At 44.8% G+C, this 72,089-nt stretch overlaps 1 protein-coding gene and 2 non-coding genes across 4 annotated transcripts; all 3 read right to left on the reverse strand.

Moving 5' to 3' along the window:
- Window positions 1–31,394: 31,394 nt before the first annotated feature.
- On the reverse strand, window positions 31,395–60,094 carry KANSL2 (KAT8 regulatory NSL complex subunit 2). 2 transcript variants are annotated; one of them, XM_069758327.1, is made up of 10 exons: window positions 59,974–60,094; window positions 59,468–59,715; window positions 42,728–42,906; window positions 39,420–39,534; window positions 38,549–38,712; window positions 38,115–38,281; window positions 34,227–34,323; window positions 33,470–33,723; window positions 33,200–33,385; window positions 31,395–32,161 (listed from the first exon to the last, which is right to left on the reverse strand). In XM_069758327.1, exons 2-10 carry the CDS (start codon window positions 59,713–59,715, stop codon window positions 32,045–32,047), a joined length of 1,527 nt encoding a protein of 508 aa, XP_069614428.1. In that variant the 5' UTR covers window positions 59,974–60,094; the 3' UTR covers window positions 31,395–32,044. The 2 variants fall into 2 exon arrangements, with proteins under 2 accessions (XP_069614428.1, XP_069614429.1); XM_069758328.1 differs by having other exon boundaries at window positions 60,035–60,092.
- Window positions 32,236–32,370, reverse strand: LOC138673255 (small nucleolar RNA SNORA2/SNORA34 family). The gene has a single exon (XR_011319909.1). It is a non-coding gene; the product is annotated as a small nucleolar RNA SNORA2/SNORA34 family (small nucleolar RNA).
- LOC138673257 (small nucleolar RNA SNORA2/SNORA34 family) lies at window positions 35,053–35,189 on the reverse strand. The gene has a single exon (XR_011319911.1). It is a non-coding gene; the product is annotated as a small nucleolar RNA SNORA2/SNORA34 family (small nucleolar RNA).
- Window positions 60,095–72,089: the final 11,995 nt, after the last annotated feature.

Raw genomic sequence — 72,089 nt, forward strand, 5'->3', positions numbered from 1 at the left:
AAAAAAAATATATATATATACTGTCTATATATATATATATATATATATATATATATATATATATATATATATATATGTCAGTAGACACATATATGTATATATATTAATATTTTTTCCAGCGCTATACAGCTTGAAAGCCGGTAATTCAATTACCGGCTTTTTCTTTCTCCTTCCTAAAACCCGACATGATTTGAGACATGGTTTACATACAGTAAAACATGTCTTCTCTCCATTTTTTTTGCATATTCAACACTACTAATGTCAGTAGTGTGTATCTGCAAAATTTGGCCGTTCTAGCTCTTAAAATAAAGGGTTAAATGGCGGAAAAAATTGGCGTGGGCTCCCGCGCAATTTTCTCCGCCAGAGTAGTAAAGCCAGTTACTGAGGGCAGATATTAATAGCCTGGAGAGGGTCCACGGTTATTGGCCCCCCCCTGGCTAAAAACACCTGCCCCCAGCCACCCCAGAAAAGGCACATCTGTAAGATGCGCCTATTCTGGCACTTGGCCACTCTCTTCCCATTCCCATGTAGCGGTGGGATATGGGGTAATGAAGGGTTAATGCCACCTTGCTATTGTAAGGTGACATTAAGCCTAATTAATAATGGAGAGGCGTCAATTATGACACCTATCCATTATTAATCCAATTGTAGTAAAGGGTTAAATAAAACACAAACACATTATTTAAAATTATTTTGATGAAATAAAAACAATGGTTGTTGGAGTATTTTATTCTACGCCCAATCCAGTCACTGAAGACCCTCGTTCTGTAAGTAAAAAAACATAATAAACCAACAATATCCATACCCTCCGCAGATATGTAACGTCCAACGATGTAAATCCTTCTGAAGGGGTTAAAACATTTTGCAGCAAGGAGTTCCGCTAATGCAGGCTGCTCCTTGCTGCAAAACCCCGGGGAATGAGGCTAAATATAGATCAATGATCTATATTTAGCTTCATTTGCGGTGAGGCGCCCTCTGCTGGATGTTCATAGATCGTGGGAACTTACCTAGAAAGCTCCCAGGCTTTTTTCCGCCATTTAACCCTTTATTTTAAGAGCTAGAACGGCCAAATTTTGCAGATACACACTACTGACATTAGTAGTGTGGAATCTGCAAAAAAAATGGAGACAAGACATGGTTTACTGTATGTAAACCATGTCTCAAATCATGTCGGGTTTTAGGAAGGAGAAAGAAAAAGCCGGTAATTGAATTACCGGCTTTCAAGCTGTATAGCGCTGGAAAAAATATTAATATATATACATATATGTGTCTCACTGACATATATATATATATATACCTATTCTATGTGTACACATTTATTCTACCTATTGGACTGTAAGCTGTCAGTGTGATTTTACTGTACACTGCACTGAATTACCAGCTTTTCTCTCTAACAGCGCTGCGTATTTCTCGCAAGTCACACTGCTTGTCCGTGTGTAATCCATATTTTTCACGCTTCCATAGACTTTCATTGGCGTATTTCTTGCGCAGTACGGTGACAAACGCAGCATGCTGCGATTTTGTACGGCCGTAGAAAGCCGTATAATACTGATCAGTAAAATACGGCAGATAGGAGCAGGGGCATAGAGAATTGTGCCGTATTTTTTGCAAGTTTTACGGACGTAGTTTCTGCGCTCTTACGTCCGTAAAACTCGCAAGTGTGAAGCCGGCCTAATACTTACATACTGCAAATACAGCAGTTCCAAGCCAAAAGACTGAGGTTGGCATGATGGCATCCAACCTTATTTCCCATACTGTGAACACTGTCAGCTTTGAACAATTCCCTATAATCCTTCATCTCGCCCCCTCTCTGTACGTGTCCCTCAAGGCTCTGTCCTTGAGCCCTTACTCTTCTTAATCTATACACTCGGCCTGGGACAACTCATAAGGTCCTATGGCTTCCAGACAGTACTATCTATATGTTGATGACACTCAGATCTACCTCTCTTGCCCAGATGTCACCTCTCTGCTCTCCAGAATCCCAGAGTGTCTATCAGACGCATCCTCCTTCTCCTCTCGCTTCCTCAAGGTCAATGTGGACAAATCTGAACTAATTATCTTTCCCCCATCTTGCATATCTTCCCTACCTGATCTATCTATCAAAATAAATGAAATCACATTTTCCCCTGTTCCCAAAATCCGCTGCCTCGGAGTAACCCTGGATACTGCCCTATCCTTCAAACCGCACATCCAAGCTCTCGCTACCTCCAGTCGCCTCTAGCTCAAAAATATTTCCAGAATTTGTCCTTTCCTCAACCCTCACTCTACCAAAATGCTTTTGCATGCCCTAATCATCTCCTGCCTCGACTACTGCAACATCCCCCTCTGTGGCCTACCTTCTAACACTCTCGCACCCCTCCAGTCCATCCTTAACTCTGCTGTCCGACTAATTAATCTCTCTCCTCGCTACACTCCTGCTTCCCCTCATTGCAAATCCATTCACTGGCTCCCAATTTCCCAGTGTATCCAGTTTAACCCCTTCATGACCTTGGGATTTTCCATTTTTCCGTGTTCGTTTTTGCTCCCCTTCTTCCCAGAGCCATAACTTTTTTATTTTTCCGTCAATATGGCCATGAGGGGGCTTATTTTTTGCGAAACAAGTTGTACTTTTGAACAACATAATTGGTTTTAGCATGTCATGAACAAGAAAACGGGAAAAAAATTCCAAGTGCGGTGAAATTGCAAAAAAAGTGCAATTCCAACTAGTTTTTTTGATTAGCTTTTTTTTACTAGGTTCACTAAATGCTAAAACTGACCTGCCATTATGATTCTACAAGTCAGTACGAGTTCATAGACACCAAATATGTCTAGGTTCTCTTTTATCTAAATGGTGAAAAAAAATTCCAAACTTTGCTAAAAAAAAAATAATAAAAAATTGCGCCATTTTCCGATACCTGTAGCATCTCCATTTTTCATGATCTGGGGTCAAGTGAGGGCTTATTTTTTGCGTGCTGAGCTGGCATTTTTAATGATAGCATTTTGGTGCAGATAGGTTTTTTTGATCGCCGGTTATTGCATTTTAATTCAATGTCGCGGCGACCAAAAAAACATAATTCTGGCGTTTTGAATTTTTTTCTCGCTACGCCGTTTAGCGATCAGGTTAATCCTTTTTTTTATTGATAGATAAGGCGAGTCTGAACGCGGCGATACTAAATATGTGTAGGTTTGATTTTTTTTATTATTTATATTGAATGAGGCAAAAGGGGGGTGATTTAAACTTTTATATTTTTCATATTTTTTTTACTTTTGCCATGCTTCAATAGCCTCCATAGGAGGCTAGAAGCTGGCACAATGCGATCGGCTCTGCTACATAGCAGCGATCATCAGATCGCTACTATGCAGCAGAAATACAGGTGTGCTATGAGCACTCACCACAGGGTGGCGCTCACAGCAGGCCGACATCAGTAACCATAGAGGTCTCAAGGACCTCTATGGTTACAATGCAGAAGAATCGCTGACCCCCGATCATGTGACAGGGGTCGGAGATGCGCTCATTTCCGGCCGCCCAGCCGGAAGCGGCGGTTAAATGCCACTGTCAGCGTTTGACAGCGGCATTTAACTAGTTAATAGCGGTGGGTGAATTGCGATTTCACCTGCCGCTATTGCGGGCACATGTCAGCTGTTCAAAACAGCTGACATGTCCCGGCTTTGATGCAGGCTCACCGCCGGAGCCCTGCATCAAAGCGCGATATCTGCCCTCGGACTTACTATCTCGTCCGAGGTCAGATAGAGATTAAACTACTAACACTGAGCTACAAAGCCATCCATAACCTTTCTCCTCCGTATATTTCCAAACTAATCTCAATATCTTCCCTCACGTAATCCACGGTCCTCCCAAGACCTCCTTCTCTCCACCACGCTTATTCGCTCCTCACCCAATTGGATCCCAGATTTCTCCCGAATATCCCCCATCCTCTGGAATTCTGTGCTCCAACACATCCGGTTATCCACCACATTTGGATCCTTCAAAAGAAACCTGAAAACCCACCTCTTCAAAGAAGCTTATGGAGTGCCCCCGTGGGGCAGTGGGATACTCGGTACCGGGCCCTTTGGTTCTCAAGGGGGATGTCACGGTGGCTGACGCGGTCCGTGGCCCTCGGGAGATCCGTTGTAAAAAAAGGGAAAGGTCTTTAAAGGGATAATGTTCGTGACGCCACCTGTGGTATTCGGTCAGGGTGACCGACGCTGCTTAGGGGTCCGCTGGGGTGATGTTATGGCAGCTAGATGGTATACCTTCCCACAGGTGAAGTATGTCCCCAGGGCTTCCCAGAGTGTGGATGATGGATGGTGTGAGGCGCATTGAAGAACGAGGACACAAGGTTGCAGTCTCTTTACCTTTTCCTGAAGGCTTCTGCATCCACAGTCCAGAGCACCAGCTCACAGGGCAGGCAGAGTCCGGCCGGTTTGAAGGCAAATCCAGAGTCCCCTTATCCAGGTGGAAATCAGTAGCCTTCCTCTAGTGCCTGGGTGTTGTAGTACCTTACTGCTGGGAAGGGTTGAGTGACTTTTCCTTTTTTGAGGTCGAGTCGGGTTTCGCGAAACCCGACTTTCTCAAAAGTCGAGTCGAGTGAAATCGGCCGATCTTCTTGAAAAGTCGGGGTCGGGGGATCGGCCGAAACACGAAACCCAATGCAAGTCAATGGGAAATCTGTATATTTTTATATATTAACTTCAGCGTGATATAGCAGAAAAGCCGGTAATTCAAATGCCGGCTTTTCATTTCTCCTGCCTAAACCCGACATGATATGAGACATGGTTTACATACAGTAAACCATGTCATATCCCCCTTTTTTTGGCATATTCCACACTACTGTTAGTAGTGTGTATGTGCAAAATTTCAGCGCTGTAGCTATTAAATTTAAGGGTTAAATCGCGGAAAAAATTGGCGTGGGCTCCCGCGCAATTTTCTCCGCCAGAGTGGTAAAGCCAGTGACTGAGGGCAGATATTAATAGCCTAGAGAGGGTCCATGGTTATTGGCCCCCCCTGGCTAAAAACATCTGCCCCCAGCCACCCCAGAAAAGGCACATCTGGAAGATGTGCCTATTCTGGCACTTGGCCACTCTCTTCCCACTCCCGTCTAGCAGTGGGATATAAGGTAATGAAGGGTTAATGTCACCTTGATATTGTAAGGTGACATTAAGCCAGATTAATAATGGAGAGGCGTCAATTATGACACCTATCCATTATTAATCCAATAGTATGAAATGGTTAAAAAAAACACACAATATTGCAAAGTATTTTAATGAAATAAAGACACAGGTTGTTGTAATATTTTATTACACTCTCAATCCACCTGAAGACCCTCGACCTGTAACAAATTAAAAATAATAAACCAATAATATACATACCTTCCGTAGATCTGTAACGTCCCACGATGTAAATCCATCTGAAGGGGTTGAAATATTTTACAGGCAGGAGCTCTGCTATAATGCAGCTGTGCTCCTGCCTGTAAAACCCCAGGGAATGAAGGTAATGTAGGTCAATGACCTGTAGTTACCTCGAGTCGCGGTGATGCGCCCTCTGCTGGATGTCCTCATATGAACTCGAGCCTGGGAACTTTTCTGAATATTTTCCCACGCTCGAGGTCATATGAGGACATCCAGCAGAGGGCGCATCACCGCGACTGAAGGTAACTATAGGTCATTGACCTATAGGTTAACGTAACTATAGGTTAACGTAACCTATAGGTTACCTATATAGGTTAACGTAACTATAGGTTACTATAGGTAACTATAGGTCATTGACCTAGGTTAACATAGTAACATAGTAACATAGTTAGTAAGGCCGAAAAAAGACATTTGTCCATCCAGTTCAGCCTATATTCCATCATAATAAATCCCCAGATCTACGTCCTTCTACAGAACTTAATTGTATGATACAATATTGTTCTGCTCCAGGAAGACATCCAGGCCTCTCTTGAACCCCTCGACTGAGTTCGCCATCACCACCTCCTCAGGCAAGCAATTCCAGATTCTCACTGCCCTAACAGTAAAGAATCCTCTTCTATGTTGGTGGAAAAACCTTCTCTCCTCCAGACGCAAAGAATGCCCCCTTGTGCCCGTCACCTTCCTTGGTATAAACAGATCCTCAGCGAGATATTTGTATTGTCCCCTTATATACTTATACATGGTTATTAGATCGCCCCTCAGTCGTCTTTTTTCTAGACTAAATAATCCTAATTTCGCTAATCTATCTGGGTATTGTAGTTCTCCCATCCCCTTTATTAATTTTGTTGCCCTCCTTTGTACTCTCTCTAGTTCCATTATATCCTTTCTGAGCACCGGTGACCAAAACTGGACACAGTACTCCATGTGCGGTCTAACTAGGGATTTGTACAGAGGCAGTATAATGCTCTCATCATGTGTATCCAGACCTCTTTTAATGCACCCCATGATCCTGTTTGCCTTGGCAGCTGCTGCCTGGCACTGGCTGCTCCAGGTAAGTTTATCATTAACTAGGATCCCCAAGTCCTTCTCCCTGTCAGATTTACCCAGTGGTTTCCCATTCAGTGTGTAATGGTGATATTGATTCCTTCTTCCCATGTGTATAACCTTACATTTATCATTGTTAAACCTCATCTGCCACCTTTCAGCCCATGTTTCCAACTTATCCAGATCCATCTGTAGCAGAATACTATCTTCTCTTGTATTAACTGCTTTACATAGTTTTGTATCATCTGCAAATATCAATATTTTACTGTGTAAACCTTCTACCAGATCATTAATGAATATGTTGAAGAGAACAGGTCCCAATACCGACCCCTGCGGTACCCCACTGGTCACAGCGACCCAGTTAGAGACTATACCATTTATAACCACCCTCTGCTTTCTATCACTAAGCCAGTTACTAACCCATTTACACACATTTTCCCCCAGACCAAGCATTCTCATTTTGTGTACCAACCTCTTGTGCGGCACGGTATCAAACGCTTTGGAAAAATCGAGATATACCATGTCCAATGACTCACCGTGGTCCAGCCTATAGCTTACCTCTTCATAAAAACTGATTAGATTGGTTTGACAGGAGCGATTTCTCATAAACCCATGCTGATATGGAGTTAAACAGTTATTCTCATTGAGATAATCCAGAATAACATCCCTCAGAAACCCTTCAAATATTTTACCAACAATAGAGGTTAGACTTACTGGCCTATAATTTCCAGGTTCACTTTTAGAGCCCTTTTTGAATATTGGCACCACATTTGCTATACGCCAATCCTGCGGAACAGACCCTGTCGCTATAGAGTCCCTAAAAATAAGAAATAATGGTTTATCTATTACATTACTTAGTTCTCTTAGTACTCGTGGGTGTATGCCATCCGGACCCGGAGATTTATCTATTTTGATCTTATTTAGCCGGTTTCGCACCTCTTCTTGGGTTAGATTTGTGACCCTTGTTTTCATTGTTTCTTGGGATTTCACCTAGCATTTCATTTTCCACAGTGAATACCGTGGAGAAGAAGGTGTTTAATATGTTAGCTTTTTCCTCGTCATCTACAACCATTCTTTCCTCACTATTTTTTAAGGGGCCTACATTTTCAGTTTTTATTCTTTTACTATTGATATAGTTGAAGAACAGTTTGGGATTAGTTTTACTCTCCTTAGCAATGTGCTTCTCTGTTTCCTTTTTGGCAGCTTTAATTAGTTTTTTAGATAAAGTATTTTTCTCCCTATAGTTTTTTAGAGCTTCAATGGTGCCATCCTGCTTTAGTAGTGCAAATGCTTTCTTTTTACAGTTAATTGCCTGTCTTACTTCTTTGTTTAGCCACATTGGGTTTTTCCCATTTCTAGTCCTTTTATTCCCACAAGGTATAAACCGCTTACACTGCCTATTTAGGATGTTCTTAAACATTTCCCATTTATTATCTGTATTCTTATTTCTGAGGATATTGTCCCAATCTACCAGATTAAGGGCATCTCTAAGCTGGTCAAACTTTGCCTTCCTAAAGTTCAGTGTTTTTGTGACTCCCTGACAAGTCCCCCTAGTGAAAGACAGGTAAAACTGTACAATATTGTGGTCGCTATTTCCTAGATGCCCGACCACCTGCAGATTTGTTGTTCTGTCAGGTCTATTAGATAGTATTAGGTCTAAAAGTGCTGCTCCTCTGGTTGGATTCTGCACCAATTGTGAAAGATAATTTTTCTTGGTTATTAGCAGAAACCTGTTGCCTTTATGGGTTTCACAGGTTTCTGTTTCCCAGTTAATATCCGGGTAGTTAAAGTCCCCCATAACCAGGACCTCATTATGGGTTGCAGCTTCATCTGTCTGCTTTAGAAGTAGACTTTCCATGGTTTCTGTTATATTTGGGGGTTTGTAACAGACCCCAATGAGAATTTTGTTACCATTTTTCCCTCCATGAATTTCGACCCATATGGACTCGACATCCTCATTTCCTTCGCTAATATCCTCCCTTAAAGTGGACTTTAGACAAGACTTTACATAGAGACAAACCCCTCCTCCTCTCCGATTTTTACGATCCTTTCTAAACAGACTGTAACCCTGTAAGTTAACTGCCCAGTCATAGCTTTCATCTAACCATGTCTCGGTTATTCCCACTATGTCAAAGTTACCTGTAGATATTTCTGCTTCTAGTTCTTCCATCTTGTTTGTCAGGCTTCTGGCGTTTGCGAGCATGCAGTTTAGAGGATTTTGTTTTGTTCCAATCTCCTCACTGTGGATTGTTTTAGAAATGTTCTTACCTCCCTTCTGAGTATGTTTTCCTGGATCTTCTTTGTTCAAGTCTAATGTTTTTCTTCCCGTCCCCTCTTCTTCTAGTTTAACGCCCTCCTGATGAGTGTAGCGAGTCTTCTGGCGAATGTGTGTTTCCCAGGTTTGTTGAGGTGTAGTCCGTCTCTGGCGAGGAGTCCATCGTACAAGTAATTCACACCGTGGTCCAGGAACGTCAAAACCGCTGCGGATCCGCAGCAAAAACCGCAACGTGTGGACATAGCCTTACAGCAAGAGGATCCAATAACCTGACACATACCACCCTGTGCTGCTGTTAAGTAATCCAGTACAGTATGTTGATTAGTGACTATGATAAGTTGGTTTTGGACAGCATCAGCAGTATTAAGTATATCCAATATATCCCAAATTTGATCATCTAGATAATCTGTGGCCCTAACCAATTTATCCCACATTTGTGTAATCATAGGGTAAATGAAAATAGAACTGACAATTTTATTGGCTATACCCATCTGTACTACATGTGGTCTCCCCGAACGAAAAAAAAAAACATTATGCCCCTTTATCTGACACTAGTCTGTTTAACCAGCTTGCAGTGCGATGCGTGGAACCACGTCGGCCTTCCTTCCAGCTTTACTGACATAGGAGTGATAAGGAGGACTTGGTAGGGTCAGTCATACAAGGGTTCTAGTCCGTGTTTCCGGATATGCCTTTTCACGACCACAAAATCACCAGGCTTCAAGTTGTGACAAATGTCGGTTTCGGCTGAATCTGGAAGGGAAGAAGAAACTAGAGCAAGGGTGTTAGCAAGATTTTTACTAAGCTGAATAACATATTGAACAGCATGGTCAGTTTCCTCTGATAACTGCTGAGGCTGGAAATTTGCAACTGGGGCCTAGCACCAAACAATATCTCATATGGGGACAGGCCATGTTTTGCAATAGGGGTAGTACGAATGTGGTACAGTACAATGGGTAGGAACTCTGGCCATGGAGCCGTAGTCTCCTGCATCATTTTTTGTCAATTGTCCCTTCAGTGTGCCGTTCAACCTCTCAACTTTCCCACTGGATTGTGGATGGTACGGAGTATGGAGGGCTACAGTGGATCCAAGCATTGTCAGAACCTCCTGATACTCATGAGAAGAAAAGGACGGGCCTTGGTCACTTTCAACAACTTCTGGGACACCATATCTGCATATGACTTCCATCACCAGTTTCTTTGCTGTGGTTTTTGCAGTCATGTTGGTAACGGGGAAGGAAGACACACAAGTTGGTCCTTTTTCCAGAGCCCATTGTCCATACGTGCTCCATCCGCCTTCCACTACTTCACTTCTTCCTTTGGGGACATTCTCTGCATCATCATTAAACGGTCTCGCGGGGTCCAGCAGAAAACCTCAGTCTGGCACAGATCATCAGGTTCCTGTAGAGTCAGTGTTTCTTGTAACTGTTTACGCTGAGAGCGTGTGTTCACCATAGTTGGTATTGTCAGTTCAACGGGTAGGAGAGCTGCACCTTTTGCTTGAATATCCGCAAAGGCGTTACCAACAGTCTGTGGACTGTTCCTAGGACCGTGCGCCTTAACTTTGATAATGGCCACAAGAGTAGGTAATTTGATTGAGTCCATGAGGGTTTTAACAGCTCCAGCATTCTTCACTGGAGTCCTGGCAGTAGTAACAAACCCTCGATTTGCCCAGAGGGTTCCAAAATCATGAGCAATACCAAATGCATACTGTGAGTCCGTCTATATATATTAGCCCACCTGTCTTTGGCCAGAACACATGCAGTAATCAGAGCCTGAAGTTCTGCTTCTTGTGCTGATTGTGAGGGAGTGCAGCTGCGTGCACTACAGTGTCTTCCGTAGTAACAGCGTATCCGTTGTGGAATCTGCCAAACTCATCAGCATATCTTGAGCCATCCGTGTATAACACCAGATCAGGATTTGGAAGTGGATTTTTGCTGACATTTGATGGAGTAGCTGTCTTCAGTCAGGAGTTGGGAACAGTCATGTTGGAGATGATTCTTATCACTGCCATCCTTCTTGGGGACCGGCAGTAAAGTAGCGGGGTTGATTGTAGTAGAGCGATGCAACTTGATGTAGTGAGGCAAAAGGAGTGAACACTGCAACCGCAGGTGTCGTTGTACAGTCAGATGTCTTGGCTGTTGGAGTGTCAGTATTGCCGCAATATCATGCAGGGCAAAAATGTGCGTCTCATGTCCAAGAATTATGTCTGCAGTCTTGTCAAGCAACGAGTGAGTGGCGTGAACTGCCCTCATGCAACTTGTGATGCTCGGGCCAAAGGGTCGAGGCGGACCGAATAATAGCCAACTGGCCATTGTCTATTGCCATGCGACTGTGTGAGTACCCCTGCTGCATGTCCTTCATTCTCAGACATAAACAAATGGAACTGTTGAGTATTGACTGGGGTGCCCAAGGCAGGGGCGGAAGCAATAGGCCACTTTAATTCAGAGGAGGCACGATAAAGGCTTTCCATACAAACCGGTGATCTTTCCTTATAGTTCATTATATCGTCTTTCAGGGCATTGTAGAGAGGTTGCATTATGCGTCATGCATCCGGTATCCACTGACGACAATAAGTACATAGCCCAAGAAAACGCTGGAGTTCTTTTTCATCTTTTGGGAGAGGAAGGAAGCTGACGGCTATTTTTCTTTATTTTGTGAGGTGTCTGACACCCTGAGGAAGACAGTGACCCAAAAATATCACTTGACCAAGGCAGAACTGAAGTTTCAAGGCCGAAACCCGACAGTTCAGATCTGCCAGATACTTGAGGAAGCTAACAGTGGCAGCAATGGCTTCTTGCTCTGTTCGTGCACACAACAAAAGATCATCCACATACTGAAGCAGCGTGACATAGGGGTGATCTAACTGCCAGGGTAAAAGACACTGTATTCTATTTGAGTTCCACTCTGCCTGCCTGGCCTTCGGTTTTGCTTGGTTTGAGGCACCATCTGATTTTAATGTTTTGTTATTTGTATTTGAATAAATTGTTATATGTTTTACAAAAATTGTGTTTGGTAACACTTCTTGATCTTTTGAGAGGGGTCGTTATGTTTGAATATTATTGGGGGAGAGTCTCAGCCTATCAGGCCCATCATAACAGTGGGAAGGGCGTGTAGGATACAGATCTCCTCATTGTGTTAATCTGCATAGGGGTTATATAATGTAAGTACCATCTGACCATCATCTTGGAATTTTATTCTGGAGCAGAACTGAATATAAATCTGCCCCCGGTAAATTTACCGGACATACGGGAGAGATTACGAACTGAGCAGTAACCTCGGAATGGTCCCACAGGGATGGGTTTTGTAACAGTATGTTTATTGGGTCTGCCATCTACTCCAATTAAAACAAGCTCTTGATCTGATAATTGACATGGCGGGGCAGGAAAGGGAGGTTCCCAGACATAGGGTTAAAAGGGATATCGGAGTATGGGACTGGATTTGTGTACTGTGGGGAGGGCAGGAGCTGGAGTCTGTGGCGCTGTGTCCTTGTAGCTGGGGAGGGGGCTGAGGTTGGAGTAGTAGTCGCTGTGGCCGTTGATTTAACCTTTAATTTCCCTGCTTATGCAGAGTGGGCTAAGTTCTTCTGAAAACTTTCTACTATTATCAATGCATCATCCGGAGTGGAAGTCTCGATTTCAGGTCCAACATTATTGCCTCTTTCAATTCAGATTTGAGGCCGGACATTAAAGCTGCCACAAAAAGGTGTGAATGGGCTTTATTATACAATGAGAATCCCAGATCTTTAAATACTACCACAAGACGCCCATAGAACTTCTCGGCAGTCCAGGATATATTGGTGCCTTGGGGTTAAGGGGCATAGAGCTTAGGGAGTCGGGAGAAGAGGCTTAATTTCCTGGGGCGGGACCATATCACCTAACAGAGAGGCCCCCTGTCCCAGATCATTATTTTTAACTGTTTGTCTCTCTGGCACATTAATCTCAGTCACTTCCTCTGTTGATCTTCCATTTGCTATATATATCAATCACTCAACTTAAAGCAGGTGAATCTTTTACCAATCTTTCAAACACACTGATAACCAAACAATCACTTACAAGTTTCCTTCTAAAACTAGGCACCATATTTTACTTTCAACTTACAATATTTCTTTCTACTTCAATACAGTACTTTTGCTTTAAACAAAAACACAGATCTCCCAGCGCGTACTACACAAAGGACAGAATATACAGATAATCTGGAGCACAGCTACGTGCCCCCTCCTATCCAAGACTTGAGCGGAGATAAGAACTCGCAGCATTCCTCAACACAGAAAAGAGAAAGCAATCGCGCAGCTGTTTAGACTGCCCCCTCCCATCATATTTTTAGAAATTTCACACAAACAGAATGCAGCACTTCTGAGACTTAATTTCTACAAAACCTTCATCACACAAATACTTCTTTTTCTTCCATGGAAACTGATTCTCCTCTAGAGCTAAATATCCTTACTTCAGTTGTGCACAGTACTAGAGCGGCCGTATAGTCTGTTCCACCGGGTCTACCTGTCCCCCACTGGGACAACCCAAAAAAAAGCGGTACTCAGTGAAAGGAGGAGGGCGTCTCAGACTATTCCCTCCGGATACCCCTGAACATAGATATATTCCTGAGTTATGTATCCTACCCAATCTTCGATCACCTCACCAAGCCTGATTCTAAGTGATCAGGATTTCAGGATATTTTGACTATAAAGAGAATTACAATCACTGGTCAATCCGGGGCGTCCTTCCCTTATGAGGTACGGTTCGAGCACTAGGCCCCCAACGGAACTACACCTCTATGATTCCACCCAAGAATCAACCCACCATCAGGGACAAACCTAAGATTCTCTTTGCAGCAACAAACACTGGAAAACCACACCAAACGGTCAGTCTGAACAGTATAACTGCCAACTTACCGTGATTGTTGTGGGGGATGATCAGTCCAAATTTTCTAGTGCCTGTGTCCAGTCCGAGGGTCCTTTGTCTCGTAGTCCTCCGGGGGGCAGAAGCGTTCTTGTTTGGGGCCCCATGTTCGGGCACCAAGCTGTTGAGGGAGGATCTGAAGTGACCCTTCACGGTTGACAGTGATTTTCAAATTGATCCACAGGGCGTTGCTGGCAACTGAAAATTACCAGACGGAGACGAATGTCTCTGCTTGGGGGGAAGGGGTGGGGGGTGGGGAGGTTAAATCGAGCAGATCTCTGAGCCCCCGTTTATTGTGTCACACTTTTCATAATCTTAGAAATTATACTTCAACCAATCAACATAAGAACACGCTCACAGTTCTTAACCTATAAGAATGCAGGAACAGCCTGCACGTCAAGGTCCCGTAGAACAATACACCCTCAGTGTCATATCTTGTTTCGGGCTTGAATAATTAAGGTCTCAGAACAACTATGAACTTTTACTTCGTAACAAAAATTTATCTTAAAACAGCAAGATTGAGTCGAAAAGCACAAAATGAAGCCTGCTTTAATTTCTTAGTTTAACCCTTCACAGAATATATATTTTTTTTTACACATGTAAATATTATGTTTTTTACATTGTCCCAGGGGGGACATCACATTAGTGACAAATCGCTGATCTGACACTTTGCAGTGCACTGTGTCAGATCAGTGATCACACAGGCACTGCAGGGAAGCTTCCCGGCACCTGCTCTGAGCAGGCACTTGAAAGCCACCTCCCTGCAGGACCCCGCGGCCATTTTGGATCCGGGCCTGCAAGGAGGAGGTAGGAAACTCTCGGAGCAACGCGATCACATCGCGCTGCTCCGAGGTCTCAGGGAAGCACGCAGGGAGCCCCCTCCAGGCGCCTACGCTGCCAGAACCCGTCACTGGGAATTAAGTCCCAGGCTACCTCGACGGGATAGTACGTCATATGGGATTAAGTAACGTGCACGCTTGATAGCCCGACAGCTGCTGGAAGCCTGTGACTTACAAGGAGGGTGCTGTTACAGAGAAATTAATAATCACTGCCAGTACAGTGAATATTCCTCTCTCTTTAGCAGCGGGCACAGACATTAGCCGCTGGCTCCTACCTCCTGTGACCCGCTGCCGCTCCCCCCGCTGTCTTCTTGGACAATGACTCGCGTATAAGCCGATGGGGGGCGTTTTCAGCACAAAAAAAAAAAAGTGTGCTGAAAAACTCAGCTTATACTCAAGTATATATGGTAGATTGAAAAGAATTGGTCGGAATAGATTTGCATGTTCCATTCTCCATGACAGTTATCTGTTGTGGCTGTATGGAACTGAGTGTACCACCTTTTCTCTGCCAGCATGTGCTTCTCTATTAGCCAGTCTGACTTCACGTGCCAGGCCGGCTAGTCGTAAGTAGAGCCATGGATGCTGAATGGTGAGAGGAAACATTCCAGTTCGCGTGCAGGTGCAACAGATCGTAAAGGTAACGCCAAAATCAAAGGTGAGCTAAGCCCACCGGCATCAGGGGCTTATCTACAGCATTCTGTAATGCTGTAGATAAGCCACCGATGTATCCTGAAAGATGAGAAAACTGTAATTAGACCTACCGGTAATTGTATTTCCAGGAATCCATCCTGACAGCACCACTGGAGGACATCCTTCTTACCCTCAGTGGGACAGGAACAACAAGCGGTTAAAAGGACCCTCCCCACTCCACCCACCAGTGATTTCCTAAGTACCACATCTGTATGGATGCAAAAAAGTTTATTAACAGTCATATACCAATGTTACATCACATTAGTCAATAGTATAAACTTGCAGTGGGAGGGAACTAGTAGTGCTGTCAGGATGGATTCCTAGAAATACAATTACTGGTAGGTCTAATTACAGTTTTCCAGTTCACCACCTGACAGCACCATTGGAGAAATACCAAAGGATGTTAAACTAGGGTGGGACTACTGCATGTAATATTTTTCTACCAAAAGCTAACTGATCTGATGAGACATCTAATTTATAGTGTCTTGCAAAGGTAGAAAGACTGGTCCAAGTCGCGGCCCTACAAATTTGCTCAGCTGAGGCTCCCCCCATGATGTAGAGATAGCTCGAGTTGAATGGGCTCTAAGAATATCCAGAGGATCTTTCCCTTGGCCTGTATATGCAAGGTTTATCATGGTTTTGATCCACCTAGCAATGGTTGATTTTGCTGCCTTACAACCTCTATTTAGACCCCCGTACTGTATGAACAAGTTAGTGTCCCGTCTCCAACCTTCCGTCGCCCCCAGGTATTTTAGAACAGTCTCCCTAATGTAAAGGTTATGGTAGACCCCTTCCTTTGTGTTTCTAGGGTGTTGGCAAAATGAGGGAAGGATTGTCTCCTGATTTATATTTGTTGAGGACACTACCTTGGGGAGGAAGGCTGGGTTAAGCCTTAAGACTATCCTGTCGTCAAAGATCTGAAGATATGGGTCCTGAGTGGAAAGAGCCTGCATCTCCCCCAATCTTTTAGCTAACGTGATGGCAATCAGGAAGGCAGTTTTAGGCTATGTTCACACTTTGCGGATTCCACTGCGGATTTTTCTGCAGCAGAATTCCAAAATCCGCAGTGAAAACCCGTCGCAGTTTTTACTGCGGATTTATCGCGGTTTTTACTGCGGTTTCTTCTGCGGATTTTCATCTGCAGTTTCCTATTGGAGCAGGTGAAAATCCGCAGAAAAGAAGTGACATGCTGCGGAATGTAATCCGCAGCGTTTCCGCGCGGATTTTTCTGCAGCATGTGCACAGCGTTTTTTGTTTGCCATAAGTTTACATTGTACTGTAAACTCATGGGAAACTGCTGCGGATCCACAGCGATCAAATCCGCTGCGGATCCGCAGCAAAATCCGCAAAGTGTGAACATAGCCTTAAAGGAGAGACTGGTTATGCCCATATCTTCTGATAACAAGTACGGGGTTTTACACAGGACATTAAGGACCAGGTTTAGGTCCCAAGGAGGAGTTGATTTTCTCACAAGTAGTCTCATTCTCTGCGTGACCCTGGAAAATCTTGCTATCCAAGGATGGGAGGCTAGTGACATAAAAAATGACACTAAGCGCTGCAATCTGTACTTTTAAACTACTAGGCCGGAGGCCCTTCTCAAAACAGAGTTGCAGGAAGTCGAGGATTCTGGGAATGTCAGGTTTTGAAGTATCCACAGGAACCTCTCCCAGAAAGGAACAATACCGCTTCCAGATTTTGTTATAAATCACTGAAGTCACCGGCTTTCTGCTTGCCTGGAGTGTGGTAATGACCTCTTCTAACAGGCCTCTGGATCTTAGGGTTCGCCGTTCAGGATCCAAGCAGATAGGTGTAGAGAGTCTGGGTCTTTGTGGAACACCGGGCCCTGTAGAAGGTCCTGCCTGTTCGGTAGTAAGATTGGTCTCTCTGTTGACATTCTGGGTAGTAGAGAAAACCAGCTCCTTTTTGGCCAAAAAAGAACCACCAGGATTACGGTTGCTCTCTCGTCTCGTATCTTCCTGAGTGTCTTTGGTATCAGAGGAAGAGGCGGAAATGCGTACAGGACACCTTCTCCCCAATACTGAGATAAGGCGTCTACTCCTGTGGCTCCATCTAGAGGATTGAGAGAGAAAAATGATCTGGTCTTTGCATTCGACCTGGTGGCAAAAAGATCCACCTGAGGTGTTCACCACTTCTGGCACAGACTGCTGAATATTTCTGGGTTCAGTTCCCATTCTCCGGAATGTACAGGTGTTCTGCTCAAGAAGTCTGCTACTTGATTCTTGGCGCCTTCCAGGTGAACTGCCGAGATGGATGTGACAGATTTCTCCGCCCATCTGAAAATTTAGTCTGCTAGATGTGGCAGCGGTGGATGTTTCGGACCTCCTTGGTGTCGTAGAAATGCCACTGCTGTGACATTGTCGGACAGTATCCTTACGTGTCTGCCCCTGACTTGTGACTGGGCCTGGTATAACACCTTCCAGATCGCATACAGCTCCCTGAAGTTTGACAACCTTGCAGCAATCTGAGGAGTCCATTCTCCCTGGTAATGTCTTCCCTACATGCCCGCCCCATCCGAATTGACTGGCGTCTGTGGTAACCGTAACCCAGGGATCGAGGATCCATGGAACTCCCTCTTTTAGGTTCTTCGGTGTGGTCCACCAGGTTAGGGATTTCTTTACGGACGGAGAAACAATCATCTTCCTGTCCAGGGAGCCCTGTTTCCTATTCCAAGATTTCAAAACCTCTCTGCAATCCCCGCGAGTGGAATTGGCTCCATTTCACAGGGTATGCATGCCGTCATAAAGCCCAGAATCCTCATTGCCTCTCTTATGGAGGGGGTACTCCTTCTGAATTGGTGTATGTGCCTGATCAAGGCCTCCTGTCTGTCTTCCAGTAAAAAAGATGTTCTGATGTTGGGAGTCTAATATGACCCCCAAAAATTTCATTCTGGAATTTGGGAGCAAGCATGTTTCCTCCATAGTGAGGACAGTTCTAGCCGTATAGCCGAATGCTCCCTGTCAGGATGGCCGGCGGCCTAAAGACCCCCTTAAGACGTTTATATAGGATTTACCTGGCTGATCCTGCTCTCCTTACCGCCACTGCGGTTGACCGTGCTGTAACGCCTCACCTGAGGCCAGCGCTGCTGCTGGCGCCATGCTCCCGCGCTGGCCGCGACCGAAAGTGACGCGGCCGCTGGACCCGGAAGTGGCCGCTTCGAAGCGGTCTCTGGAAAAAGTTGTGGCCGCATGCTGGAAGCGGCCGCCGCACTCACCCCCAGGCAGACTGGCGCCCGGACCGAGAGCCCCCTGGGTGGAGGAGACGGACCCGACCCCAGGAGCAGCGCTGCACTGGGGAAGCTGAGGGACCCCCCCATAGCAGGTATCAGCCACAGATGACTTGCGGCAGGGAAGGGAAAGGCTGGGCCCCCCCGATCCCCATCTGCACAGCACCGTCAGAGGAACAGCTTGCCATTCCTATCCACAGTGGGACAGGAGGAACACTGGTGGGTGGAGTGGGGAGGGTCCTTTTCACTACTTGTTCCTGTCCCACTGAGGGTAAGAAGGACGTCCTCCAATGGTGCTGTCAGGAGGTGAACTGGAAAAGTTAGATTATACTCACCTGGGCTGGCGATCCGATCGGCGTCACGGTCCGGGGGCCCCCCACCGTTATAATAATAATATAATAATAATTTTATTTATATAGCGCCAACATATTCCGCAGCGCTTTACAAATTATAGAGGGGACTTGTACAGACAATAGACATTACAGCATAACAGAAATACAGTTCAAAACAGATACCAGGAGGAGTGAGGGCCCTGCTCGCAAGCTTACAAACTATGGGGAAAAGGGGAGACACGAGAGGTGGATGGTAACAATTGCTTTAGTTATTCGGACCAGCTATAGTGTAAGGCTCAGGTGTTCATGTAAAGCTGCATGAACCAGTTACCTGCCTAAGTATGTAGCAGTACAGACACAGAGGGCTAATACTGCATAAAGTGTATGAGAACATGATGCGAGGAACCTTTTTTTTTTTAATTTTTTTTTTATTATAAATAGGCCACACAGGGATCGTTAGGTTAATGCATTGAGGCGGTAGGCCAGTCTGAACAAATGAGTTTTTAGGGCACGCTTAAAACTGTGGGGATTGGGGATTAATCGTATTAACCTAGGTAGTGCATTCCAAAGAATCGGCGCAGCACGTGTAAAGTCTTGGAGACGGGAGTGGGAGGTTCTGATTATTGAGGATGCTAACCTGAGGTCATTAGCGGAGCGGAGGGCACGGGTAGGGTGGTAGACTGATACCAGAGAGGAGATGTAGGGTGGTGCTGAGCCATGGAGTGCTTTGTGGATGAGGGTAGTAGTTTTGTACTGGATTCTGGAGTGGATGGGTAGCCAGTGTAATGACTGGCACAGGGTAGAGGCATCGGTGTAACGGTTGGTGAGGAATATGATCCTGGCTGCAGCATTCAGGACAGATTGGAGCGGGGAGAGTTTTGCAAGAGGGAGACCGATTAGTAGAGAGTTACAATAGTCCAGACGAGAATGAATAAGTGAAACAGTCAGAGTTTTTGCAGAGTCGAAATTAAGAAAAGGGCGAATTCTAGAAATGTTTTTGAGATGCAGGTAAGAAGAGCGAGCCAGTGATCGGATGTAGGGGGTGAATGAAAGGTCAGAATCAAGGATGACCCCAAGGCAGCGGGCATGTTGCTTTGGAGTAATGGTGGAACCGCACACGGAGATGGCAATAGGATGACGTCCTCTTCTAGTCTTCAAGACAAGACCTCTGACCTTTCCCGGCGCCTGCGCTTTGCAGTACTTTGCTCTGCCCTCAACAGGGCAGACAAAGTACGCCTGCGCCGGAGCGTGAAGACAAGAAGAGGACATCGTAAGAAGATGGGAGACCCGGGACTGGACCACGACGCCCATCGGACCAGACCGCAGTGGGACCGTCCCTGGTTGAGTATAATCTAACCTCTTTTTCTCATCTTTCAGGATACATTGGGGGCTTATCTACAGCATTACAGAATGCTGTAGATAGGCCCCTGATGCCGGTGGGCTTAGCTCACCTTCTATTTTGGGGGTGACAGGTTCCCTTTAACTATGGCCAATGGAACAGGATGTGCAAACAACTGCATTCTTTAAATATGCATTTACATCAGGGGGGGAATCTTTTTTCTGCAAAGGGCCCAGGGTGGATAAAAATCAATGTTTTTTTTAAAAAAATAAAAAAATCGGATTTTTATTTAAATCGGATTTTTTTTTTATTTGATTAATTTCAATAAACTGCTTTTTGAGGAAAATATTTTACCATCCAAAGGTTCTTCCATCATGAGATAAAGCTGAGTTGTTTAACTCAGTAGAATAAAGGCTGTATATGTGTAACATTCACAATGCCATGCTCTTCCAGAGGTTTCTGTAGGATTAGTGGGCAGTTTCTCTCCTATATTATCACAGACGCTCGCTTTACTTACGCAGTTCTCAAAACTGAATTTGACTCCGCAGAGGTCCCAGCCTCTTCTTCACGGCAAAAATGTTACAACATGAACAGAGTTGAGAAAAAGACCTTAATCCTATTGTTCTACAAACCTATGAATACAGAATCAACCCCTTCAGTGCCAAGTCCAAGAAGTTAGACAATATGTTTCTGATTGTTTGGAGTGGAATAGATCTGCACAACACAAGAAGAATGTGAATCTAAGTGTGAGGAGGAGGAAGGGCAAGCAGACAAGAAAATGAAAGTGAAACTTTGAGCACAATACTGCAGCATAGCCACAGACAGACAAGTCTGGATCTGTTTGTGTGTACGATCTGAGGTTTATTACATTCTATCCTTATAATGGCAGCAGGCCGTAAAAGAGACCCAGTTTGGGAATATTTTAATGAAGCTCCTTTGCCTATCGGTAAGGCAGGCATGCGTGCAAAATGCAAACGATGCAACAAAGAGATGCAAGGCCTGGTGGCGCGAATGAGGCAACATCATGAGAAGTGCGGTGATGAAGATGACCAAAGAAACACTTCTGAACAGGCAGGATCTTCAGGTTGGTAAACATTTTTATTGAATCCCATTTCTAAAGACTGAACTGTCATGTGTGAGAAAAATTATATTTCTTATTATTACTGCATGTTACTGTCATTTGGTACAGTTATGAAGAAAAACAAATATTCCTTTTGGGGCAGGGGCAGTGATGTGTTGTGTACAATAAGCAGAAATTGTATAAACAATAAAATAACAGCATTGACTTTTTTTGTTTAGGGGAATTCATGGATTCTGGAAACTATCCACCTCTAAGATCACCATCATCCTGTTCTACAGTTTCAGAGTTATCCATCCAGGATAGTGCTTCATTAGCAGCAGCATCATCATCAGACACCCACAGCCACATATCACCATCACCGAAAAGGAAGAAAAAACCTTTACCTCCTGGAACCACCATAGATAGGTTTGTGATAAGAACTAGCAGATTAGAAAAAGAGTTGATTGATGAAAAAATTGCCCAGTTTATTTATGCAACGAACTCTTCTTTCCGTCTGACTGAGAACCCACATTTCATTAATATGGTTCAGTCACTGAGACCAGGATACAGTCCACTCAGCAGAGCTGATGTTGCAGGGAAACTGCTGGATCAAGTGTATGACAGAGAAATGGAGCAATGTGCAACAGCTCTGGAGGGTAAAATTGTTAACCTAAGTATTGATGGGTGGAGTAATGTCCACAATGATCCTATTGTATGTGCTTGTATAACAACAGAAGAAGGTAAAGCCTTCCTTGCACAAACAACTGATACGTCAGGAAATGCACACACAAGCAGAATACTTACAAGAAGTGGCAGTAAAAGCTATAACGACATGTGAACAAAAATTCAAATGTCTAGTACGCAGTTTGGTCACTGACAATGCTGCAAACGTATCCAAGATGAGAAGAGATTTAGAAGAGCAGGGAGGGAATACAAAGCTGCTAATAACATATGGTTGCAGTGCTCATTTGCTGCACCTCTTAGCCAAAGACTTAAGTGTTCCAGAAATAAAGGCTAATGTTGTTGAAATTGCGAAATACTTCCGTAATAATCATTTTGCTGCAGCAGCTCTGAAAAGGATGGGTGGAACCAAGCTAACACTCCCACAAGATGTTAGATGGAACTCTGTGGTGGACTGTTTTGAGCAGTATATCAAAAACTGGCCTATTCTGATGACACTTTGTGAAGAAAATCGAGATAAAATAGATGGCACTGTCACGGCCAAAATCCTCAACATTGGGCTTAAGAGAAATGTTGAACATATGCTGAGCTTCCTGAAACCCATCTCTCAAGCTTTAAACAAAATACAGAAAAATAGCTGTTTTATTGCGGATGCTGTTGAAATTTGGAAGGAACTGAGTGAACACTTAAAAACAGAACTACACATGGACAGAATTAACCCCTTAGTGACCGAGCCAAATTTTTGAAATCTGACCAGTGTCACTTTATGTGGTAATAACTCTGCAACGCTTCAACAAATCCCAGTGATTTTGAGATTGTTTTTTCGTGACACATTATACTTTATGATAATGGTAAATTTAGTTCAACATTTTTTGTGTTTATTTATAAAAAATATCAAAAATTTGAGAAAAATGTTAAAAAATTAGCAATTTTATAAATTTGAATGATTATCCCTTTAATCCAGATAGTCATACAACAGCAAACCATTAATAAATAACATTTCCCACATGTCAGCTTTACATCAGGACCATTTGTAAAATGTTATTTTATTTTGTTAGCATTTTAGGAGGTTTAAAAATGTAGCAGCAATTTTTCATTTTTTCAAAGAAATTTACAAAATGTATTTTTTTTTAGGGACTTATCCATGTTTGAAGTGACTTTAGGGGTCCCATATATTGGGAAACCCACAAACGTGATACCATTTTAAAAACCGCACCCCTAAACATATTGAAAACTGCTGTCAGGTAGTTTATTAACCCTTCATGTGCTTTACAGGAATTAATGCAAAGTGGTATGACAGAAATGAAAATGTGTATTTTTACCACCTAAATGTTGCTAACTTCTAAACAGATTACTACAGCCGTCAGACTCTAAGGCCACTATTTGGTCATGAATTGCCATGGCAAACATCAGGACAACAAAATCATGATCTGAGGGTACCAATTGGGACAAAGAAGAAGCCCCCACACTGTTAACCATTTATAATGATGTAGTCACTATTGACAGCAGCATCTAAGGGGTTAAACAGATTTAGATTGTGCAAATACTGATCGTGGCTGGTACAGCAAGTTTTCAGCTATAGTGTACAACCGATAGATGCTGGATTGTCATCTGTATGGGGATACTATTCTCTTATATATCAGGTCAGTTAAAAGAAGTATTGGCGGTCATTAAGGGGTTAAATTACAAGCAGTAAACAAACGAATGGGACAAGCAATGACTCCAGCTCATTTTTTGGCAAATATCCAATATCAGGGTCAAAACCTAAGTGCTGAGGAAGAGGAGTTAAGGTACCTTCACACTAAACGACGCTGCAGCGATCCAGACAACGATCTGGATCGCTGCAGCGTCGCTGGAGAGCTGTCACACAGACAGCTCTCCAGCGACCAACGATGCCGGTAACCAGGGTAAACATCGGGTTACTAAGCGCAGGGCCGCGCTTAGTAACCTGATGTTTACCCTGGATACCATCCTAAAAGTAAAAAAAAAAAACAACCACTACATACTTACCTACCGCTGTCTGTCCTCGGCGCTCAGCTTCTCTGTACTGGCTGTGAGCACAGCGGCCGGAAAGCAGAGCAGTGACGTCACCGCTCTGCTTTCCGGCCACTGTGCTCACAGTGAGTGCAGGAAAGCACAGCGCCAGGGACAGACAGCCGAAGGTAAGTATGAAGCGTTTTTTTTTTTTTTTTACTTTTAGGATGGTATCCAGGGTAAACATCGGGTTACTAAGCGCGGCCCTGCGCTTAGTAACCCGATGTTTACCCTGGTTACCAGCGAAGACATCGCTGAATCGGTGTCACACACGCCGATTCAGCGATGTCAGCGGGAGAGCCAGCGACCAAAGAAAGTTCTGGCCCTCTAGCCCCGACCAACGACATCACAGCAGGATTCTGATCGCTGCTGCGTGTCAAACTGAACGATATCGCTAGCAAGGACGCTGCAACGTCACGGATCGCTAGCGATATCGTTTAGTGTGAAGGTACCTTTAGCTATGACATAGGTATCCAGCAATCATCCATCTTTAATGCCAACTATAATAAACTTCAGAGCTATGGGGGAACCATTCAAGAAATAGGTTTGCTGAAGATATTTTAAGGAAGGTCACTGAAAATGTAGGCCCCTTAAAAAATAGTGAGGAAAGAATGGTTGTAGATGACGAGGAAAAAGCTAACATATTAAACACCTTCTTCTCCACGGTATTCACGGTGGAAAATGAAATGCTAGGTGAAATCCCAAGAAACAATGAAAACCCTATATTAAGGGTCACCAATCTAACCCAAGAAGAGGTGCGAAACCGGCTAAATAAGATTAAAATAGATAAATCTCCGGGTCCGGATGGCATACACCCACGAGTACTAAGAGAACTAAGTAATGTAATAGATAAACCATTATTTCTTATTTTTAGGGACTCTATAGCGACAGGGTCTGTTCCGCAGGATTGGCGCATAGCAAATGTGGTGCCAATATTCAAAAAGGGCTCTAAAAGTGAACCTGGAAATTATAGGCCAGTAAGTCTAACCTCTATTGTTGGTAAAATATTTGAAGGGTTTCTGAGGGATGTTATTCTGGATTATCTCAATGAGAATAACTGTTTAACTCCATATCAGCATGGGTTTATGAGAAATCGCTCCTGTCAAACCAATCTAATCAGTTTTTATGAAGAGGTAAGCTATAGACTGGACCACGGTGAGTCATTGGACGTGGTATATCTCGATTTTTCCAAAGCGTTTGATACCGTGCCGCACAAGAGGTTGGTACACAAAATGAGAATGCTTGGTCTGGGGGAAAATGTGTGTAAATGGGTTAGTAACTGGCTTAGTGATAGAAAGCAGAGGGTGGTTATAAATGGTATAGTCTCTAACTGGGTCGCTGTGACCAGTGGGGTACCGCAGGGGTCAGTATTGGGACCTGTTCTCTTCAACATATTCATTAATGATCTGGTAGAAGGTTTACACAGTAAAATATCGATATTTGCAGATGATACAAAACTATGTAAAGCAGTTAATACAAGAGAAGATAGTATTCTGCTACAGATGGATCTGGATAAGTTGGAAACTTGGGCTGAAAGGTGGCAGATGAGGTTTAACAATGATAAATGTAAGATTATACACATGGGAAGAGGGAATCAATATCACTATTACACACTGAACGGGAAACCACTGGGTAAATCTGACAGGGAGAAGGACTTGGGGATCCTAGTTAATGATAAACTTACCTGGAGCAGCCAGTGCCAGGCAGCAGCTGCCAAGGCAAACAGGATCATGGGGTGCATTAAAAGAGGTCTGGATACACATGATGAGAGCATTATACTGCCTCTGTACAAATCCCTAGTTAGACCGCACATGGAGTACTGTGTCCAGTTTTGGGCACCGGTGCTCAGGAAGGATATAATGGAACTAGAGAGAGTACAAAGGAGGGCAACAAAATTAATAAAGGGGATGGGAGAACTACAATACCCAGATAGATTAGCGAAATTAGGATTATTTAGTCTAGAAAAAAGACGACTGAGGGGCGATCTAATAACCATGTATAAGTATATAAGGGGACAATACAAATATCTCGCTGAGGATCTGTTTATACCAAGGAAGGTGACGGGCACAAGGGGGCATTCTTTGCGTCTGGAGGAGAGAAGGTTTTTCCACCAACATAGAAGAGGATTCTTTACTGTTAGGGCAGTGAGAATCTGGAATTGCTTGCCTGAGGAGGTGGTGATGGCGAACTCAGTCGAGGGGTTCAAGAGAGGCCTGGATGTCTTCCTGGAGCAGAACAATATTGTATCATACAATTATTAGGTTCTGTAGAAGGACGTAGATCTGGGTATTTATTATGATGGAATATAGGCTGAACTGGATGGACAAATGTCTTTTTTCGGCCTTACTAACTATGTTACTATGTTACTATGTCACACCAGTAAACTGGTGGAAGTCACTTAAGCGCTTGGATTTAGAGACTGTTCAAGTAATGATTTCACTTTTAACAGCAGTAGCTTCTTCTGCAGGCGTTGAAAGAATATGCTCTTCCTTTGGACTCATTCATTCTAAATTGAGAAATCGGTTGGGACCCAATAAAGCAGGAAAGCTTGTTTTTCTTTTCCAGATTATGAATAGGAACAAAGAAGATGATGATGAAGATGACGACAAGTGAGCTACAGAGGACAGCAGGGACAGTAGTATTTAAGTTTTTCATGTGTCGGCTGGGCTGACAGTCTAAGTTTCTTATAATATATATATATTTTGTTTAGCCATATTAGTTAACAAACATGGATGTTTGTTTAAGCAAATAACTTATGCTGTAATGTTATTGTTTCAGTTGAATAAATCTATTTAAATTGTTATTAAGGTCAGGATTATTTTTCTCCTTCCTAAGTACAACAGAACAGTGGTGTCCAAATATGATTAACCCATTAAACTGGGGAGAAAAAAGTAATATAAAAAGTGATTCTAAAAATCTTCATCTACTTGCATGTTAACCCCTTCCCGACCCATGACGCCACGTAGGAGTCATGAAAGTCGGTGCCAATCCGACCCATGACGCCTATGTGGCGTCATGGAAAGATCGCGTCCCTGCAGATCGGGTGAAAGGGTTAACTCCCATTTCACCCGATCTGAAGGGACAGGGGGAGTGGTAGTTTAGCCCAGGGGGCTACGATCGCTCTGATTGGCAGTTTCACTTTCAACAGCCAATCAGAGCGATTTGTAATATTTCACCTATTAAAACTGGTGAAATATTACAATCCAGCCATGGCCGATGCTACAATATCATCGGCCATGGCTGGAAACACTGATATGCCCCCACCCCAACGATCGCCCCACCAAGCCACCGATCTGTCCGGTACACTGCTCCGGCTCCCCTCCGTCATGTGCTCCGCTCCAACCCCCCGTGCTCCGCTCCAACCCCCCGTGCTCCGATCCAACCCCATCATACTTACCAATCCTGCCGGGGTCCGTCCGTCTTCTCCCTGGGCGCCGCCATCTTCCAAAATGGCGGGCGCATGCGCAGTGCGCTCACCGAATCTACCGGCCGGCAGATTCGTTCCAAAGTGCATTTTGATCACTGAGATATAATCTATCACAGTGATCAAAATAAAAAAAATAATTACCCCCCCTTGTCACCCCCATAGGTAGGGACAATAAAAAAAATAAAAGAAATTTTTTTTTCCACTAAGGTTAGAATAGGGTTAGGGTTTTAGGGTTAGGGTTTCGGTATGTGCACACGTATTCTGTTCCTCTGCGGATTTTTCCGCTGCGGATTTGATAAATCCGCAGTGCTAAACCGCTGCGGATTAATGGCGGATTTACCGCGGTTTTTCTGCGCATTTCACTGCGGTTTTACAACTGCGATTTTCTATTGGAGCAGTTGTAAAACCGCTGCGGAATCCGCAGAAAGAAGTGACATGCTGCAGAATGTAAACCGCTGCGTTTCTGTGCAGTTTTTCTGCAGCATGTGTACAGCAATTTTTGTTTCCCATAGGTTTACATTGAACTGTAAACTCATGGGAAACTGCTGCGGATCCGCAGCGTTTTCCGCAGCGTGTGCACATACCTATAGAATTAGGCTATGTGCACACGGTGCGGATTTGGCTGCGGATCCGCACCGGATTGGCCGCTGCGGATTCGCAGCAGTGTTCCATCAGGTTTACAGTTCCATGTAAACCTATGGAAAACCAAATCAGCTGTGCCCATGGTGCGGAAAATACCGCGCGGAAACGCTGCGTTGTATTTTCCGCAGCATGTCAATTCTTTGTGCAGATTCCACAGCGTTTTACACCTGTTCCTCAATAGGAATCCGCAGGTGAAATCCGCACAAAAAACACTGGAAATCCGCGGTAAATCCGCAGGTAAAACGCAGTGCCTTTTACCCGCGGATTTTTCAAAAATGATGCTGAAAAATCTCACACGAATCCGCAACGTGGGCACATAGCCTTAGGGTTAGGGTTGGAATTAGGGTTGTGATTAGGGTTATGGCTACAGTTGGGATTAAGGTTAGGGGTGGGCAGCACGGTGGCGCAGTGGTTAGCACTGCAGCCTTGCAGCGCTGGGGTCCTGGGTTCTAATCCCACCCAGGACAACATCTGCAAAGAGTTTGTATGTTCTCTCCGTGTTTGCGTGGGTTTCCTCCGGGCACTCCGGTTTCCTCCCACATTCCAAAGACATACTGATAAGGATTCTAGATTGTGAGCCCCATCAGGAACAGTGATAATGTGTGCAAAACTGTAAAGCGCTGCGGAATGTTAGCGCTATATAAAAATAAAGATTATTATTATAGGGGTGTGTTGAGGTTAGGGGTGTGTTGGGGTTAGGGTTGTGATTAGGGTTATGGCTACAGTTGGGATTAGGGTTAGGGGTGTGTTGGGGTTAGTGTCGGAGGTAGAATTGAGGGGTTTCCACTGTTTAGGCACATCAGGGGTCTCCAAACGCAACATGGCGCCACCATTGATTCCAGCCAATCTTGTATTCAAAAAGTCAAATGGTGCTCCCTCACTTCCGAGCCCCGACGTGCGCCCAAACAGCGGTTTACCCCCACATATGGGGTATCAGTGTACTCAGGACAAACTGCGCAACAATTACTGGGGTCCAATTTCTCCTGTTACCCTTGTGAAAATAAATTGCTTGCTAAAACATCATTTTTGAGGAAAGAAAAATGATTTTTTATTTTCACGGCTCTGCGTTGTAATCGTCTGTGAAGCACTTGGGGGTTCAAAGTGCTCACCACATATCTAGATAAGTTCCTTGGGGGGTCTAGTTTCTAAAATGGGGTCACTTGTGGGGGGTTTCTACTGTTTAGGCACACCAGGGGCTCTGCAAACGCAACGTGACGCCCGCAAACCATTCACTACTTCCCTTCTGAGCCCCGGCATGTGCCCAAACAGTAGTTTACCCCCACATATGGGGTATCACCGTACTCAGGAGAAACTGGACAACAAATATTGGGGTCAAATTTCTCCTGTTACCCTTGGGAAAATTAAAAAATTGCAGGCTAAAAGATCATTTTTGAGAAAATAGTTTTTTTATTTTATTTTCATGGCTCTGCGTTATAAACTTCTGTGATGCACCTGGGGGTTTAAAGTGCTCAATATGCATCTAGATAAGTTCCTTGGGGGGTCTAGTTTCCAAAATGGGGTCACTTGTGGGGGAGCTCCAATGTTTAGGCACACAGGGGCTCTCCAAACGCGACATGGTGTCCGCTAACAATTGGAGCTAATTTTCCATTCAAAAAGTCAAATGGCGCTCCTTCCCTTCCGAGCCTTACCATGTGCCCAAACAGTGGTTTACCCCCACATGTGAGGTATTGGTGTACTCAGGACAAATTGCCCAACAAATTTTAGGATCCATTTTATCCTGTTGCCTATGTGAAAATGAAAAAATTGAGGCTAAAAGAATTTTTTTGTGAAAAAAAAAAAGTACTTTTTCATTTTTACGGATCAATTTGTGAAGCACCTGGGGGTTCAAAGTGCTCACTATGCATCTAGATAAGTTCCTTGGAGGGTCTAGTTTCCAAAATGGGGTCACTTGTGGGGGAGCTCTAATTTTTAGGCACACGGGGGCTCTCCAAACGTGACATGGTGTCCGCTAAAGAGTGGAGCCAATTTTTCATTCAAAAAGTCAAATGGCGCTCCTTCCCTTCCAAGCCCTGCCGTGCGCCCAAACAGTGGTTTACCCCTACATATGAGGTATCAGCGTACTCAGGACAAATTGGACAACAACTTTCGTGGTTCAGTTTCTCCTTTTACCAATGGGAAAATAAAAAAATTGTTGCTAAAAGATTTTTGTGACTAAAAAGTTAAATGTTCATTTTTTCCTTCCATGTTGCTTCTGCTGCTGTGAAGTACCTGAAGGGTTAATAAACTTCTTGAATGTGGTTTTGAGTACCTTGAGGGGTGCATTTTTTAGAATGGTGTCACTTTTGGGTATTTTCAGCCATATAGACCCCTCAAAACTGACTTCAAATGTGAGATGGTCCCTAAAAAAAATGGTTTTGTAAATTTCGTTGTAAAAATGAGAAATCACTGGTCAAATTTTAACCCTTATAACTTCCTAGCAAAAAAAAAAATTTTGTTTCCAAAATTGTGCTGATGTAAAGTATACATGTGGGAAATGTTATTTATTAACTATTTTGTGTCACATAACTCTCTGGTTTAACAGAATAAAAATTCAAAATGTGAAAATTGCGAAATTTTCAAAATTTTCGCCAAATTTCCGTTTTTATCACAAATAAACGCAGAATTTATTGACCTAAATTTACCACTAACATGAAGCCCAATATGTCACGAAAAAACAATCTCAGAACCGCTAGGATCCGTTGAAGCGTTCCTGAGTTATTACCTCATAAAGGGACACTGGTCAGAATTGCAAAAAACGGCAAGGTCTTTAAGGTCAAAATAGGCTGGGTCATGAAGGGGTTAAAGTAGCAAGAACTAGTTTAGGTAGAAACTTTGATTTAAATCACTGATTTAAATCAAGCCTTACTGACTAGTGATTTAAATCAGTTAGATTTAAATCAAATCCACCCTGAAAGGGCCATTTGTATATTTGTAGAATGTAAGCTCGCAAGGGCAGTGTCTTCGCCCCTCTGTATCAGTCTGTAATTGTTAGTTTACTTACTTTAAGTGTTATCCGTAATTTGTATGTAACCCCTTCTCATGTATAGCACCATGGAATCAATGGTGCCATATAAATAATAATATTTATACCATCCTTTGGGGGCAGTACAAACTCCACCCATAAAGTATATACTGACTGGCACTGGTGTCAGGACGTAATCCTTCATTGCATGCCCTTCAGTGTTCAGGGGGCGTGGGGGGTGTGTGTGTGTGTGTGTGTGTGTGTGTGTGTGTGTGTGTGTGTGTGTGTGTGTGTGTGTGTGTGTGTGTGTGTGTGTGTGTGTGTGTGTTCGCGCGCTAACAGAGCAAGAGGAAATTAGTGAGCTGGTGGCAATCAAAATATAGCTCCCTGCGCCCAAGAATGCGGTCTCAGAATCTGCTTGGGGGCCTGATAAAAAGGTCATCGAGGGCCGTAAATGGCCCTGTGGACTGAGGTTCCCAACCCCTGATTTACATGAAGGATCTCACATTTATGAGAAAAAAATATTTAAAACCAGAAGAAACTTTACATTAAGCTTTTTTAATCTCCAAATACATTTACAAAGTGTTTACACTTTATAGTCAACGCTTTCATATATCAGAATATATACTACATATTAGAAGGGGCTCTCCAAGAATGATCAAAATGATGATCACATTTCAGGTAGTCCTAGTCTCAAGACATGTTCTCAACTGTGAGCAGTGTGAACATACCCAATTTGCTTACTTAGCCAACGAGTAGACAGAACATGGCTGACTGAGCACAACTGTTTTTTTCTTGTGGTGCTCATTCTTTGTGTTGCTGTAAAACGAAGACCAGTAGAACAGATTTGCAAATATGCAAGGAGCAGTATGAAGCTAAAGGAAAAAAAAAAAAGCCACAACTCTGTGCTCAGTCAACCAACCAAGAGTTTGAGTGAGATCACTTTAAGAAATGTTGTCTCGACAGTTTCTTCATGCTGCAACCCCATCCTGACATGGCTTGTACAGATTGCAGCGTGAAATATGTGATGGTAGCAGTTTTATTCATATTTTTGACGCACCCATTTAACCTATAGCTGGGAAACTAAACAAATTAAGTAACGTCACATAGCATGTCTAAAGGATCAAATTTTGTCTTCAAAAGAAAGAGTGGAACGTCTTCAGGTGAGAACATTAACCTTCAAAAGCAAAATTTAGTTGCAAGAGGAACCATCTGTGTTTCCATTGGCTGTGGACGGCTCTGATGCCAATACATCATCACTGGCTGGTTCATTGGGTTGTGGAGAGGTCCCCGCTGATTGGATTCTACGCTGAAATAGTGATAGAAAAACCATTTTAGACAAACCTGTGATCAGGCTCAATTTGCACACACACACACACACAAGTATGTCTCTTCCAACTGAATTGGCTTGGACATACAGGAAGCTTGCCCAACCAACAGACCACAGGAAGTAGTTAATGTGTGCTCCTGTTTGAAACCAGCAGCTACAGCAAGCCACCAGCCTTGATTTAGGGCAATGACCGTTGTTACTCTAGTTTACAGACGTTTGAAATCAATCTTTTCACAAATATCCACAGTGCCTTTCTAAAAACTCAGGAAAAAAAAAAAAAAGATTCACAACCAAAAATTAATAAGAGCTAATCAAAAATTATACTTAAGTCTTAAAAGGGGGTTTCCACTGCAAGGACATTTATGAAATCTCCTGGATAGGCCATCTATATAAAAGATGAGTGGGGCACTCCTTTGATCAGAGGTTACCAGCTCCACCTGTTAACTGTGCGGAATGGGAAGTCACTGCACCGTCACACTATTTAGTGGCTGCTCCCGTGTTCTGCAGACTAGCTTTTATTCAAATTAAGGTTTTTATTATTATATTTCTGTACAAGATTTCAGCAATCTTGAGCAATTTGCCATTAGCAGCAGATTTTACATCAGCCACAAAGAACCATAGGAAACAATAGAAACAATAGGGTCTTTACCTTCTGTTGGAGGTTTCTCTAGGCATGCTCTATGACAAACAAATGTCATCCATACAGGAGGAAGTTTGTAAATGGTGTGACTTTGCACTGAATTATCTGTACAGGTGTTCTACTGCATTGGAATCCTGCCTGTAATTAGGTCTACTGTCTAATAAGAGATCTTCATGTGAGGCTCGGAAACCAGAGTGCAAACTGCAATATTCCTCTTCACCCCCCTCCATCACCCCGGATAGGGGCATGGAAAAGAAAATACAACTAAGCCCATCTAGTAATTTTTAAATGACTCAGAGGCGACTAATACAGACACATGTTATCCATTAACCACATAGGACTAGAAGTCTGAATGAGCAAAATGAAGCTTTACATACCTGACCTGCAGATCTCACCAGGGAGTCAGCGGTCAGAAGTTTGTCACTTGTAGGGGTCTGGTCAGCGTCATCTGCAATCATCTCAAATGGGGTTTTTGAAACATCATTCAAAGCCGCATCAGCTGAGGGATCAAAGAGGAGAGGAGATGGAGGACACTGCATTCCATCACCTACAACATCAAGGTCCTAAGAAAGGAAAGAAAATATATGACTAGCAAACTATTTTCCCTTTAAATTACAATTGTAGATTTATTCCCCCACAGAACTTACATCACTGAACTCGAGAGGCAAGTTCTCAGTCGGCTGCAGCTCTGCTGCGCTCAAGTACAGCTCCATAGGAGCCACATCCATCGGCTCTGGCACAGGCAGCACTGGCTCAGACTTGTACATTGGTGATGGTAAACTGTAGTGAAGAGGGCAGCAGGGATCTTCAGACAGACTCACTGGAAGAGGCTTGTTGCAAGGAACTTCTTCAGAACCCACACACATCTTGAAAAGAACTTGGTTGCTGTCTTGACAAATATCTGATAATATTGAATTAAGGATCATTTGTTTCACAGGTTGTAAAAGACAATTAACACCTTTATAACAGGTTAACTGACTACGGCCATTGCTAGCTAGTGAGGGCTAAAATTCAGAGCCTGCTCCATAAACCTGCACCCGCCTTGTTGCATCACATCCTGTGGAGGGAAGGGGGTTAAAGAATAACTATTGAAGGTTAAACAATTCAACCCAATAGGTCACCTCACTTATAAAATGAAAAATTACATATCTAAACAGAATGGTAAACATACTATCCAAGCCCATTTTCCCTAGACAAGGGAATCTAAACAGAATGTAGAGCTTTTCTAAGAAAAACACACCTCAATTTATGATGGCCGTCAAGTACAGTTTTAAAGATATCCTTATTTTTGATGATTATTAATGCAATAGCCGAGATTAATTTAAAAGATGAAAGATTTTTTAAACTGCATAAAACAGAACAAAGATACACTTGTAATTAAGCTGCCCACAAGGCAAAGGATACGGGACAGGCAATGTCTGCTCAAAGGAAGGCTTGGATTAGAGCAGCGTACATCTTCGACAAAGGAAAGGCAGCGTTGGCTGGATCTAGTGGTGTGTGCCTGTATAAGGGGAACAAAGTTTTGCTTTCAAAGTCGTGGCCATCAGTACATTATCACTATTAGATATGGACAAAGGTTCAGCATTATTACATTTATGATTCAAACTGGACTTGTGGACACTGACCCGCTGTGCTGGTTCTTTCATTATACGACAGGCAAAACAGACAGTTACATGACTTGTTCCACACTATTGCATTGGCTACAAAACATTTAATTTTACAATACTGGTTGGCCAGTACACTTCCAGGGATAAAAGATTAACGCAGGACTAATGTCTCTCCTATATTTAGAAAAAAAGAGAAGCAGAAAGGAATAAAGATAAGATGATGAAAAGATTTTTTGAAAAATGGAGAGTGTTCATGGAATCGTTATGGTCTACTGGGGAATTCAGGAGATAATGAGGTCTTTTGTTAACTCAGATTGGCATTTGTTAGAAGACTTAAGTAGTAGTTTGGGTAAATTAAAATTTGTCACATGATAATTGCATCAGATGTTGTATGTTCTGGATTTGATTGTCGGATTACAATCATTGAAGCTGGATAGATGTGGACATTAGGGGATATGTTAATTGTATTTGTGTTACCAAGATGAACGATTGTTTTTTTTGTGTAAATCTAAAACAACATTTGCAGTGTGTATTTTGCCGATTTGTTTTTTTTTTTTTAAAAAAACCAAAAATGTTTATAAAAAAAAAAAAAAAAAAAAAAAAAAAGAAGAAAGAAAGAAAGAACTTGTTTCTTCAGACTGAAATAGCTGCGACTACATGTGGTAAACAGCACAGCCATCAGACCACCGGAAGAGTTCTTATAGGCACCTGCTTGAAACTCGCAGCTACAAACAAGCCACGAGCCTTGATTCAGGGCCTGATCACCTACGATAAGGCTGTCATTCCTATACGAGCGATAGATATATAGATTTAGATATCTCTCTATCTAGTAATCAGTGTTAGAAATTTTCAGTTAAGATGCTCGTGCTCAAGGGCAGGACTGTAGGCAGAGTCTTAGCTTCCTGCTCTAAGCCACAGAAACCAAGGAAAGACCTGCCCACAGGCAGACACTGTGCTTCAGGGCGGTCTGTAGGCAGGTCTCTCCTTGGTTTCCCTGGCTTAGAGCAGGGCGATAAGACTGTCTCCACTCCTGCCCCGGATCACGAGCATCTCAGTAACTGAAAACTTAAAAAGGGACACTGTCACCCCCTCCAGCTGTTAAACTAAAAGAGCCACCTTGTGCAGCAGTAATGCTACATTCTAACAAGGTGGCTCTTTTAGTTTTTGCTTCTGTTATTCCCTCAATAAAGCGTTTTATAATTTTCTCCAAATACCTATCTTTAGACCTGGAGGCAGGTCTGAAGCCCCCCTCTTTGAATCGCCCAACTGCCGTCCGTCATCTCTTCTGGGGCGCTGGTCGCCGCCCCCTCAGCGCGGTTTTCATCTGAAATCTGGCGCCTGCGCTTTGCGTGCCTGCCAGGCGCATTGAGTGTTGGCAGTCATAGCTCAGATGCCTGGTTCCTGACGGCGCCTGTGCGGGCAGTGCGGCCACCCTGTTGCTGAATCCCCGCCATGCACTGTGCATAATGCATAACAGTGCGGGGAGGGGATTCAGCAACAGGGTGGCCGCACTGCCCGCACAGGCGCAGTCAGGAACCCGGCATCTGAGCTATGACGGCCAATACTCAATGCGCCTGCCCCTGGCAGGCACCGGATTTCAGACGAAAACAGTGCTGAGGGGGGCGGCGACCAGCGCCCCAGAAGAGATGACTGACAGCAGTTGGGCGCTTCAGACCTGCCTCCAGGACTAAAGATAGGTATTTGGGGAAAATTATAAAACGCTTTTTTGAGGTAATAACAGAAGCAAAAACTAAAAGAGCCACCTTGTTAGAATGTAGCATTACTGCTGCACAAGGTGGCTCTTTTAGTTTATAACGGCTGGAGGGGGTGACAGTGTCCCTTTAAAAACACTGATTATACAAGAACCACAAGACAGATTTCTTCACCCCAAGTATCATTTTAATCAGTTTTACACTGCCAACCTGACAAGGTCTGTAGTTTACTTTAAACGCCTCGCTGGACTACGACGCAATGAATTCTTTAAGAGGCGCACATTACTTAATGAATTTGGTGTATTCTCTCAGTGGGGTGTGCCTTGCCAGGGACTATAGAGTAGCATTTCTGTTGTAAAAGTGGCCAGCACTTTGGCATAATTTGATGAACAGGTGTAGCCATGCCCCACCCCCTCGCCAGATCTACCCACTTTGGAAGAGCTGTTCTAAACGGCCATGAAAACCACCAAATATTGCAAAATTGTATGCACAATTCCACACTACACAAAAATGGTACCTTTCAAAGCAGTCTACACCAGATTTATGGCATAGAAGCTTTGATCAATTGCCCCAAAAGAGTTCTGAAAACTAGTGTAAGGAGAAGTTGGAGCAACTGCCTATAGTAAGATTTCAGCTCATTGTTCAAAGAATAGAAATTACATCAAAGTGGTTGATTTTAAGCATTTCCTCCACTTTCTCCTCTGTGGTTTTTGAGAAAGGTTTTAAGATTTATCATGTCACAACATTCCCAAAAGTGAGCATATTTAGCTTTTGAGTATGTAAAATTCTCATGCGTGGGTTTATTTAGCCTTCTTATTTCTGTATAGAACAAGGTAAAGCACCTTTTCTTCAGAATATACCTTTATATACTCGAGTATAAGCCGACCCCCCCCTAAATTTTGCAGCAAAAAACTGGGAAGACTTATTGACTTGAGTATAAGCCTAGGGTGGAAAATGCAGCAGCTACCGGTAAATGTCAAAAATAAAAATCGATACCAATAAAAGTAAAATTAATTGAGACATCAGTAGGTTAAGTGTTTTTGAATATCCATATTGAATAAGGAGCCCCATAAAATGCTCCATACAGTTCATTATGGCCCCATAAGATGCTCCATATACAAATATGCCCCATATAATGCTCCATGCAGTTCTTTATGGCCCCATATAATGCTCCATGCAGTTCATTATGGCCACACAGATGCCCCATATAATGCTCCATGCAGTTCTTTATGGCCCAATATAATGACCCATACAGTTCTTTATGGCCCCATAGACGATTCATATAACAATGTGCCACATGTAATGCTGCTGCACTAAAAAAAAAAAAAATAAAAAAAAAAATGACATACTCACCTCTCGTCGCTGCTCCTCAGCGTCCCCTCTCTCTGCACCGACTGTTCAGGCAGAGGGCGGCGTGCACACCAATACGTCATCACGCCCTCTGACCTGCAGGCACTGCAGAGGACGCGGAAGACGGAGCATCGATGGAATGCGGAAAGGTGAATATGAAATACTCACCTGCTCCCGGCGCTCCTGCATGTCCCACGGTCTCCGGGCGCGGCAGCTTCTTCCTGTAGTGAGAAGTCACATGGTACCGCTCATTACAGTAATGAATATGTGGCTCCACCCCTATGGGAGTGGAGTCCATATTCATTACTTTAATGAGCGGTACCAGTGACCGCTGAACAGGGGAAGAAGCTGCCGCGCCCGAAGACCGTGAGACATGCAGGGACTGCATCAGGAGCAGGTGAGTATTTGACAGTCATCACTCCCCCTCACCCGCCAACCATGACTCAAGTATAAGCCGAGAGGGGCACTTTCAGCCCATTTTTTGGGGCTGAAAATCTCGGCTTATACTCGAGTATATACGGTAATCTAAATACAGAGTGCAAAAAAAACAAAAACAAACAAAACTACTGTTTAGTTGACACCACCATACTACTGATCATTTAATAGCATAATCAAGACTATACCTGTTGGGAGCCACCCTCAGTGGCCAACATACGACGCTCTTTCAGTTGCCGATGTAAAAGAGCCTCTATGCCATAACGTTTTCGATAGCGTCGTAGTGCTTTTAATTTCCTCAGGTTGTCACGCTCTTTGGAGGAGAGTCCTTCTGGTCCAGTGAGTAGACTACTCCCTAGGGTAAGGGAGAGACAAGATACTGACCACCAGAATAAGCTAAAAATAAATGTAAACAAGAGTGTAAAAAAAACAAAAAAAACAAAAAAGTAGTCCGAGTTAGGGTTTGCTGGAGTGTAAATATAGAATAGTCTTACACTTGAAACTCATTTTTCTAAATGTTAAACAGGAAGACTACTAGTAAACCACAAAAAAAAATGGTGTATTTTACATGAACAGTTCGTTATTGGCATCACCACATCCAGGTACGGGAAAGAATACATACCAATGGTTTCATGCTCAGTCCTTGCATTGTGCAAGTAGTTTCTTTTCTTCTCCTTTAGCAAATGCTGCAATCTCTTGAACTGATCGATGTACAGAGATTGGAGTCTAATGAGTTTCTCACGCATGATCAGAGTCACTTCTTCAGCAGTGTAAACACCTGCATGCCTACAAATTAAAAATCATCATATTAACCCCTTAAGGACCAAGCCACTTTGAAGGTTAATGACCAGGCCTTAATTTTGAAATCTGACCACTGTCACTTTATGTGGCTATAACTCTGGAACATCAACAGGGCAGCACGGTGGCTCAGTGGTTAGCACAGCAGCCTTGCAGCACTTGAGTCCTGGGTTCAAGCCCCCCCAAGGACAACATCTACTAAGAGTTTGTATGTTCTCTCCGTGTTTGGAATGTGGGAGGAAACCGGAGTACCCGGAGGAAACCCACGCAAAGACTATATGTAGTATAAGCGATCAGACAATGGCAGGTTCATGTCTTTTAAGGGGACTATTAAATATCAAATATTTAGTGCTGTGTGTGAGGCCGACTGGCTCATTTTAGTCATTAAGCCATACTCCCTCACTGCCACCGCTGAACTGATGTGGATCTCTTCATGTCAGAACATCTTTGAAGTATATTTACAAGTTCTATGCCATCAGTAGGAATACATCGAATGGACAATCCCTTTTATTTTGCCAAAGACAAATAGGACATGAAGAGACGATGTGGTTGCCTGTAACTAAAGGCAATTCAAAAGGCTAAAATGGTGCAAGACTAATTAAATTAGAGCAAGGACACAAACAATACTTCTTTAACTTCTGATAATATCCCTATATTTTGGGAAATACAGTAAAAATTAAATAGCCAAGACTTACTTCAGAGGGTCCTCCTGATCACTATCCAGACTGTCTGCTTCACTATCAAGATCTCCCATCCAGGTCTGGTCCACTGTTACTGCCTCGTGTTCACCATCACTGTAGCTGTCCTCATCTGAATACAATTATAGCAAAGTCATTGGTCACAGTGGAAACATCAGTGGATAACTTTTGATGAAGGTTCAAAAATTCAGCTACATCTTAGGAACAACAAAATATACTGACAAGCATTAACCCGTTAACGACCAGGGGTACTTCAGTTTTTGAATTTCTGTTTGGTAAGAAAAGGAGCAAAGCCATAACATACTTTTGGTCAATATGGCCATGTGAGGGCTTTATTTTGCGGAACAAGTTATACTTTTGAACAACACCATTGGTTTTAACATATTGTGTACTGGGAAACTAAAGAAGAAAAAAAATCCAAGTGCAGGGATATTGCAAAAAAAAAAAAAAAGTGCAATTCCAGGTTTTTAAACCATGTAATGTTCACTATATGCTAAAACTGACCTGCCATTGGAGATTCTGAAGGTCATTACGAGTTCACCGATACCAAACATGTCTAGGTTCTTAGTGAAGTGGTGAAAAAAAACCCAAAACAAACTATTAACCCCTTAATCTCATATGACGTACTATCCCGTCGAGGTGACCTGGGACTTAATTCCCAGTGAGGGGATAGTACGTCATATGAGGACATGCTGACTATCACAGCTGACATCCGGCACTGTGTGCCAGGAGCGGACACAGACCGCTCCTGGCACATTAACCCCCAGCACACTGCGATCAAAGATGATCGCAGTGTTCCGGCGGTATAGGGAAGTATCGCGGGCTCCCTGCGTGCTTTCCTGAGACCCTTGGATTAACGCGATGAGAGGGGGAGGGGCTTCTGGGTCCTGCAGGGAAGTGGCTTGCAAGCGCCTGCTTAGATCAAGCGCTTGCAAGTGTCCCTACAGTGCCTGTCAGATCGCTGATCTGACCCTATAACATGATGTTGATGATATCGCTGTAATCGTACTATCCCGAAGAATAAAACTGCTTTATACTCTTTTTTTATATAGCGCTAACATATTCCGCAGCGCTTTACAGTTTTGCACACATTATCATTGCTGTCCCCGTTGGAGCTCACAATCTAAATCAATTTTACCAAACGTGGAACTGTATAAACGCACCCCCCAAAAAAAAAAAAAATATTCATGAATAGCTGGTTTTTGGTCATTCTGCCTCACAAAAATCGGAATAAAAAGCAATAAAAAAAAAGTCACGTGCCCGAAAATGGTACCAATAAAAACATCAACTCGTCCTGCAAAAAACAAGACCTCACATGACTGGACAAAAATATTGAAAAATTATAGCTCTCAAAATGTGGAGACGCAAAAACTATATTTTGCAATAAAATGAGTCTTTCAGTGAGTGACGGCTGCCAATCATAAAAATCCGCTAAAAAAAACTGCTATAAAAGTAAATCAAACCCCCCTTCATCACCCCCTTAGTTAGGGTAAAATAATAAAATAAAAAAAAATGTATTTATTTCCATTTTCCCATTAGGGTTAGGGCTGTGGCAAAAGTTAGGGTTTGGATAATATTTACGGTTGGCATTAGGTTTAGGGGTGTGGTTAGGGTTATGGTTGGGTAAGGGTTTCAGTTAGAATTGGGGGTTTCCACTGTTTAGGCACATCAGGGGCTCTCCAAACGCAACATGGCGTCCGATCTCAATTCCAGCCAATTCTGCGATGATAAAGTAAAACAGTGCTCCTTCCCTTCCAAGCTCTCCCGTGCGTCCAAACAGGGGTTTACCCCCACATATAGGGTTATCAGCATAATCAGGACAAACTGGACAACAACAACTTTTGGGGTCCGATTTCTCCTGTTACCCTTGTGAAAATACAGAACTGGGGGCTAAAAAATAATGTGTGTGGAAAACAAATGATTTTTTATTTTCCCGGTTCTGCGTTATAAACTAGTGAAAAAATTGTGGGTTCAAAGCTCTCACAACACATCTAGATAAGTTCCTTGGGGGGGTCTACTTTCCAAAATGGTGTCACTTGTGGGGTGTTTCAATGTTTAGGCACATTAGTGGTTCTCCAAACGCAACATGGTGTCCCATCTCAATTCCAGTCAATTTTGCATTGAAAAGTCAAATGGCGCTCCTTCCCTTCGGCCCAAACAGTGATTTACCCCCACGTATGGGGTATCCGCGTACTCAGGACAAATTGTACAACAACTTTTGGGGTCCAATTTCTCCTGTTACCCTTGGTAAAATAAGAAATTGGAGCTGAAGTAAATTTTTTGTGAAATAAAGTTAAATGTTCGTTTTTTTTTTTGTTTTTCTTTAAACATTCAAGAAAAAAAAAAAAAAAAAAAAAAAGGCATTTTCCAAGACCTGTAGTGTCTCCATTTTTTGTGATTTGGGGTTGGGTGAGGGCTTATTTGTGTGCCGAGCTGACATTTTTAATGATACCAAAACGTTTTTTTTACTGAAAAAGTTTTTAGTTTTTACATGCTTTAAAGTGAACCTGTCACCAGGTTTGGCTGTTATAAGATGTGGCCACCGCCTTTTAGGGCTTATCTACAGCATATACAGCATTCTATAATGCTGTAGATAAGCCCTGAAAGGCGGTGACCACATCTTATATCAGCCAAACCTGGTGACAGATTCGCTTTAATAGTCTCCATGAGAGACTAGCAGCTGCAGTACTTTGATCGCTTCTGATACACACAGGCAATGATCAGATCGCCTGTGTGTAGCAGAATTGCTCACTTGCTATGAGTGCCAACCACAGGGCGGAGCTCATAGCAATCTGGCAATGACAATAGAGATCTGCTGCAGACATCTGATTGTCATGCCGACCCATCGGTGACCGCGATCATGTGACGGGCTCACTGATGGGTGGATTAGTGACACGCTTCCTGTCAACGAGAGCTAAATGCCACTGTCAGAGACTGACAGCGGCATTTAACTAGTAAACAGCAGTGGGCGATTCCACCCGCGGCTGTTGCTGGCACATGTCAGCTGTATAGATCACCTGTGATGTGCCTGGAAAGGTGCGGCTCATTGCCGGAGCCTGCGACAAACAGGGGGGAGTCCGACATGGGCATACTATTACTCCACATGTTGGAAAGGGGTTAAAAAGCTTAACGTGACTTAATGAAAAACTGACCTTGTGGATGCTTTTCCAATTTAATTGGAAACCGCTAATAATGGTGAGTTTTTAGAAATATTCTAACACTTATGTACAGAAGCACAGATATCCTTTTATGTATTCGTTACAAACATAGATGTGAAGGGACGATACAGGTAATACAAAACTTACCAAGAATCCGACTTGCTTCACTTCTATTGCTCTCTTGTGCCTGAGTACCAAGATCTCCTCGAGAATATGAGCTTAGTTGGTATAACAAAGATTCACTGGTTGGCCCTGGGTTTGACTTCTTAATTTGAGCCTGTATAGCTAGGGCATTTCTTCGTGCATGCTCAGCACAGAAGGAAACACTGTAAAGATTAATAAAATCAAATTACAGATAGAAAAATTAATTTTACATAAAATTACTGTATATACTTGTGCATAAGTCGATTATTTCAGCACATTTTTGTGCTGAAAACAACCCCTCGGCTTATGCACGAGTCACGTAAAGCTGGGGGGAGGGTGTCAGCGCAGCGGGAACCGGCGCACACTTCATACTCCCCTACCTGCACGCCCTCGGTGCTGGCACTGCATCTTCTTCTGGGCCCCGGCCACTGCAGCTCTTCCTGTGCTCAGTGGTACAGCTCATTAAGGCGATGAACATGGACGCGTATCCACTCCCATAGGGGTGGAGTGCATATTCATCACCTTAATGAGGGGTACCACGTGACTGCTGAGCATAGGAAGAGCTGAAGGCAGGCGCCAGCAGTTGGAGTGCCAGCACCCAGGGCGCGCAGGTAGGGGAGTATGATTTTTTTTTTCAATAAGAAACATGCACGCAGGGATAGGGAATAAGGAGGGAGGCATGCATACAGGGACGAAACGGGGGAGGCAATCATACCAGGATAGGGATGAGAGGACAATGCATACCCGGTTTATACTCGAGTCAATAAGCTTACCCAGTTTTCCATGGCAAAAGTGCAACGGCTTATACTCGGGTCAACTTATCCTCGAATACATACGGTTCATTTTGGTAAGCCATTCTTTCACCAGGCAGTGAATAGTAATTGATGTACAAAACTTAAACTGACCCAGTATAATATGGGGATTGTGTATAGGAGGCTGACATTCTTTTTCCACAGGTTTTCAAATTGACAGTTTGTATTCATGCTAGATATTTCGGAAATGAATATAATCACTTAATTAAACCTATTAGCAAGATCAATCACTGAAATGAGGTTAACTTACAAATAATGATAAAAAAAAAAAAAAGTTAAGCACAAGGCAGCTGATAATTCAATAAGCATGACGAAAATAAGGACAGACTGTTTGCTTTAAAAGAGGGCAGGTGCTTGAAATCATTGTCTTGTTAGCCGCTGATTACATGGTTAAGCATCAATATTCCAAATTCGACATCCGCTCTGGTGAAACAGTAAAAGCTGCCGGTCACTTGACAAGAGTCCCCAGCTGGGAACAGCAGTGCTAAGGCTGGTTTCAGACTTGGATGGCAGCATGCTTCCTGAGTGAAGCTCCGTCCAGGCTTCGCCTACTGCCGGCCGCATCCAGCGTTTCCCTGCGTACCTATCTTTAACATTGGGAATGCGGGATATGCGTTGTATGTGGATGTGTCCTCATGCGTACCCAATTTTGTGTTTCTGTGTGGGCGCCGCATACGGACACATCCCGCATATAACGCATGTCCCTGCATACCCAATGTTAAAGATAGGTACGCAGGGAAAAGCTGGACGCAGCCGGCGGAGCTTCACAGGAATGCAAGTCTGAAACCAGCCTAACTTTGCCAAAAAAGCCCCATTGTGGGAGGAGCATACATTGTTTTTATAGGGAACTAAATTGATTAAGTATGGGTGGTCCAGTAGTGTAAAAACCGCAGTAAGGACCTAAATAATCACAACACCCAAATGTTCTGCTTTTCTACCAAACATGAATCCTGAGTTTCTAGTTCTGGAGTTAAAACGGCACTAAAATGAAGCCATATTTTTGCAGGAAACCGGACATTTTTTCATTAAACTAGTGTTATTTTCACTGCCTATTGTATTTGTGTCTTTCCTTCTCTAGAGCAATTCTAGTCAAATAGCAAACATCACCTTGTCTCCATGACAAGACCCTTTAACCTCTTAGTGACGGAGCCAATTTTGACCTTAATGACCAGGCCAAATATTATAATTCTGACCAATGTCACTTTAGGAGGTAATAACTCTGGAACGCATCAACGAATCCCACTGATTCTGAGATTGTTCTTAGTGGCATAATGTAGTGGTAATTTGTCAATATGAAAATATGACAAAAAAAAATGAAAATTTCAAACTTAAATTAACAATCTGATTTAAGGGCATAAAAATTGTGTGTGGTATAACTAATAACATTTATCACATGTCCTGCAACCCATAATAAGTCCTCCATAACAAGGATCTCAACTATCTGGATATTAACTAGGAAGAGGCCTGCAACACCTGTTGAGGAGAGCCATAAGATCAAATACTTAATTAACCTCAAGACATAAGAGGTTGAGAGAAGCAGCCCATAACATGTATTGTTTAACCTTACATAAGTTTTTTCAGATGAAAGTAAGACACTAAAGATGGCTGCCATTTCCTGTATCAGAAGCCATGTGCTTGTATCCAAGATGACACCCACCCTGATGACCTCATGGATCCACCCACAGTGACACCCACCTTGAGGACCTCATGGATCCTCCCATGGACTTGCTCATTGCCCAACCCACTAACCAATGGAATGCATCCGATCACTCCCATTTTAACCCCTATCTGACCTCGGACGGGATAGTACGTCCGAGGTCAGATCCCCTGCTTTGATGCAGGGCTCCGCTGTGAGCCCGCATCAAAGCCGGGACATGTCAGCTGTTTTGAACAGCTGACATGTGCCCGTAATATGCGCGGGCAGATTCGCGATCTGCCCGCACCTATTAACTAGTTAAATGCCGCTGTCAATCGCAGACAGCGGCATTTAACTACCGTTTCCGGCCGGGCGGCCGGAAATGACGTCATCGCCGACCCCCGTCACATGATCGGGGGTCGGCGATGCGTCAGGATGGTGCCCTTGAAGGTCCTAGAGACCTCTATGGTTACTGATGACCGGTGGCTGTGAGCGCCACCCTGTGGTCGGCGCTCACAGCACACCTCCATTTCTGCAGATGTAGCAGAGCCGATCGCGTTGTGCCTGCTTCTAGCCTCCCATGGAGGCTAATGAAGCATGGCAAAAGTTAAAAAAAAAAAAAGTGAAAAAAATAAAAAAAAAATATAAAAGTTTAAATCACCCCCCTTTCGCCCCAATCAAAATAAATCAATAAAAAAAAAAAAAAAAAATCAAATCTACACATTTGGTATCGCCGCGCTCAGAATCGCCCGATCTATCAATTAAAAAAAAGCATTAACCTGATCGCTAAACGGCGTAGCGAGAAAAAAATTCGAAATGGCAGAATTACGTTTTTTAGGTCGCTGCGACATTGCATTAAAATGCAATAACGGGCGATCAAAAGAACGTATCTGCACCAAAATGCTATAATTAAAAACGTCATCTCGGCACGCAAAAAATAAGCCCTCAACCGACCCCAGATCACGAAAAATGGAGACGCTACGGGTATCGGAAAATGGCGCAATTTTTTTTTTTTTTTTTTTTTTAGCAAAGTTTGGAATTTTTTTTCACCACTTAGGTAAAAAATAACCTAGTCATGTTAGGTGTCTATGAACTCGTACTGACCTGAAGAATCATAATGGCAGGTCAGTTTTAGCATTTAGTGAACCTAGCAAAAAAGCCAAACAAAAAAGTGTGGGATTGCACTTTTTTTGCAATTTCACCGCACTTGGAATTTTTTCCCGTTTTCTAGTACACGACATGCTAAAACCAATGATGTCGTTCAAAAGTACAACTCGTCCCGCAAAAAATAAGCCCTCACATGGCCAAATTGACGGAAAAATAAAAAAAGTTATCGCTCTGGGAAGGAGGGGAGTGAAAAACCTGATCTACCTACCGCTGTCTGTCCCCGGCGCTGCGCTCTGCACTCCTCCTGTACTGGCTGTGAGCGTCGGTCAGCCGGAAAGCAGAGCGGTGACGTCACCGCTCTGCTTTCCGGCCGCTGTGCTCACAGCCAGTACAGGAGGAGTGCAGAGAAGCAGAGCGCCGGGGACAGACAGCGGTAGGTAAGTATGTAGTGTTTGTTTTTTTTTTTACTTTTACGCTGGTAACCAGGGTAAACATCGGGTTACTAAGCGCGGCCCTGCGCTTAGTAACCCGATGTTTACCCTGGTTACCCGGGGACTTCGGGATCGTTGCTCGCTGGAGAGCGGTCTGTGTGACAGCTCTCCAGCGACCAAACAGCGACGCTGCAGCGATCCGGATCGTTGTCGGTATCGCTGCAGCGTCGCTTAATGTGAAGGGGCCTTAACTTCTAATGTCGGTAAAGTATTTGAAGTGTTTCTGAGGGATGTTAATCTGTATTATCTCAATGAGAATAGCCATTTAACTCCATATCAGCATGGGTTTATAAGGAATCGTTCTTGTCAAACCAATCTAATCAGTTTTTATGAAGAGGTAAGCTATACACTGGATCAAGGTGAGTCATTGAACATTGAAAAATCAAGATATACTAAGCGTTTGATAACGTGCCACATAAGAGGTTTCTACACAGTGAGAATGCTGGGTCTGGGGAATAATGTGTGTAAATGGGTAAGTAACTGGCTTAGTGATAGAAAGCAGAGGGTGGTTATAAATGGTATATTCTCTAACTGGGTCACTGAACAGTGGGGTACCGCAGGAGTCGGTGTTGGGACCTATTCTCTTCAATATATTTATTAACGATCTGGTAGAAGGATTACACAGTAAAACATCGATATTTGCAGATGATACAAAACTATGTAAAGCAGTCAATACAAGAGAAGATAGTATTCTGCTACAGATGGATCTGGATAAGTTGGACACTTGGGCCGAAAGGTGGCAGATGAGGTTGAACAATGATAAATGTAAGGTTATACACATGTGAAGAAGGAATCAGTATCACCATTACACACGGACCAGGAAACCACAGGGTAAATCTGACATGGCGAAGGACTTGGGGATTCGAGTTAATGATAAACTTACCTGGAGCAGCCAGTGCCAGAGAGCAGCTGCCAAGGCAAACAGGATCATGGGGTGCATTAAAAGAGGTCTGGATACACGATGAGAACATTATACTGCTTCTGTACAAATCCCTGGATAGACCGCACATAAAGTACTGTGTACAGTTTTGGGCACCGGTGCTCAGGAAGGATATAATGGAACTAGAGCGAGTACAAAGGAGGGCAACAAAATTAACTCCTTGATGACCGCCAACATGTCTTTTTACTGATCCGAGATATAAGAGAATAGCATCCCCATTAAGGTGACAATCCAGCAGCTGTCGGCTGGACACTGACAGCTTGCTGTATCAGCAACGATCAGTGTTGGCACCGTCCATATCGGTTTAACCCCTTAGATGCTGCTGTCAATAGTGACTACATCATAAATGGTTACCAGAGTGTGGGGGCTCCCTCTAATCCCTTAGGCACCCTGAATTCATGATTGTGTGGTCCTGATGTTTGCCATGGCAATTCACAGTCAAATAGCGGCCTCAGAGTCTCCTGACTATAGCGACTTGTTCAGAAGTTACCGACACTTAAGGGGTAAAAATAAATTTTTTCATTTCGGTCATGTCACTTTGCATTCATCCCTTAACATCACCTGAAGGGTTTATAAACTACCTGACAGCAGTTCTCAATGTTGGTGGGTGCGGTTTTTAAAATGGTATCACTTTTGGTGGTTTTCCAATATCTAGGACCCCCAATGTCACTTCAAACGAGAATAGGTCCTTAAAAAAAAAAATAAAAAATACGTTTTTCATTTTTTTCAAGGAAATTTACAAAATTTCTGCTACATTTTTAAACCTCCTAAAAGGCTAAACAAAATAAAACCATTTTACAAATGGTGCTGATGTAAAGCAGACATGAGGGAAATGTTATTTATTAGGCTATATGCACACGTTCAGGATTTCTTGCAGAAATTTCTTGAGCAAAACCGGACATTTTCTGCAAGAAATCCGCATGCGTTTTTGATGCATTTTTTGTGCGTTTTTTCCCCCCAGAGCTTCCCAATGCATTAAATAGAGGGAAAAACACAAAAAATCCCCAAAATTAATGAACATGCTGCTTTTTTTTTTTTTTTTTCACAAAAATTGCGGAATGCATTCTAAATGATGGCAAGCAAAACGCGAAAAATCCGCAACGTGTGCACACAGCCTTAATGTTTTCTATGGTATGACCATCTGGATTAACCCCTTCATAACCCAGCCTATTTTGACCTTAATGACCTGGCCGTTTTTTGCAATTCTGACCAATGTCCCTTCATGAGGTAATAACTCAGGAACGCTTCAACGAATCTTAGCGGTTCGGAGATTGTTTTTTTCGTGACATTGGGCTTCATGATAGTAGTAAATTTAGGTCGATAATTTCTGTGTTTATTTGTGGGGGGGGGGGAGGAGAGAGAAAAAAAATTTGTCCAGCGATTTCTCATTTTTACAACGAAATTTACAAAACCATTTTTTTTTTTAGGCACCACCTCACATTTGAAGTCAGTTTGAGGGGTCTATATGGCTGAAAATACCCAAACGTGACACCATTCTAAAAACTTCACCCCTCCAGGTGCTCAAAACCACATTCAAGAAGTTTATTAACCCTTCAGGTGCTTCACAGCAGCAGAAGCAACATGGAAGGAAAAAATGAACATTTAACTTTTTAGTCACACAGATGATCTTTTAGCAACAATTTCTTTATTTTCCCAAGGGTAAAAGGAGAAACTGGACCCCAAACGTTATTGTACAATTTGTCCTGAGTACGCCGATACCTCATATGTGGGGAGAATCACTGTTTGGGCGCACGACAGGGCTCGGAAGGGAAGGATTGCCATTTGACTTTTTCAATGAAAAATTGGCTCTAATCTTTAGCGGACACCATGTTGCATTTGGAGAGCCCCTGTGTGCCTAAATATTGGAACTCCCCCACAAATGACCCTATTTTGGAAACTACACCCCCCCAAGGAGCTTATCTAGATGCATAGTGAGCACTTTGAACCCCTAGGTGCTTCACAAATTGATCCGTAAAAATGAAAAAGTATTTTTTTTTTCTCTTCACAAAAATTTTTTTAGCCTCAATTTGTTCATTTCCACATGGGCAACAGGATAAAATGAAAAATTAGCTCCAATCGTTAGGAGAGCCCCTGTGTGCCTAAACATTGGAGCTCCCCCACATGTGACCCCAGTTTGGAAACTAGACCCCCCAAGGAACTTATCTAGATATGTGGTGAGCACTTTGAACCCCCAAGTGCTTCACAGAAGTTTACAACGCAGAGCCGTGAAAATGAAAAAAAAAATCATTTCTCCCCATGCATCAGTTGGTTTCCTGTTCCTGGAGGGACAGGATCCTACAGATGAATCTCGTAGAAGATCCCAGGCCGGCCGGCCGACTCCGGTAGCGGGGGGGGGGGGGGGGGGGTCTCCTACCTCGGCCGATACAGGAGTCCCTGGAGACGCCACGGTGGTCCTGGCTGGACTGCACGTCAGTGGCGTTGGCAGCAGGGTCCGGAAGATTCCTGATCTCCATGAAGCGCCGGCAAGTATAACCGCCCCTTCAGTCCATGCGGCGGTGCAACGGGGTGGCGACGGGAGATGGACGCCGTCCGGAGCGCTGCTGTACGTCTCCGGCGTCCTGCACTGCTCTCAGTAGCGTTTCCGGGCTGCTGTGATGCCGGGGGCGGAGTCTGCGGGCGCTTCCGGGTCACTGGGTGGCTGCGCATGCACCGTCGATCCAAGATGGTGGCGCCCATCGATCCTGAACGCCGGTTTTCTCATTAGCCACCGCTGACCTCCCAGCTGCAGCCTGAGCAGCAGGAACCAATAGGGATGACGCCAGGCAGCCTGCTGACCGGAATTCAGGGAGATTTAAGCAGGTGTCGGATGTAGAGCCCTGCTTTTGGCCACAGCTTCATCATGGAGAGTGATGGCGAGCAGCAGCCTCAGCTGCTGGATGAAGTGCATCAGAGGCCCGTGGAAAAGGAGCATGTCAGAAGTGACCAGTCCAGCCGTAAAAGCTCATCCAAACAGGGATCTAGAGCATCGACTGGGAAAGAACCCCCTCGTATTTCGGTACCTTTTGTGGCGTACGCTGGTAAGTGATCTACGCGAATGTTCACTCAGTGACGCGGGCCCCTTATACTTTGTCATTCTAGGGGAAGAAAAATACAAAGACGAAACATAAGGAGTGTGCCCTATGTGGAATCCCATTGCCAGATTCTTACCCTAAAAAATTATGCGCCCCCTGTATATAGCAGACGGTGAGGTCTACAGGAGTGGTAGGGGTTGAGTGACATCAGGTCAGATAGAAGGCATCACCCTTATTGTCCTCCCCTAGGTAGCGGAAGAATCTGCTTCTACGGCTAATCTAAAAGATGATCCGTTTGGAAGTAAGGGAATCCCTGCGGTCTCTATCCCAGGCGGGAAGTTCAAAACATAAAGCTCCTGTGATCTCTGATTCTTCGGAGGAAGAAAAGGAGGAAGGTTCTTATGGCTCGATTTCCTCGTCATCAGAAGAGGACTCTGGTCGATTTTGTCTACCTCTGGACCGGGTTGATAAATTAGTTAAATCGGTCAGGGGTACGATGGGCTTAGAGCCTAAAGCGCAGCTTTCCCGTCAAGAATTAATGTTCAGCGGCTTAGATCACAAGAAACGTAGATCCTTTCCGGTGAATGAAAAGATACAAGATTTAATTCTCCGGGAATGGAAAAAACCGTAAAAGAAAGGTTCGTTGCCACCAGCTTTAAAACGCAGGTATCCCTTTGAGGATGCGGCTGTGGATACCTGGGACAAGGCCCCTAAATTAGATGCTGCGGTGGTGAAAGCATCGAAAAAAGCCTCACTACCTTTTGAGGACATGGGGACCCTTAAAGATCCTCTTGATAGGAAGGCAGATACCTTCCCCAAAGGTACCTGGGAGATGGCAGCCGGATCTTTGAGAGCGGCAGTGGCCGCGACATGTACAGAGGGATCCTTAAAGGGACTCTGTCACCTGAATTTGGCGGGACTGGTTTTGGGTCATATGGGCGGAGTTTTCAAGTGTTTGATTCACCCTTTCCTTACCCGCTGGCTGCAATATTGGATTGAAGTTCATTCTCTGTCCTCCGTAGTACACGCCTGCGCAAGGCAAGATTGCTTTTGCGCAGGCGTGTACTATGGAGGACAGAGAATGAACTTCAATCCAATATTGCAGCCAGCATGCAGCCAGCGGGTAAGGAAAGGGTGAATCAAACACTCGAAAACTCCGCCCATATGACCCAAAACCAGTCCCGCCAAATTCAGGTGACAGAGTCCCTTTAATGGTCTGGCTGGAACAGTTGGAGTCCCCACTTAAAGAAGGTGCTTCCAGAAATACAATTCTAAATGCGCTCCCAGTAATTCAGGATGCTGCTGCCTTTCTGTCGGACGCGTCGGTGGATTCAGTCAAAATGGCAGCCAGAGCAGCAGGACTCTCCAACGCGGCTCGTAGAGCCTTATGGTTGAATTTTTGGTCGGGTGACATTCAGTCAAGATCCAAGCTATGCGCTATTCCATGCAAAGGGGAATATCTCTTCGGACCAACCTTGGATGAGTTGCTCGAGAAGGCAGGGGATGACAAGAAAAAATTCCCTAATTTGTCATCGGCCTCTTACCGGCGTCCGTTCAACAGAAGGAGATTTGGTCGTGGAAGAAAACGCGCATCCTCGCCTTCTAGAGATAATTTTAGATGGGAGGATAGACGCAGGAGAGGTACGGGCTACACGTTTTGCCGTTCCTCAAAAGAACGTAAAAAACTAGACCAATGACTAGCAATCCCTGTGGGAGATTGGCAGCCTTCTCTTCCGCATGGTCTAACATCACAAACAGTGACTGGGTCCGAGGCGTTATATCAGAGGGTCTGAGACTGGAATTTAATCACTGGCCTCGGGATAAATATAAGCTAACCCCCTTACGTTCCTCCACCATTGAACAGACGGCTTTGGAGGCAGAGGTCATGAATTTATGCCTTAAAAGGTGATGATTGAGATCCCAGAATCAGAAAGAGGATTCTACTCTCCTCCATTTCTGATTCAAAAACCAGACAAATCATTTAGGACTATCATTAATCTTAAATCCCTGAATGAGTACCTGGTTAATAGTACCTTTAAAATGGAGTCAATCAGCTCAACAATAAAGATGTTGTTCAAACACGGCTTCATGGTAGTTGTGGATTTAAAGGGAACCTGTCACCCCAAAAATCGCAGGTGAGGTAAGCCCACCGGCATCAGGGGCTTATCTACAGCATTCTGTAATGCTGTAGATAAGCCCCCGATGTTGCCTGAAAGAGGAGAAAAAGACGTTAGATTATACTCACCCAGGGGCGGTCCCGCTGCTGGTCCGGTCGGATGGGCGTCTCTGGTCCGCTGCGGCGCCTCCCATCTTCAATCCAAGACGTCCTCTTCTGATCTTCAGCCACGGCTCCGGCGTACTTTGTCTGCCCTGTTGAGGGCAGAGCAAAGTACTGCAGTACGCAGGCACCGGGCCTCTCTGACCTTTCCGGCGCCTGCGCACTGCAGTACTTTGCTAAATCTATCTACAAGTACGCTAAAAGTTCAAGTCTCAGCCCTAGGGGCCCTGTTTTCTTGTAACATTGCTAGTAACTATTGGGTATCAAGGTTTATCAAAGCATCTAGTAGATCTAGACCTATACACAGGAATAGGTCGATGCCTTGGGATCTCAACCTAGTTCTTTCAGCTTTGACTAAGGAACCGTTTGAGCCCTTACATTCAGCCTCAGTTAAATTATTATCCCTCAAGACAGCGTTTTTAGTGGCAATAACATCTGCTCGTAGGATAGGGGACATACAGGCTCTTTCTAGACTTTCCCCTTATACAGAGTTTCTACAGGACAGAGTAGTCCTCAAACCGGACCCGGCTTATTTACCAAAGGTAGCCTCAGATTTCCACAGATCTCAGGAGATAGTGTTACCGTCATTTCTCCCTAATCCTAAGGAGGAGCTACTCCATACATTAGATGTTAGGAGATGCCTGTTAGAATATATCTCAGTCACTGATGCTTGGAAGAGAGAGAATGCGTTATTTTTATCCTTCCAAGGTCCTAGGAAAGGGCGAAGTCGAAGTACACAATAGCGAAGTGGATTAGGGAGGCTATCTCTCTGGCTCATACTGCAGGTGGAGGTCCGGCTCCGCAGAATCTGAGGGCACATTCCAATCGGGCCATGGCTACATCCTGGGCGGAAAGATCTGGAGTATCGATCGACCAGATATGTAAGGCAGCTACGTGGTCATCCCCTTCCACCTTTTTTAAACATTATCGGTTGGACTTTGGGTTCTCCTCTGATCTCACCTTCGGGTTAAGGGTGCTACAGGCTATAGTCCCTCCCTAAGGTAGTTTACATCTCTGTAATTCTCTCGTAGTGCTGTCATGGGTGTCCGAATAAAGCATTAAGCTACTTACTGGTAGCGGCATTTTTCGGAGGCCCATGACAGCACCCTTAGTTCCCTCCCTATTCACTTTGGGGTTGCACTTCCTATATAAAAATAAAGATTATTATTATTGCGCTAACATATTCCGCAGCGCTTTACAGTTTGCACACATTATCATCACTGTCCCCGATTGGGCTCACAATCTAATTTCCCTATCAGTATGTCTTTGGAATGTGGGAGGAAACCGGAGTGCCCGGAGGAAAACCACGCAAACACGGAGAGAACATACAAACTCTTTGCAGATGTTGTCCTGGGTGGGATTAGAACCCAGGACCCCAGCGCTGCAAGGCTGCAGTGCTAACCACTGCGCCACCGTGCTGCCTATAATGTATTTAATGAGATATATAGATCTCACGTGTGGTATCTAGTTACAACACAATGGATTATTTTTGTATATAAAACTGTATATAATGTATATTTGTGTGCCACTAACCGCGGTAGTCCTCTCAGGCTCTGAAATACATGCATAGGGAGAGGTGCCGCCCTTTTGTATCTGTAGGTTTCCTGTTCCTGAAGGGCGGATCCCCTCTCTCGTAGTGCTGTCATGGGCCTCCGAAAAATGCCGCTACCAGTAAGTAGCTTAATGCTTTCTTTCCTCAAAAAATATGTTTTAGCAAGCAATTTTTTTATTTTCACAAGGGTAACAGGAGAAATTGGACCCCAATAGTTGTTGCCCAGTTTGTCCTGAGTACACGGATACCCCATATGTGGGGGTAAATCTCTGTTTGGGCGCACGTCAGGGCTCGGAAGTGAGGGAGCACCATTTGACTTTTTGAATGCAAGATTGGCTGGAATCAATGGTGGCGCCATGTTGCGTTTGGTGACCCCTGATGTGCCTAAACAGTGGAAACCCCTCAATTCTACCTCCGACACTAACCCCAACACACCCCTAACCCTAATCCCAACTCTAGCCATAACCCTAATCACAACCCTAACCCCAACACACCCCTAACCCTAACCACAACACACCCCTAACCACAGTCTAATCTTAACCCTATTTCCAACCCTAGCCCTAATTCCAACCCTAAGGCTAAGTGCCCAAGTTGCGGATTTATGTGAGATTTTTCCGCACCATTTTTGAAAAATCCGCAGGTAAAAGGCACTGTGTTTTACCTGCGGATTTACCGCGGATTTTCAGTGTTTTTTGTGCGGATTTCACTTGCGGTTTCCTATTGAGGAACAGGTGTAAAACGCTGCAGAATCCGCACATAGAATTGACATGCTGCGGAAAATACAACACAGCGTTTCCGCGCAGTATTTTCCGCACCATGGACACAGCGGATTTGGTTTTCCATAGGTTTACGTGGTACTGTAAACCTGATGGAAAACTGCTACGAATCCGCAGCGGTGGATCCGCAGCCAAATCCGCACCACGTGCACCTAGAATTAGGCTAACATTAACCCTAGTGGGGAAAAATATTTTTTTTGTCCCTACCTATGGGGGTGATAAAGGAGGGGGTTTATTATTTTGTAATTGTAACGATTCGGCAGGCGCACTGCGATTGGGGCGGCCATTTTGCAAGATGGCGGCGCCCATGGAGCAGAAGGACGGACACCGGGAGGGACACGGGAATTCGAGAAGTATGATTGGGGTGGATTGGACAGCAGGGGGAGCGGACTGGAGGACTTAGGGGAGTGGAGGACAGCAGATGACAGTACGGAGGACGGAGGGGAGGAGATCGGTGGCGGTGGGCAGATCGTGATCTCCAGCCATGGCTGATGCTATTGCAGCATCGGCCATGGATGGATTGTAATATTTCACCAATTTCCATTGGTGAAATATTACTATCGCACTGATTGAAAGTGAAGCGTCACTTTCAACAGCCAATCAGAGCGATCGTAGCCACGATCTGGCCCCATCACTAAGGGGTTAATAAAGGGGATGGGGGAACTACAATACCCAGAGAGATTAGCAAAATTAGGATTATTTAGTCTAGAAAAAAATATCTCTTCGAGAGAGTGTTTATACCAAGGAAGGTGACGGTAAAAGGGGGCATTCTCTGCGTCGGGAGGAGAGAAGGTTTTTCCAACATAGAAGAGGATTCTTTACTGTTAGGGCAGCGAGAATCTGGAATTCCTTGCCTGAGGAGGTGGTGAACTCAGTTGAGGGGTTCTAGAGAGGCCTGGATGTTTTCCTGGAGCGTAATAATATTGTATCTTACAGTTATTAGGTTCTTTAGAAGGAAGTAGATCTGGGGATTAATTCTGAAGGAATATACGGTAGGCTGAACTGGATAGACAAATATCTTTTCGGCCTTGCTAGCTATGCTACTTTAACCCCTTCAAATCGCGGCCCTTTTTCATTTTTGCGTTTTCGTTTTTCACTTCCCTCCTTCCCAGAGCCATAACTTTTTTATTTTTCCGTCAATATGGTCATGTCAGGGCTTATTTTTTGCGGGACAAGTTGTACTTTTGAACGACACCATTGGTTTTACCATGTCTTTTACTAGAAAACGGGAAAAAAATTCCAAGTGCGGTGAAATTGCAAAAAAAGTGCAATCCCACACTTGTTTTTTGTTTGGCTTTTTTGCTAGGTTCACTAAATGCTAAAACTAACCTGCCATTATGATTCTCTAGGTCATTACGAGTTCATAGACACCTAACATGACTAGGTTATTTTTTATCTAAGTGGTGAAAAAAAAAATTCCAAACTTTGCTAAAAAAAAAAAAAAAAGTGCCATTTTCCGATACCCGTAGCGTCTCCATTTTTCGTCATCTGGGGTCGGGTGAGGGCTTATTTTTTGCGTGCCGAGATGACGTTTTTAATTATACAATTTTTGCGCAGATACGTTCTTTTGATCGCCCGTTATTGCATTTTAATGCAATGTCGAGGCGACCAAAAAAACGTAATTCCGGCGTTTCGGATTTTTTTCTCGCTACGCCGTTTAGCGATCAGGTTAATGCTTTTTTTTAATTGATAGATCGGGCGATTCTGAACACGGCAATACCAAATACGTGTAGGTTTGGGTTTTTTTTTTATTGTTTTATTTAGGATGGGGCGAAAGGGGGGTGATTTAAACTTTTATATTTTTTTCATATTTTTAAAAACATTTTTTTTTTTACTTGTGCCATGCTTCAATAGCCTCCATGGGAGGCTAGAAGCTGGCATAGCCTGATCGGCTCTGCTACATAGCAGCGATCATCAGATCGCTGCTATGTAGCAGAAATGCAGGTGTGCTGTGAGCGCCGACCACAGGGGGGCGCTCACAGCAGACCTGCATCAGTAACCATAGAGGTGTCAAGGACCTCTATGGTTACCTTCCTGATGCATCGCCGACCCCCGATCATGTGACGGGGGTCGGCGATGACGTCATATCCGGCCGCCCGGCCGGATGCGGTAGTTAAATGCCGCTGTCTGTTTGACAGCGGCATTTAACAGGTTAATAGCGGCGGGTGAATAGCGATTTCACCCGCCGCTATTGCGCGAACATGTCAGCTGTACAAAACAGCTGACATGTCGCGACTTTGATGTGGGCTCACCGCCGGAGCCCACATCAAAGGGGAAATCACGGCATGCGCAGTAGATGTACGGCGCATGTCGTGAAGGGGTTAAATCAGCACAACTTTTGAAACAAATCGTGAACCCCTCACAAGTGACCCCATTTTGTAAACTACACCTAAACATTTTATCCAGGGGTATAGTGAGGAATTTTTTTCCTCACTAGTGTTGTGAGCAAGTGCTCGGTTTTGTATCGGGTGCTCAATATGTAAAGTATCGCGGGTGCTCCAGCAGAGAAAACTTGCGCTCACTGGTGGTCATATCGTCATTTTTTTTTACCTTTTGAAAAAACCCCTAGCCCAATCCCAACGACAAAACACGGAAGTAGTAGAAAAAAAAAAAAAAAATTGTTGGTACCCTCAACTTAATATTTGGTTGAAATAAATAACTGCAAACAATCGCTTCCTATAGCCATCAACAAGCTTCTTACACCTCAACTGGAATTTTGGAAACTGCTCCTGGTCTCATATTTGAAGGTGCCTTCTCCCGACAGCAATTTTAAAGGGAACCTGTCACCCCCAAAATCGAAGGTGAGCCAAGCCCACTAGCATCAGGGGCTTATCTACAGCATTTTGTAATGCTGTAGATAAGCCCCCGATATATCCTGACAGATGAGAAAACGAGTTTATATTATACTCTGGTCCAATGGGCGCCGCGGTCCGGGGCCTCCCATCTTCTTATGATGACATCCTCTTCTTGTCTTCACGCTGCGGCTCCGGCGCAGACGTACTTTGTCGGCCCTGTTGAGGGCAGAGCAAAGTACTGCAGTGCGCAGGTGCCGGGAAAGGTCAGAGGCCCGCCACCTGCGCACTGCAGTACTTTATGCTGCCCTTAACAGGACACACAAAGAACGCCTGCGCAGGAGCGTGAAGACAAGAGGACGTCATCCTATGAAGATGGGATGCCCCGGACCAGACCGCGACGCCCATCGGATCGGACCGTCAGCATGAGTATAATCTAACCTCAACGTGAGGAACACGTGATGGTGTCTCCGCGGTGTTGGATGTTTTGATCTCCCCGAGGTCATTCATCCTTCTGTTTATAGTCCTTTTACTAGGCACTGCTCCTAATAGCCAGTTTCCTACTCCACACTGATGAGGGGCAAATACCCCGAATCAGCTGTCTGTGGATGGATACCATGTTTTGGCATAGGTGGTTTTCCTTTTTGGATGCTGCCCTTCCCGTGGTTGTTCCTTCCCGGTGAAAGACCTGGCTATTCATTGCTTGCGTTGAGAAATACGTGATGGTGTCTCCGCGGCTTTTCTACATGCATTTGCATATTTCCCATAAGGGATGGGAGCAGTGTTCTGGATCACTGTGTTGAGAAACACGTGATGGTGTCTCCGTGGTGTTAGATGTTTTGATCTCCCCGAGGTCATTCATCCTTATGTTTATAAAGCAAAAGTCCCAACATGCCGAGAACCCGCCCACCACAGCCGCCACTTACCCCCAACATGCCCAGAACCCGCCCGCCACTTACCCCCAACATGCCCAGAACCCACCCCCCACTTACCCCCAACATGCCCAGAACCCGCCCACCACTTACCCCCAACATGACCAGAACCCACCCCCCACTTACCCCCAACATGCCCAGAACCCGCCCACCACTTACCCCCAACATGCCCAGAACCCACCCCCCACAGCCGCCACTTACCCCCAACATGCCCAGAACCCACCCCCCACTTACCCCCAACATGCTCAGAACCCATCCCCCACATGCCCAGAACCCACCCCCCACAGCCGCCACTTACCCCCAACATGCTCAGAACCCATCCCCCACATGCCCAGAACCCACCCCCCACAGCCGCCACTTACCCCCAACATGCCCAGAACCCACCCACCACTTACCCGTCCTTCTTGTCCGGCTTCGGGGCGGCGCTGCCGCAGCGCCGGCTGTTCTTGCTGGACACGTAGCTGCACTGCTTGTAGGGGGCATTCCTGTCTTCTAGGATGTGTTTGATGCAGAACTCGTAGCCTTCCAGGCGAGGCTGAGAGCACGGCCGGTGCGTGTAGGCGCAGGACAAGGCCTCGTAGGTCCGGGGCACCGGGGTCAGGCGGCTTCTGCTGGGCAGGACGTGGATCCGAATCCTGTTCATCTGATGAAAGAAGAAAACGGTATAAGTGAAGGAAGCAGAAGCTGCAGGAGATGGAGCCAGGAGGGAGTCTAGGCAGGCGGGCTACACTGTCATGTGGCCCTACAGCGTCCCGTCCATAGGGGAGGACCGCACGTGTAGCCCCCGGTAGTCACAAGGGGCACGCTGCCGGGCTGCCCACACACAAGTTGCATATAGTATAGAGGCACCAGGCGGGAGGACTGTGGGGCAAAACAGGGTCTCTCAGCCCGTGATACCCACCCACTGACATCACCCACGGGCGCAGCACATGACTCAGCGCTCCCGCCTCAGCCGCCATTACCTGCGCGGCCGCTGCTCCGAGTCCTCTCACACTGAGGCAGAACACAGAGGCTGGGCCGGGATCGCTCGCAGTACGCCCAACCTCCCGACGTGATTGGCCACTGTCCACGCGCTCCCGCTCTCTGATAGGCGACGCCAGATCTCTCGAGATGACTGAAACCAATCACAAAAGAGGAAGTATAAACGCTGCCCTGATGAGGCGGGACGGCCGCCATGTTTGTTATGTTAGAACGACAAGAAGAGGAAGTCACGCGGCGCTCCAGACTCATGAGGAGGAAAATGGGGAGCGTGTGATATAATCAGTATCGGCTTCTTCTGAGGGAAAGGCCGTGCTTCAGGACATCTCTGCGCTAAAGGCGCCATATTTACTGGCTTATGTGCTGCTTCAAAGACTCATCTATTTTTACCTCACCATCATTTGGGCGGCTTGGTGTGTTGCTCTATAGCTGTGTGGTCCCTGTAGGACGTTTTGCTAGGACGTTTTGCTAGGAAGTTATAAGGGTTAAATTTCTCATTTTTACAACGAAATTTACAAAACCTTTTTTTTTAGGGACCACCTCACAGTTGAAGTCACTTTGAGGGGTCTATATGGCTGAAAATACCCAAAAGTGACACCATTCTAAAAACTTCACCCCTCAGGGTATGTGCACACGTCCGGATTTTTTGCGTTTTTTTTTGCGGAATTTCGCAATAAAAACGCTATAAGGGTATGTTCACACGTTCAGGATTTCCATCCTTTTTTTTTCAGGACAGTTTTTTTAAAAAACTGCAGCTCTTGGCAGAAAACGCAGGTCCTTTTTTTGTCCTTTTTTGATGCGTTTTTTTATCCTTTTTTTACTGTGTGTTTCCTAGGAAGCTTTTTAGGGCTAAAATGGCTGAAAATACCCTACCCCTAACCCTACCCCTAACCCTACCCCTAACCCTACCCCTAACCCTAACCCTAACCCTATTCTAACCTTAGTGAAAAAAAAAAAAAAAAAATTCTTAATTTTTTTTATTGTCCCTACCAATGGGGGTGACAAAGTGTGGGGGGGTGTCATTTACTATTTTTTTATTTTGATCACTGAGATAGGTTATATCTCAGTGATCAAAATGCACTTTGGAGCGAATCTGCCGGCCGGCAGATTCGGCGGGCGCACTGCGCATGCGCCCGCCATTTTGCAAGATGGCGGCGCCCAGGGAGAAGACGGCCGTACGGACACCGGGACGCCGGGTAAGTATAAGGGGGGGAGATTAGGGCACGGGGGGGGGCATCGGAGCACTGGGGGGGGGGGCATCGGAGCACGGGGGGGGGCATCGGAGCACGGGGGGGCGGGATCGGAGCACGGGGGGGCAGCCACACTCCGCCCACGCACTTCCGCCCACTCCCCCGCACTTCCTGCTGCAGCGGTTCTGCACATCAAATCGCAGTAAAACCCGCAGATATATTTTTGATCTGCGGGTTTTACTGCGATTTTGACCTCACAATGGAGGTCTATGGGTGCAGAACCGCTGCGGTTCAGGAAGAAGAATTGACATGCTCCTTCTTTTTTCCGGGAGCTATTCAGCGCGGCTTTTTTTTTTACAATTTCCGGACCATGTGCACAGTGTGTCCTGTTTTCCATAGGGTACAGTGTACTGTACCCTGCATGGAAAACAGCTGCGGAACCGCAGCGGCAAAACCGCCGCGGTTCCGCGGTAAAAAACGCACTGTGTGAACATGGCCTAAATCCGGTAAAAAAACGCTAACATTATGCATCCTATCTTTTAGAATGCATTCCGCATTTTGTGTGCATATGTTAGCATTTTTTTCCGCAAAAAAAACGCATTCCGCAAAAAGAACGGACATTCTCATTCTTTTTGCAGATTTTTTGCGGTTTTCATAGCAAAAATGACATTCCTGGAAAAAAAAACGCAAAAAACACGCAAATTCCGCGAGAAATCCGCGCGAAAAAAACGCGGTTTTCTGGCAGAATTCTCAGGATTTTGTCAGGAAAAAAACCTGACGTGTGCACATACCCTCAAGGTGCACAAAACCACATTCAAGAAGTTTATTAACCCTTCAGGTGCGTCACAGCAGCAGAAGCAACCTGGAAAGAAAAAATGAACATTTAACTTTTTAGACACAAAAATGATGTTTTAGCAACAATTTTTTTATTTTCCCAAAGGTAAAAAGGGAAACTGGACCCCAAAAGTTATTGTACAATTTGTCCTGAGTACGCCGATACCCCATATGTGGGGGTAAATCACTGTTTGGGCGCACGTCAGGGCTCGGAAGTGAGGGAGCACCATTTGACTTTTTGAATGCAAGATTGGCTGGAATCAATGGTGGCGCCATGTTGCGTTTGGAGACCCCTGATGTGCCTAAACAGTGGAAACCCCTTAATTCTAACTTCAACACTAACCCCAACACACCCCTAACCCTAATCCCAACTCTAGCCATAACCCTAACCCCAACACACCCCTAACCACAACCCTAACCCCAACACACCCCTAGCCATAACCCCAACCACAGTCTAATCTTAACCCTTATTCCAACCCTAACTCTAATTCCAACCCTAAGGCTATGTGCCCACGTTGCGGATTCGTGTGAGATTTTTCCGCACCATTTTTGAAAAATCCGCAGGTAAAAGGCACTGCGTTTTACCTGCGGATTTACTGTGGATTTCCAGTGTTTTTTGTGCGGATTTCACTTGCGGATTCCTATTGAGGAACAGGTGTAAAACGCTGCGGAATCCGCACAAAGAATTGACGTGCTGCGGAAAATACAACACAGCGTGTCCGCTCGGTATTTTTACCCTTCGCCACGACAGCACCCCACATGAGAGAGAGAGGGATCCGCCCATAGGAACAGGAAACCTACAGAATAAAAGGAGGCGGTCCCCTCTCCTCCTCAGTTTAGGTTTCCTGTTCCTACAGGGACCCGGCTTACCTACAGATGAAGAGGATCCCTGGGCCATGCACCCGCCTGCGCCGGTTTCTGTGGGAACGGCAGGGGCTGCGGTACCAGAAGCAGCGGCGGGGGAGCCCCTGCTTGCAGCCTCCCCCCTCGTCTGGCCAAACATCCACGGTCCGGGTCCGGTCACCGTAGGTCCGGCCGGCACTGTGAGGACGCGCGCGCTGCAGCGGCCGGCTTAATAGCCTCTGGCGGCCGCATGGTGGTGAGAGCGGCGCGTCTAACCCGGAAGTCGCGGGAGCACTTCCGGGTTGGTCCGGGGAGGCAGGAGAATGGGCGGCAAGTTTAAAAATGCAGCGCTAGCGTCGGGCCGGTGTGTGTGAAATGGCTTCACCGGCCGACGAAGCGCACCTGCCCGCAGTGCAACAGCGCTCTCCCAGCAGGGAGAGAAGCACGAGGAGCAGCACAAAGAGTGGTGGCCGACCTCCAGAGAAGAGTTCTACCACCAAACGAATTCCGCCTCCAGAACCGGTACCTGTCAGCTTCACTGGGTGAGTTTTTGAAAGAGTCTCTTCCTATATGCTGATATATGTTCCTCCTGTATCCTTCCTCTAGACTAAGAAAAGGACACACAAATCTAAGCATAAAGAGTGTGCTTTATGTACGCAGCCCCTCCCGGATGATTATGCCAAAAAACTGTGTGCAGAGTGTATCATGCAAACTCTACGGCAGGAAAATATCATGACTCCCTCAGATGTCAGAGCTATTATTCGAGAAGAGATGCAGGGTTTGGCGCAGACAAGTAGCGCCAGTACCCGTCAGCCTAGCAGGTCCCGGTCTCCGGTTAGTTCGGAGTCAGAGGGTGTATGTATTTCTTCAGACGAAGAGGGATCTCAGCCGAGCTCATCCGAGACTGAAGGGGGACTTTGTCTTCCCAACAGTAATGTGGACAATTTAATAAAATCTGTCAGGAGCACGATGGGGTGCCCAGATGGGAAAGAAAAGAAATCAGCACAGGACATAATGTTTGCGGGGTTAGGACAGAAGAAACGTAGGTCCTTCCCCGTCATACAAACCATCAAAGATATTGTCAAAAAGGAGTGGGACAAGCAGAATAGAGGGTTTTTACCATCATCCTCTAAAAGGCGCTATCCCTTCAGCGATGAAGACCTAAACACCTGGTCAAAGGTGCCAAAAGTTGATGCTGCGGTAGCCTCCACAACCAAACAGTCGGTCCTACCAGTGGAGGATTCAGGGGTCCTAACAGACCCGCTGGACCGTAAAGCAGAAGCTTTACTAAAGAGGTCATGGGAAGTCAATACGGGGGCGTTCAGGCCCGCCATATCTAGTACCTGTACTGCAAGATCTCTACTAGTATGGACGGAGCAATTGGAGGAACAGATTAGAGGCAAAACTTCGAGGGAATCTATCCTGCTGAAATTGCCTCAAATTAAAGAAGCAGTAGCATTCCTAGCTGATGCCTCAGTGGACTCGCTACGTCTTGCAGCCAGGTCAGCCGGCCTAGTCAACACAGCCCGGCGTGCACTCTGGCTAAAGAATTGGAAGGGGGACGCACAAGCTAAAGCAAAACTTTGTGCGATTCCCTGTCAGGGTGAGTTCCTTTTTGGGAAGACGCTGGATGAACTCCTGAATAAAGCAGGTGAAAGGAAGAAAGGCTTCCCTAACCAGTATCTTCCATCCTACAGGAGAGCCTTCAGGAGACGCCCCTTTACTAGGAACAAGCCGCTTGAACAAAGAGAGCGATGGGAGTCGAAGGACCCAAAGCAAAAAGGTGCCTTTTTTAGCGGGTCCCATAATCCGAGACGTAAATACCGCTAACCAGGAAGTAGGCGGCAGATTAAAATTTTTTCTTCCCCAATGGGGACAGATAACATCCAGCCAGTGGATTCTGGACATTGTGCAATACGGCCTTAAATTAGAATTTGATCGAATCCCTTGGGATTCCTTCATAATAACATCTCCAAAAGGTCAGGACCAACAGAGGGCTCTAGAAATAGAGATCCTATCTCTTCTATCTAAGAAAGTCCTGATTGAAGTTCCCCAGGATCAAAAAGGGAAAGGGTTCTACTCCCCTTTATTCCTGATTAATAAACCAGATGGTTCATTTAGAACCATCATAAATCTTAAAAAATTAAATTCTTTCCTGCGTAATCATACCTTCAAAATGGAATCCATTAGTTCTACCATAAAACTCTTATTCCCTAGGTGTGTCATGGCCGGAATAGACTTAAAGGACGCCTATTACCATCTTCCCATACATGCCGAACATCAGCAGTACCTAAGGGTAGCAGTCACCCTGGAGGGAAAGGTTCGTCACTTTCAATATGTTGCAATGCCATTTGGGCTTTCTATGGCTCCCCGCGTCTTCACTAAGGTGATACTAGAAGTGATGGCTCATCTACGCCAACGAGATACCTTGATAATACCCTACCTAGATGACTTTCTAGTGGTAGGAAGCTCTGCACTTCAATGTAAAACTCGTTTATCTAATACGATCTCGTCCCTACAGGAGTTAGGTTGGATCGTCAACTTCGAAAAATCTCGGCTGAATCCAGAAACCATTCAGACATTTCTAGGAATCCAGCTAGACTCCGTAAGTCAGAAATGCTTTCTTCCTCAGTCAAAGAGGTTGACTATACAATCAAAGGTATCAGACGCAATACGCAAACCCTACATGACACTAAGAAAGGCCATGTCCTTACTGGGGTCATTATCATCATGTATCCCTGCTGTACCTTGGGCACAATTCCATACCCGTCAATTGCAGTACGAAGTATTGTCGGCTCAGGGGAAAGACGGTTATTTAGAAAGTAGAATAACTCTTTCCAGTAATGTCTTAGAATCGCTATCCTGGTGGCTAGACATGGACCACCTATCACGGGGTGTGCCATGGATAATAGACCCGTCTAAAATAATTACCACCGACGCCAGCCCTATTGGGTGGGGAGCACATATGGAAGACAATCTGGCCCAAAATACTTGGGATCAGACAGAATTAATATGTTCCTCCAACTGGAAGGAGTTAAAAGCAATAGAATGTGCCTTATATCATTTTCTTCCGCAGATTCATGGAACAAATGTAAGAATTTACTCAGACAATTCCACCGCAGTGGCATACTTGAACCGTCAGGGTGGTACAAAGTCAGGAAGTCTGATGACCATAGCTGCAAACATCTTTCAGCTGGCAGAGGCTCATCTAACATCCTTAACAGCCCTGCACATCAAAGGTGTAGAGAACATCAGGGCAGACTACCTCAGCAGAAACGAGTTGCGTCAAGGAGAATGGACCTTAAACAAATCCATATTCAGAAGGATAACAGAAGCATGGGGGATACCACAAATCGACCTATTTGCCACAAGAGACAACCGGCAAGTACAAAGGTTCGCTTCCCTGAACACCAGGGATCACCCAGATATGTTGGACTCTCTCCACCATCCTTGGCGGTTCAGACTGGCATATGCCTTTCCTCCAATGTCTCTGATTCCTCTAGTGATCAGAAAGATCAGGAGGGAACAGGCAAGAGTAATCCTCATTGCACCATTCTGGCCGAAAAGACCATGGTTCTCTTGTCTCCAGACCATGTGCCTATGCGATCCTTGGATCCTCCCATCAGACAAGGAGCTGCTGTACCAAGGCCCCTTTTTCCACCCGCAAGTGAAAGGTCTTCACTTGACGGCGTGGAATTTGAGAGGCAACTATTAAGTTCCAGAGGGTTCTCAACAGAACTAGTAAACACCCTCTTATTGAGCAGGAAAAGATCTACCACCCTAATATATAGTAGGGTATGGAATAAATTTTTAGACTTCTACACGGTACCGTTCACTAAGCAAGTTCCACTCACACCTATCCTAGAGTTCTTGCAAAAAGGCCGAGAGTTAGGACTATCTGTAAATACCTTAAGAGTTCAGGTCTCGGCATTAGGAGCCCTATATGGATGCAATATAGCAGCTAATAGGTGGATCTCCAGATTCATAAAATCCTGTGAACGTAGTAAACCGGTCCATATTCCCCGTCTACCTCCGTGGGATTTAAATCTAGTATTAGAGGCCTTAACAAGCTCTCCATTTGAACCATTAGATTCAATACCTTTAAAAATCCTAACATATAAAGTAGCCTTACTAGTAGCCCTAACCTCAGCTAGACGGGTTAGTGACATCCAGGCCCTATCAGTAGACCCACCTTTCTTACTGATATTTCATGATCGGATAGTCCTGAAACCAGACCCCTCATACCTCCCTAAGGTAGCGTCCACCTACCACAGGTCACAAGAAATATTTCTCCCTTCCTTTTTTGATTCACCTGTAACTCCAGAACATCATAAGTTCCACACCTTAGATGTCAGAAGAGCCATCCTGACTTATATAGAAAGGTGTCAGACATGGAGGGAGAGTAGGGCTCTGTTTATCTCCTTTCAGGGCCACAAGAAAGGACATGGGGTCACGAGAGCTACCATATCTCGGTGGATCAGAGAGGCTATCTGCTTGGCCTATACGTCAAAAGGCGAGATTCCTCCAGTGGGTATAAAAGCGCACTCAACACGAGCCATGGCTTCCTCCTGGGCGGAACAAGCAGATGTACCGATCCATTTAATATGTAAGGCTGCAACTTGGTCTACACCTTCTACCTTCTACAACCATTATAGACTTGATCTGTCCACGTCTTCTGATCTGACCTTTGGTAGAGCTGTTCTTAATACAGTAATCCCACCCAAATAATGACTCTCTGAAAATCTCTCATGTGGGGTGCTGTCGTGGCGAAGGGTAAAAAGCCGGATTACGTACCGGTAATGCTCTTTTAATGAGTCCACGACAGCACCCATGTATTACCCTCCCTAAATTATGCACAGCTCTTTCCTTTAAGGTCACAAATAATGGTTGTATAGAGTTAAGAAATTTATGTGACTGAATAAGAATGAATACTAACACTTTTGCGGTTCCCCTTTTTATACTCTGTAACTAAACTGAGGAGGAGAGGGGACCGCCTCCTTTTATTCTGTAGGTTTCCTGTTCCTATGGGCGGATCCCTCTCTCTCTCATGTGGGGTGCTGTCGTGGACTCATTAAAAGAGCATTACCGGAACGTAATCCGGCTTTTCCGCACCATGGGCACAGCGGATTTTGGTTTTCCATAGGTTTACGACGTGGTACTGTAAACCTGATGGAAAACTGCTACAAATCCGCAGCGGATTCGCACCATGTGGACATAGCCTAATTCTAACCCTGACCCTAGCCCTAACCCTAATGGGGGAAAAAAAATTATTTTATTTTTGTCCCTACCTATGGGGGTGATAAAGGAGGGGGTTTATTTATAATTTTTTGTTATTTTGTTCTATCACAGCGATCAAAATGTACTTTTAACGAATCTACCGGCCGGCAGATTCGGCGGGCGCACTACGTATGCGCCCGCCATTTTGCAAGATGGCGGTGCCCATGGAGCAGACGGACGGACGGACATCGGGAGGGACATGGGAGGTCGGTAAGTATGATGGGGGGGGGGGAGATCGTACTAGGGGGGAGCGGATAGGAGGACGGAGGGGAACGGAAGACAGCTAATGACTGGGCGGAGAGGAGATCAGTGGGGGGGTGGGGGCAGATCGCGATCTCCAGCCATGGTTGATGCTATTGCAGCATCGGCCATGGCTGGATTGTAATATTTCACCAATTTCCATTGGTGAAATATTACTATCGCTCTGAGTGAAAGTGAAACGTCACTTTCAACAGCCAATCAGAGCGATTGTAGCCACGGGGGGGGCGAAGCCACCCCCCTGGGCTCAAGTAGAACTCCCCCTGTGCCTGTAGGTCAGGTGAAATTACAGTTAACCCTTTCACCTGGCCTGCAGGAGCGCGATCCGACCATGACGCATATGCGTCATAGGTCGGATTGGCACAGGTTTTCATGATGCATAAAATTGCATTAAAGGTCGGGAAGGGGTTAACTAAAGAAAATGTCCCTGTGCTGAGACAATCTTACCCATGATGTGGGTGTAGGTATGCCGAGGAGCCAGACTCGCATTTTTATGTTAGCTTTATCAAAAAAGGATAAGGGTATATGCACATGTTGCAAGGAGTTTGTATGTTCTCCCCGTGTTTGCGTGGGTTTCCTCCGGGTACTCTGGTTTCCTCCCACATTCCAAAGACATACTATTAGGGAATTTAGATTGCGAGCCCCAACGGGGACAGCTGTTGTGAATTCTGTGGTCAAGCTCCCTCCTGTGGTCATGAGTGGTACTTCGGCTGGTTCTGTCTATGAGCTTCCGCTGGTGGATGTGAGTGGGGCTGCGGCTTCTGAGTTTCCTTCCTCAGGTGACGAGGTTAAGTCGTTAGGTGCTGCTCTATTTAACTCCACCTATTTCTTTGTTCCTGGCCTCCAGTCAATGTTCCAGTATTGGTCTGGCTCTCTCCTGAATCGTTCTTGTGGCCTGTCTGCCCTGCATAAGCTAAGTTGCTTGTGTTACTTTTCTTTGCTATATTTTCTGTCCAGCTTGCTATATTGGTTTTTCTTGCTCTCTGGAAGCTCTGAGACGCAGAGGGAGCACCTCCGTACCGTTAGTCGGTGCGAAGGGTCTTTTTGCCCCTCTGCGTGGTTGTTTGTAGGGTTTTGTGATTACCGCAAAGCTATCTTTCCTATCCTCGGTCTATTCAGTAAGTCGGGCCTCACTTTGCTAAAATCTATTTCATCTCTGTGTTTGTATTTTCATCTTAACTCACAGTCATTATATGTGGGGGGCTGCCTTTTCCTTTGGGGAATTTCTCTGAGGCAAAGTAGGCTTATTTTTCTATCTTCAGGGCTAGTTAGTTTCTCAGGCTGTGCCGAGTTGCATAGGGAGCGTTAGGCGCAATCCACGGCTACCTCTAGTGTGGTATGATAGGATTAGGGATTGCGGTCAGCAGAGTTCCCACGTCTCAGAGCTCGTCCTATGTTAGTAACTATCAGGTCACTTTGTGTGCTCTTAACCACTAGGTCCATTGTGGTTCTGAATCACCTGCTCATAACAGACAGCGATGTTAATGTGTGCAAAACTGTAAAGCGCTGCGGAATATGTTAGCGCTATATAAAAATAAAGATTCTTATTAGATTATTATTGTACTGTAAATCACTACCGGATCTGCAGCGGATCTGTGCAGAAAAAAACGCTGCAGATCCGTAGGAAATCGCAACTTGGGAACATACCCTAAAGCTAACGCGCATCGGGATTGTGCCTGGCTCCTCGGCATACTTACACCTACATCATGGGTAAGCACTGATGTACACAATTGGACTGTTGTCTTTGACTTGCTATATAACCATGATACTTTGAGTGAATACCCTGTAGCAGGTCTCAGATGGTCTGGTCTCTGATAGGGTTGAGCGAAACGGATCGTTCGTTTTCAAAAGTCGCCGACTTTTGGCAAAGTCGGGTTTCATGAAACCCGACCCGATCCCTGTGTGGGGTCGGCCATGCGGTACGCGACTTTCGCGCCATTTTTTTTCAGCCAATGAAGGAGCGTGGGCAGAGTGATGACATAGGTCTTAGGGGCGTGGACGCCCATCGCCATGTTGTCGCTTGTGCGCTGTAGCGATTTGCACTGTGTAACACCAGCTTTTCAGTTCAGCGATGGATGAGAGAGAGAGAGAGGAAAAAAAAAAAAAAAAAATTATAATTCCCATTGGCTTTGCATTGGGTTTCGTGTTTCGGTCGATCCTCGACTTTTCGCCATAATCGGCCGATTTCACTCGACTCGACTTTTGAGATAGTCGGGTTTCGCGAAACCCGGCTCGACCCTAAAAAAGTCAAGGTCGCTCAACCCTAGTCTCTGATACTACATCACGGCAGCATAGTTATATTGAAATTGCACTTGCCTTGATTTTTTTTGATTATCTGTGTTTTGCTGCCATGGTGTTCATGTGTCTCGGCGATCAGCTTGTTCCTTGACTACTACCATGATTTTTTTTTTTACCATGATTGCATATGCTTTGGACCCATGCTTCTTACTAGGGTCATGTGTCGTTTTTTTTTTTTTGCTATTGTTTGTGAATAGTGATTTTTTTTTTTCAATATGTACGTATAATTGTTTAACCCCTTTATCCCATTATCCTATATGACAAACTATCCCGTCGAGGTGACCTGGGACTTAATTCCCAGTGAGGGGATAGTACGTCATAGTCAATCGGACGCGCTCACGGGGGAAGAGCGGCCGGGTGTCAGCTATCGCAGCTGACATCTGACACTATGTTCCAGGAGCAGTCCGTGACCCCCGTTAACCCTCAGCACACTGCGATCAAAGATGATCGCAGCCTTCCGGCGGCATAGGGAAGCATCATGCAGGGAGGGGGCTCCATTCCTGCTTCCCTGAGACCCTTGGAGCAACGCGATGTGATTGCGTTGATCCGAGGGTCTCCTACCACCTCCTCCCTGCAGGCCCGGATCCAAAATGGCCACGGGGGGACTTCCGGGTCCTGCAGGGAGGTGGCTTCCAAGCGCCTGCTCAGAGTTGGCGCCGGGAAGCCTCCCTGCAGTGCCTGTCAGATGACCCGCCCTATAAAAATGTCCCACTAGTTAACCCCTTCAGTGAACACCGTAAAAAAAAAAAAAAAAACGAGGCAAAAAAACAAAGCTTTATTATCATACCGCCAAACAAAAAGTGGAATAACAGGCGATCAAAAAGACGGATATAAATAACCATGGTACCGCTGAAAACGTTATCTTGTCCCGCAAAAAACGAGCCGCCATACAGCATCATCAAAGAAAAAATAAAAGTTATAGTCCTCAGAATAAAGCGATGCAAAAATAATTATTTTTTATATAAAAGTTTTTATCGTATAAAAGCACCAAAACATAAAAAAAGATATAAATGAGGTTTTGCTGTAATCGTACTGACCCGAAGAAAAAAAATACTTTATCCATTTTACCACATGTGGAACGTATAAACGCTCCCCCCCAAAAGAAATTAATGAATAGCTGTTTTTGTTTTTTTTTGCAATAAAAAGCGTCTTTTAGTGTGTGACGGCTGCCAATCATAAAAATCCGCTAAAAAAACTGCTATAAAAGTAAATCAACCCCCCCCCCTTCATCACCCTCTTAGTTAGGGAAACATAATAAAAGTTAAAAAAAAGTATTTATTTCCATTTTTCCTTTAGGGCTTAAAGGGAACCTGTCACCCCCGTTTTTTCAGTAGGAGAT

This window comes from Ranitomeya imitator, chromosome 3, assembly GCF_032444005.1.
Source record: "Ranitomeya imitator isolate aRanImi1 chromosome 3, aRanImi1.pri, whole genome shotgun sequence".
Classification (NCBI taxonomy): Eukaryota; Metazoa; Chordata; class Amphibia; order Anura; family Dendrobatidae; genus Ranitomeya; species Ranitomeya imitator.

Coding starts and splice junctions, on each gene's coding strand:
- KANSL2 (XM_069758327.1), bottom strand. CDS start 59,715: ATGAACAGGATTCGGATCCACGTCCTGCCCAGCAGAAGCCGCCTGACC. Junction 38,282..38,548: donor GACTGAGCATGAAACCATTG/GTATGTATTCTT, acceptor CCCTTACCCTAG/GGAGTAGTCTACTCACTGGA. Junction 32,162..33,199: donor TGGTGAGATCTGCAGGTCAG/GTATGTAAAGCT, acceptor TCACTATTTCAG/CGTAGAATCCAATCAGCGGG.